The sequence below is a fragment of the Papaver somniferum genome, chromosome 11, assembly GCF_003573695.1.
Source record: "Papaver somniferum cultivar HN1 chromosome 11, ASM357369v1, whole genome shotgun sequence".
In the NCBI taxonomy this organism is placed as follows: Eukaryota; Viridiplantae; Streptophyta; class Magnoliopsida; order Ranunculales; family Papaveraceae; genus Papaver; species Papaver somniferum.
Window position 1 is genome coordinate 110,941,590 of NC_039368.1, and position 72,089 is coordinate 111,013,678.

Genomic DNA, 72,089 nt, shown 5'->3' on the forward strand with positions numbered 1-72,089 from the left:
AAAAACCAGTTTTGGTATCTTCGAAAGTCACCTTCATTGTTTTATTACTTTTATTTTTTATTTTAAAAAGAAAAACTAAAAATTCCCTTATTTTTTGACCTCCATTAATACCTCTATTTTTTCTTTACGATCATTCGTTTAACAACAAATCTCAAACAGATAAAATATGTGATGAAGATGAAAATCGTTAGCCATTTAATTGAAAAGAAAGAAAGGATTACAAAAATTCTCTACACTATGTCCAAAATAAGTCCAAACGAAAACCTAATTTCACTTTATAAGTTCTCTACATCATTTACAGAAACTTTTTATTTACAAATATACAGTTCTCAATTTTCTGCTTCTGAAAATTGAGCTTCCTGAGCATCATCAGTTCCAAAGTTTCTGTTAATCATCAACATTCACATTCGCAAAAAAAAAAGTTAAAAGTAAAATAACTTCAATATCATCATCAACTCATTCATTAAGAAAATATCTGAATATTTCATATCTCCCGTTGGTTCTAATCTCATAAGTTAGAATCATTTAATTACATGGTCAATTGCTAGAAATGTATTCACGAAGTGATCTCAGTAGAGAAATAAGGATTAGAAAAAGATTTATTAATATCATGGAGAAGATATGTTGATTTGATGTATCAACCTAAAAGATTAGGATTAAAGATTCGTACCAACTTTTCTTTTCTTTTCCTTTCCTGCAGCATTTCGTGAAATCTACAGTGTTTTTATCTCCGTTGTTGGGAAAAGATGAGAAAGAAAAATAAGGAAAGGCGTAAATGGAGTTTTAAAAATTAACATAAAAACTTTTAATTTCAAAATAAAAAAATTCATCAAAACCAGAAACCGCTTGCAGTAATTTGGGCGAATACTATGAGCCAGGATGTGCACCCCGATTTTAGGGGGTGCACAAAGTTGGACTCACTTAAGAGTGTGTCTAGAAAGTTGAACTACACAATTCTCCAAGTTAGGGCCTCATTCCAAGTGAGATAAATTAGGATAAAAGGTGGAAAAATATGAAGTATAGCAAGTATTCCAGAAATGCTTTAAAGGTTTACAACTTTAATGTTATAGTCAAATGGTGCACTAACAGTTAATCACGTGAGATATCATGCAAAATATAGTTTTCTCTTTAAAACTTATAATATTTGGTCATTTTTGCCAATACAAAATTACCTTTACCTCTTTTATAAATATTTTTGTATATGTATTCTTAGTAAAAAAAAGTTATGGTTTATTATGACTTTTAAATAGGGTTGTATAATGCAAATATTCATTTTGTTTTTAATAAGCAACAATGTTGTAGTCATTTAAACATGTGGGGTGTAAGAATAAACTATCAACTGTCCTTGAGATTTTAAAGGTACAATAGTTCTATTCAGTTTTTCTAGCCACACATTGGCAAAATGTGGTTGTCTGACACAATTTGATGTATTTTGGAGAAACTCCTGCTGCAAACTTCATTTCTTGGATCAATTGCCATACCTGCATTTCTATAAAAAATTGCAACACTATATCTCATTCGATAGTACCATATCCATGGGTTATACAAACAACATCCTGAACTAGTCATACAGTATACAGTAGGATAAAAACATAGATAATAAAACAACGTCAATTATTTGAGTAACTCAACATCAATTATGAAGCAACATATACATGTATTTTCCTACAAACTTCCTTGATTTTCTAAATCCACTACAAAAAAAGCACAATTCTTGCAGCGTATCCAATCTAGCTCCACTCCCATTCCGCTTCCAAATACGCCAACTCTAGATCATATCCCATTCCTTACCAAACTAGCTCGTGCTCCAATTCAACTCCTTACCATCGCATCTGTATATCCACTTATCATTACTCCAATTCCTTATCCGTACAATGAAGATGCAACTGCACAACAGTGATGAGTTGAGAAATGGTAAGATTATTGCCTCCAAGATCTATCGTTCATGTTTACTTCCTTATATGAGCTTAAAAGATGTGAAAATGTAAGCATACATTGATATTATATCGGATGTCTACGAAAGATAACAGTGTCATATGACAATGCAACAATCCTACTTGGTACTGATTGCAGTGAAATACCATAAATGGAATGAGAGCACACATGATTCTGCATTCACATACATATAAAAAAAAATGCTAGTCGAGCGTGGGATTATGTGGTGCTTTACCCACGTAAATTGCACGATCGTCCCTCTAGTATCGCACTTTATTTACGACTTTTACACATTAAGTAGAGTGGTGCACAAGTAATTAATTACGTGAAATATCGTGCAAATGACAATTTTCACTTTAAAAAGTACATTATTATTTAGTCCAATTTTCCCATACAAAATCATGTTGCATCTATTGTAGATATTTCTATATATCTATTCTTGATATATTTAGGGACTATGCAGAACAAACTGGGCATTTTCCTTTTATTTTACTCGCAAAGTGTACGTATATACATAACTTTAAATGTTAATGTTATCCTAAGCGTCTTTTTTAATTGTTTATTCTCCCGCTGTCTTATGCATTCTTAGACGGATCAACGACATAGTCTGATGTTACTCTTTTTTTTAAATGATATGAGATGGTAATTTTGAGAAACTAACTTACGAAATCAATGAATTGTTGCACGTATTGATATCATTTGACACCAATTTGAAGGCAATGAAACTGATGTTGAAGCGTAAAACACCAATGACATTGGATCACCTGAGTGTGAGGGGTAACAACATCCGTTATGACATCCTTTTTGACAACTTAAACCTTGAGACTCTACTGGTTGAGGAGACACCCAGGGTCAAACCCAGTGAGGCAACTGTAAAACAAGTTTACATTTGTGCAATTAAAGTAGTACAACTTTATGTTTTTAGATTTGTCCATTTCAAATAGACTCAATCTTTTATGAAAATTTTTTTGATTGAAATCTAGTGGTATATATAATCACTAAAATCAACTACAATGTAAAAATAAGCGATGAATATATGAAAATAACAAAGTTTAACTATTTTTTTCAGTATATATAGCATATGTGTCATAACACCCACATAAATTTCTGTTTGGCTTTGAGTCCGAGCTCATCCCGTTCGAGGGGGTGTTTAGATTTTTGTAGTATGCGCATGCAGTCCTAGTAGTGGGTGCGTATAACCGTGATGAATGCCCCTAAATTCAGAAGGGTGTTTTTAACTAAATAAATTATCCCATAATAATTTTGGTTGCATGTTTAGTAGAGCATTTTTATAGAAAAATAAGCATGGATCACACGTGTTTTATCAAAAAAAAAATCTTTAAAAACCCAAACTTAGTGCTTCTTCTTATTTTTCTCTTGTTTTTACTGTAATCACTTTATTTGAGATGCAAACTTAATTGGGATCAACCAATGAAAATAATTACATTTTCACTTTGAGATTTTTGTTGATCCATTTTGGGACCACCGGTTGCAAAGATTAAAAATGTTTTTCAGTCATACAACTCTCTTTGTCCAACTTAAATTTAGTCTTACATTGAATTTTTGAAATTGCTTATCACTTATTTGCAAGAACAATTTAGTGAGCTGCATTTTTTATTCAACTCCACCATTATCCAAATATTTAAAATTTTCTCATGGAGTATGTAATTCATTCTCCTCCACCCTGAAATTCATAAACTTCCACTCAAGTTTTTCTTTCTAAAAAAAATACCTATTTACGCAGCTTAAATTAGTAAATGGTAGTTTAATTTCTTTAAGTCTTAATGTGTACTTACCTGGATACGATGTTTGCATAACTTCTCGGCAATGAGGACCGACTTGTTTTAGTTGGATTTTCAAATTTGTGCAAATGCGAGGCTTTTCATCTTATGTCGGACTTGAAAGAATCTTCCTTTCTCATTGAAAATATGTTTGTTGACAATATTATTACTTTGTCATTAATAATTTCAATTCCATTTCCATGCTGTGTTCGTGTAATTTTTGGAAGGAGGAAAGTATTATGTTCTTTAAATTTTGCTTACAAAATTAACTTGTTAGAAATGTTGAAATTGTCGCTCATGGATTTGTGTTGTTAATTTGTTGATTTTAGAACTATCATTTAAACGTGATATGCGTATAGAAACTCTACTTTAGGAACGTCGGGCCTAATTGGCATCCCACCACCTCGATGGCTATACCCTGAAGATCGTTGCGGTAACGATGGTTGTTAATCAAAACTATCCTGACGGTTGCTTTGTCCATAAATAGTAGAGTAAATTTATTTACAACTATGAATCTTATTTAAACAATATTTACGTAAGTATTTCTTTCGCTACTTAATCATTGTTGCTTCTGCTAGCTTACATATTTATATTTCATGTACAATCTTGTTTAGTTTGATTTATATTTTGATTGCTTTACTATCCGCACATTATGTCGTAGCCCCTACTGGGCTGGCTCACCCAGTTGTTTTTTTTTTCTTTTTGTATTTCCCCCTAGAGCATGAAGCGAGGTTGAGGCCATAAGCTTGAGAAGAGCTTACGGTAAGAAATGTTTGCGCAAAAGTTGTAATGTTGCTTGTATGTATTGTATGTGTATCACAGGGATGGATATGGGGTAGTTTAATACTGGTATTCGGATTGTGTTTTATCGCATTTCTGTTGGGCATATGTATCTGCTATGGACTAGTTCAAGGTCTGATTTTGGTGTTTTATTAGTCTGCATACGAGACATCTTTACTGAAATTATGGTGTATTAACAAGTTTTGTTCTAAATATATATTTCACCATCTATTCGACATTATTTTCATATTTATCTCACCATCCGACTGTTTCAAGAGTTGAATGGACATTGAATTAAAATCTTAATAATTATGAGTGCACTGAGCCGTTATCGAACTGCATGTTTTCCTCTAAGATTTCAGTGTATGTTTCAAATTAGTTTTAACATACGTTTTTCTCCAACTCATCCATAGGATTTTTGTTTAATGAAAATATTATTTAATCCTTTCAATAGTTCAGTAATCTAGTATATGTGGGTGTTAATTCTTGTGTTGTGCTTTAACTGTATTTGATTTTCTACACATTCATGTTTCAAGTTTACTTTCCATGCCACTTGAGATTCAAGTTTGACAAGTCTTCTTTTATATTAAGCATTTATTTTAAGTTCACTATTGGACTAAATTAATTTGGATTAGAACTACTATATAAATTGTTGGTTAAGAAATGCAGTTGTTTTCTTAATGATCATATGCATGCGAGTGTTATTTCTTTGCTTCATTTCTTAATGTCCAGCATTCAAATATTATAAGAACTTTCTTTATTGTTATGTTTTTATTTAGATTTCGAGTGATGTATCAAAGGATTATGCGGTTCTTGATGGGTTGGAATCCAACTCGTTAGAAGTGAAATTTCACCGATCCGTTACATGTGTAACGAAACATTTCATTGTAACTATGTGCATTTTACACTGATCTTGTCACATGTTGTCAAAAAAACAACATGTGTTAATTACTCTACCAGATCTTTTCAGTACATCAAATATGTAATGTTGGATCATGCTGTAAAAATCAATTGCAATATTGAAATAAATGTTGAATCTAAACAATTTTATCACCCATCTATCGAGCTCTTTCCTCAAGACCATGGCTTGGAGTTTTTTGTGGAAAATCCGGTTATGGAATTTGTGGAAAATGTTGGTGTTGCAATACCAGAAAATGATAAAGAAGACGGGAAGATTGTTGGGTTAGGAATATACATGAGAGACAAAACTCTGGAAATGATTTTTACAATAAATGTGTGTTCGAGAGAGTTAAGTAATGATACAGTGGGGTGGGAATTTGAAGGAATTTTATCTCTGATGAGAAATGTTAAGTCTGCTGAACTAAGACAATTAACCGTTATCCGTGATTGTGCACTTGTTATTGATACACTCAATAAAAACGTCAAGTGTCAAAAACAAATACAGGATAGCATCTGAGAAGATTATTAAATTGGGTGCAGATGCATACTGGAAACAAGGTAAACCCTAGTTATTTAAACATGTGTTCAGAGAACGTAATTTTATTGCTGATCTAATAGTGAATATTTTTACTGAGAAAAAAAAATTATATTATGGAAATGTTAATGGGTGTATATGACAATGATCATGTGAAAATGTTCGGCACCAGAGAGAAAGAACAACAAAAACCTTATTCTATGATGCCAGATAAGAAAGGAAAAAATCGTATGTGTCTACATGTTCACAAATCTTGTCTATTACAAGTCCTATATACTTCCCACACTGTAACTCATTTGTATATAATTTTTAAGAATATAAATTATGGAGAAGAAAGATAAACCAAATATTAATCCTTCGTCTTTCTTATTAAAAATAAAATAGAAATAGAAAAGAAATTAAATAGGCATTGCAAATATAAATCTCCACAAACCCATCAACTTTAAACTCCTAGTTGGTAGCAACTAACTTAACTCAACTTGTTAAGTAAAATTCTAACACTCCCTAAATATTTGACCCACATTCTAAAACATGTTACTTATCCTACAAAGTAGGATTAATCCCGCGTCTTTGCTAAATAAAAAGTAGTTCGTAAATCTTGACAGTAAAACAATAACAATTAATTTAACATCTATTTTAAAATTAAACCGTTTTTGGACTACTAATTCCAACAACATGATCATAACTTTTAAAAGAACAGATGTGTACAATACAATAGACGAGCGGAAAGTGCGGTATCCCTGGCGTTGAGTGCACTTATACACGTCTAGTCAGACATAAGTGCTTGTATTGCAAAATTAATGGACACACGCACATATGCTTCCCTACGATGGAGAATGAGGTAAACTTTTATCCCCATGTTATGTTTTTTTTTTTAGAAATGAAACTAATAGCATGGAACATACAAGGTCTAGACTTCATGTTTTTTCCTCCCAAAGAGAACTATAAATGAACATAATAACATCTTTAGTAAGTTCTTATGGGCGGGCATAGAGCTGAAAATGATATTTAATATGCGATAACATCTTTTTTTCAGGATCCTGGAGTGCAAATGATGTTTGAAGCTCCACTTCTTGAATATTCTCCTTTGGCCATCGACACTTATGACCATGTATTTATTCCTTTGACATCGCTCACAGAGTTTGGTCACAATGAGGTACTCTTTTCCCCACTGATGCTTTTTTCCTATTAGGGAAATTTTAGAAACAAAAATATTATTCTGTTGATTTTACTATCTACCACTAAAATAAGCAGCAAAAACATTACTTGTACTTTTGCGGTACCAATCCAAAATAAGTCGTTAGGGTTGCCATCTGAAAAAGAAAGAATCATTGTTTAGTTTGCGAATTTTAATTCTTTTAGCGTTCACCATCTTAAATAATCTTTTAGTTTATACATGTACTAATTTATATGGTTTCCATTCAATTTCACTGAAACCATAACTCAAGATTACTTTGTTAGTATATCTATGATTCTTTGTGCAGGCTATTGAGACAGAAGCAGGATTGGCATCAGCCACATCCCATTTCCATGACTACTTGGCCTTTGGTGTTTTTGGCCATGTACTCTTCATTTGGCATGAGCAACAGATTTTCATCACCATGAGATACTCTTTTTCTCACAGATGCATTTTTCATAGGAATGGTTGGAATTGTTGAAAGAGATAATGTCGTTGGACAATCTCTGAAGTTTTGATTTATTAATCTTCTTCTCAGTTTCTTACAGATTCAGAAACAAATGCAGGTATTTAAACCTGACACAGACCGCCACACCAGAAGACCGTTTCAACCCGTTACCAACGTACACTCCAACTACCAGGTGTTGATTATCATACGCTTACATGACACATTCACTGACGCCTTCCCTTAATTCATTAGTATCGTCATTGTTCCATCGTCCTTCATCATCATTATCATCATCATAAATCAACATATTTGATTTCTTGTCGCCATCATTATCATCTTCATCATTAAATCATCGTCGTCATGATATTCATCATCATCATTGCTAGTTTATCAACATCCCGCATCATCTCAACTATTCTGACATATTATGCAAATCATATTTGCATCTTCATCGCAGTCATCATCATCGTTGTCAGCCGATCAGCAGTCGCATAATTTCAACTAACCTATAATTTTTTTGAACAAAATTTCAGAAGCCCTCTTTGAATGAAAAAAAATCTTTACCAAAAATACTTAATAACAATTTTCTCTTCTCAACAAAACTGCAATCAATATTCTTTGTCAAAAAATAATTTCTTTCTCAATTTTTTTTTCCGATGGAAACCCATGTTTTCTATAAACCTAATTCGTAGTTAGAAACCCTAGTTTCCCAACTTTTTCTTCATCGGAGGTGGAAACCCATGTTTTCTAACCTCAAAATCATTTTTTTTAAATGGAAACCCTTGTTTTCCAAATACACAATAATCATTTTTCGAAATTTTTTTTAAAAACTCTTATACCATTTTTCTAAACACAAATTTTCTCACCAAGTACGTCAAAACCTTTTTTTTAAATGGTTTCCAAAAATGATTTTTCTTGATTTCACAAAAATAAAAACAATTTTTTTTTCTTCGCCACTGCGCCGGAGGATCACCTGGCTCTTGATGCCAAATGTGGAATTTTTAAGAACATAAATTATGGAGAAGAAAAATAAACCAAAACTCTGATACACCTACATTTTTAAAACTCTCTGGTATTTTTTCATTTAATTAGAAAAGCTTGTAAGTAGGCATAACAAATATAAATCTCCACAAACCCATCAACTTTAAACTCCTAATTGGTACCAACTAATTTAACTCCACTTCTTAAGTAAAAGTCTAACACTCCCTAAATATTTGACCAACATTCTAAAACATGTTACATATACTACAAAGTAGGATTAATCCCACGTCTTTTCTAAAGACCAAGTAGTCCGTAAATCTTCACAGTACAACAATAACAATTAAGTTAACACCCATTCTAAAACTAAACCGTGTTTGGACTACTAATTCCAACAACATGATCATAACTTTGAAAAGAACATATGCGTACAATACAATAGACGAAGGAAAAGTGTATGCAGTGCTTGCGGTATCCATGGTGTTAAGTGTACTTATACACGTCTAGTCAGACATAAGTGCTTGTGTTGCAAAATTAATTACACGTGCACATATGCTTCCCTACAATAGAGAAGGAGGTAAACTTTTATCCCCATGTTATGGTTTTTTTTTAAATGAAACTAATAGCATGGAACATACAAGGTCTAGACTTCATATTTTGTCCTCCCAAAGAGAACTATAAATGAACACAATAACATCTTTAGTAAGTTCTTATGGGCAGACACAAAGCTGAAAATTATATTTAATATGCGGTAACATCTTTTGTTCAGGCTCATGGAGTTCAAATGATATTTGAAGCTTCATTTCTTGAATCTTTTCCTTTGGCCATCGGCACTTATGGCCATGTATCCATTCCTTTGACATTGCCCATAAAGTTTAGTCACCATGAGGTACTCTTTTCCCCACTGATGCATTTTTCCTATTAAGGAAATTTTAGAAACAAAAATATTATTTTGTTGAGTTTACTATCTGCCACTAAAATAAGTAGTAAAAACATTACTTATGCTTTTGCGGTACCAATCCAAAATAAGCCACTAGGATTGCCATCTGAAAAAGAAAAAATCATTGTTTAGTTTTCCAATTTGTAATTCTTTTAATGTTCATCATCTTAAACAATCTTTTAGTTAATACATGTAATAATTCATTTGGTTTCCATTCAATTTCACTGAAACCATAACTCAAGATTACTTTGTTAGTATATATATGATTCTTTGTGCAGGCTCTTGAGACGGAAGCAGGATTGGCATCAGCCACATACCAGTTCCATGACTACTTGGCCTTTGCCGGTTTTGATCATATAATTTTCCATTGGCATGAGCCACAGATTTTCGCCACCATGAGGTATTCTTTTTCTCACAGATGCATTTTTCCTAGGAATGCTTGGAATTGTTGAAAGAGATGATGTCATTGGACAATCTCTGAAGTTTTGATTTCATTAATCTTCTTCTCAGTTTCTTATAAAAATATAAACAAATGCAGGTATTTAAACCTGACACAGACCGCCACAACAGAAGACCGCTTCAACCCGTTACCGACGTACACTCCAACTACCAGGTATCGGTTATCATACTCTTACATGATACACTCACTGACGCACACACTCAAATGGCATAAGCACTTACATCACAGATGAGACACTGAGACAATATCAACTATAACATTTGATACACAGATAATTGTATCAAATACAATAGTTGACACTCAGAAAACTGAACATAATGTCATTCTCTAACACCCCCCACCCCTCGAAAGTGAAGGGTCTGTGGAGGTCCAGAGACACTGAGCTTAATGCGTAGATGATTAAACCTGTTAGTGGATAAACCCTTTGTGAGAATATCATCAACTGGTTCTTGAGTAGATAGAAACCAAGCATTTGGAAACAACCAACTCTCTGAAAAAGTGAAAAGTTATCTCAATGTGCTTCATCATGTTATGAAATATTGGATTTGCAGTGAAGTACGTTGCACCCATATTATCACACTATAAAATAGGAGTTCTATGAAATGGAAATTATAGCTCAGAAAGAAGTAAATGCAACCCACACTAATTCTGAGGTAGCATCTGCTAAAGCCCTATACTCTGTTTTTGTACTTGATCTGGAGATTGTCTTTTGCTTTCTAGAGCACCAGGAGATCAAATTTGGACCCATAAAGATAGTCATACTTTTAGAGCATTGCTCGGTCGAACTCACAAGTGTTTTATCTCAAGCTTGTTGTCAAATTAAGTTGATCAAAACAATATCTTGATTTATAATATACATTTAGTCAAGTCTCGGATTAGGATAGAAGTGTGCAGTTGAGAATCGGATATCACTGTGTTCTACCGTTTGAAGGTGAAGATTAACAGGAGCTTTTGAGAACTTCAACATCAAAAGGTAACTGAAGACTGAACCACATATTTCTCAAGTTTTCACCTTTCTATCTATGAGACATTATCGCATGACTAATTAGACAGTTTATGCATAACAAAAATTTCCAGTCAAGTTTATCTTGAACCGTAAAGATACTCAAAAATTATGGAATTGTCTTATGAAGACATATGACCATTTTAAGGCGGTCACCCTGCCCTAAATCCATAGTCCATGGTTTCATCTAAGATTTCAGGATTTGAATCCATAGCGGCTACATAATCTGAATTACACAAATTGGTTGATCAATTTGAGATGTGCGATCATCATAAGAATCTACGCAACATAAGACGCTATGTACTTTTCATTCTTCGCATATTGTAATGCAGCAAATTCCTTGTGAACATACACTTACACCCTTATCATAGATGAGTAGGTGGAAATCAGCCGCTCCTAAAATGATTCTTTGCAAATCCTATAGTGACCTTTGTTCCCAACTGTTGAAAAACAAGGTAAACTAAATAGACCTAAGGCGACTAAAGAGGATTACAGATCAAAAACTCACTGAGACTACATGTTGAAATACTTTCTATACAACCCAAATTACATAGTTGGTCTCCTGAACAGAGATTTACACGACAATAAACCCAAAACAAACTTGCAGAATAAACTCCTACACATTCTCATAATTATAAAGACTTACACTAAGAAACGTGGATTCTAGCTGACTTGTGGATACAAAACACATGGTTAAATATTTAGTTGTATGGGTTCCCTCGAGGACATAGTTGCTCTTGGAGGATTGAAAATGGCAGAAGAATACAAATTTGGGAAGACTTATGGATTCCAAATTCTACAGCTAGACTTCAAAAACTTCACCACTTCCCTCAATATATAGACAAGCTAGAATATTTGAATCTTCCAGATGGAAACTGGGATGAAATTCAAATCTCTAACATCTTTAGCATGGCAGAAGTTGCTGCTATTGTGTCTCTTCAAACACACCCAAATGATGAAGACAGAATAATTTGGAACTTCAATGACACATGAGCCTTCTCTTTCAAGGATCTTTACAAGGCCAAAATTGATTATATCTACAGAAATGATGTCCCAACTGGAAATTGGGAAGCCATTTGGAACATGGAAGTGGCACCAGTCATTAAAATCTTCATCTGGAAGTGGCACCAGTCATTCTTCCCACAAATGCAAAGACAGCTAGCATACTTCATTTCATCAATCCTATATGCATTGTCTGCAATAGTGGGGAAGAAGAAACCATGTCTCACATGTTTCTAAATTGCACTGCTGCTACATTAGTTTGGCAGGAAATTCTTGGCACCTCCCATGCTCTCTTTGATAACAATACAATCTTCATTGACTGGATGAACTCCTGGTTTCATCTAGGAAACTCCGATAGCAACATTTATGCAACCACTTGTTGGTACATTTGGAAAGCTAGATGTGATCTTATATTTAAAAAAATCCAACCTAATGTGGGAGTGATCACTCTCAGAATAAAGCAACACTTGTGTACCCATAATAGAATTTATGCAATGCCAAATCATATCATGAACAACTTCCCTTTGTTACCAGAGGAAGCTACCACTGATGTGCAACAAGCTAATGCTCATTATACTTGGAATACAGACACAAGATTTGGAAAACATATCAGTATCTGCACTATACAAGATTCCGAGGACTCTGTTTATCATACTTCTTTAACTATGACAGATTTTGCAGGAAACACCATTGGCTCTAGAAGACATCCAGGACACCATGGAGAAGGAGGACTCACAGGAGGCGCAGATCTAGCTTTCCAGTGGGCCAAAGAGATGCAGCACACAAACATTGCAATATCTGCTGAATCAATGGATATTCTAGTCCGATTCAAGTTCCTCTACAAAGAAGCTGCCCAAGGAAGATTTCATCTCAATTACTATGAAAGAAGGCATAGTCAAGAAGACACTAGTAGAAGTATGGTCATAAATCCCATATCTTTTGTTCTATTAAACCTAAGCATTGTTACCCGTAGTCAAAACATGGAAACTTTTGAATTAGCTCTACTTTGTAAGAACAATACTGGCAGGCTGTGTGATACATCCACAGTTGCTGCCTATCATCACATTTGTACTGTTTTTTAGTGCCTTTCTAGGCCTAAGATTTTCCTATAAAAAATGTAAGAGAGTCCACAAATCATAGTTTCGGAGGTATTCCGATATTGCAAGTGTTCGAGTGGTCCAATCTTGTAACGTTGTATCATTTAAGGGTATGTCTTGAGAACCCCGGTAAATAAAACACTTCACCTCCGAGTTAACGATCCCTAGCCTTGAGCCTCTCATCTCATGAATATTATCCACTGCCAACCCACTAACAAAACTTAGATAAGCACGTCCTAAACTTTAATTTGATTGAATAACGAACAGTCCATCCTGAATTCTGACGACCAACCAAACCAAACCAGGTATTAAGTAACTTTATATACGAAAATGATAGATACACAACGTTGTGTATCTATCGTGTGAGGGAGGGATGGGGTCCATTTCTGTCCACCCCTATCCCAATACAGAGAGGATGACCTTTCTGTCGCTAGATCCCCTCTCGATGTATACAACGTTATGCACCAAAGTTGCTTTATATACGGAGGGTCCTCCAAATATGCCTCACACTTCAACCAGTAACACTCCACGCTAGTGTTTCATTCAATAATTAATCCTCCATTTGTTAATAATTTTGGCCCCACACTGTTGGAAAAAACCAGGCCAAGTCTTTCGGAGATGTTATCCGCCCACTTAATATTCTTCAGTGTTACACAATCCCCAAATCTTAAATGACATCAAGAAAATCTAACACCGTTGGAGGACGCATAAGTGGGACCTAAATCTGTCGTACGAATGGGCAAAACCATTCATTCAATAGGATTACTTTAACTAAGAAACGACATTAAAAGGCATCCACGGTGGTTAGTTTTTGTGGAAGACACTATGTAAGTTATTACCGTTGCATTATTATTAGGATTCTGCTTCTGAAACTTGTGATGACTAGTTTGTTTGAGATCACTAATATCTTTTCTTTTCTTCTCCAATTATTCCTTGGATCTCGTTTATCAATCTTCTTCTTCTCAGGTAACATCTTTTACTTCTTTTCATAAATTCAATAGGAAAAATTAAGTTGCCATTTTAATATCCGTTTCTTGATTGAAAGTAAGTTGAACAAAAATTCAGTTTCGTGGGTTTGCTTTCATTTTTGGATTTTGTTGTTCAGATGGTTGTTTACTTGGATGTGGATTGTTTTTTGTTTCATTTTGTATCTGTTTTTGAGGTAAAAATATGAAGTTACTCTTCTAAATACAAGGATAAATGATTTCAATTTGATCAGATTTCTCTAATTTTTGTGCTCATCGATTTGTTATTTATCTGATTGGATTCAATTTTGGTTTGATTACTAATTTTATTTGAGAGATTTAGGAGATTAGGAAGTGGGACCAGTTTAGAGTTTCTTATGATTTCAGCTCAAAATTGGATTCTTATCGAGATTCCGCGTATGGCAGTATCGGTTTTCGTTTATTGATTCAACCGACGGATGATATGGGTTGACAGTCCACAGCTACTTATAAACTGCACTATGGAGTACCTTTTGTGACAATGATGTACTAGGAGGCCTTTTTTGGTAACCTGGGGGAAATGATCCTTCTTGGGAATTTCCTTTGCTTTATATAACATGATGTATTGTCCTTGTTTGTTTTCTTAACTACCCCTAGTATGCCATGGATAATGATGATATGCATTTGAAAAGTTTTATCTGGATTTCTATTTCTGCGCTTAAGGATAAAAACTAATGACATACAGCTACGGTTTTTTCGTGAAGGTGATTGGTGCAGAAGATTATAGCTTGCTGCACATGGACAGTGAAGATTCCTGGGAGTTTCGATTCTTGACGACATTTTGTATGTGATGAGTTTGTTTCTAGTGTTGTACTTCTTAAGTGCCCATAGACATGTGCATTTATTCATTTTTCTCCTTCTTATAATGTTTTCCATCTTGCAGCATCCTGGAGAGTTAGCTTCTTGGATTGATTTGGAAGACATTGTTCTCTTGTTTGGCTGATCACCAATGTCTTTTATGGAGGATCAGTTGGACCGTAGAAACTCCACCTATGCCCTTTCAAGTAGAGGAGGTTCGGGTAAGTTATATTTTCTCCATCACTTCATTTATTTGCAACAAGTACAGTATTTTGTTTGCAAACATCGCTTTAGGTAGTTCTCTTCATAGACAACAATTAGCAGGCCATTTGGTCGATTGTCCTCTCCTCACGAGTGGCACCAATATGGAGTTTTTGCTTATTCTGTCTCTTGATTCATGTAGAATTTGGAAGCCAGTATATGATGGAGTCAGGTTTCTATATCACATCTTTCGCTGCAACAGTTTTCATAGCATCAGCAATAACACTTGTGGTGCTCTTCATGACATTGCTGATCACATTGACCGTCATGCTCCAATCCTGTCAAAGCCAAAGTGGAGGAGTTGTTGAGCAACAGAAACCAATAACTGATACATATGCTTACTGTAGGCTCTTCCGTGAACACGCGGAGCTTAATGGATTGGGGCCTATTGAGTTTCCTAAGAGCTGTCATCCATATGCTACTCAGTACATCACTGAGGGTCAATATTTAGGGGATTTGAAGTTAACCATTTTGATGGCAAAGAGATACTTGAGTAGTCTGGCACTGAAAGATAACTTTGATATTGTGTTGATTGATTTAGATGACATCTTGCAGTCTAATAATCCTCGTAACACCAGCCAATTGCAGTTTCGGTAACGCTCCTTCATAACTTAATTGGATAGTATTTTCCCGCTTATCTTTTATTTTTGTGGCGAGCAGAAGATGTGGGATAGACAGCTTACATTACTGATCTCTCGTGACACAGATTTGATATGAATGATGTGATCGGTCCGAAACGGATTGAAGAGCTGAACTATTCAGTTAAAGCGATTTTGCTTGAATTTTACTCTGAGCTCCGAGATAGTGGTTGGGCAGTGATTTACATCACTAGGAATCCTGAGAAGCAGCGAAATGTCACAGAAGAGAATCTTCTTTCTGCAGGATATGGAGGCTGGACTTCTTTGATAATGAGGTAAGTTCGATCTCTCTCAACATTCCCTGAGCTAGTTTGGTAATATACACAATCCAGCATATTCAACTAGAAAATATGAAACAATTCTTGCATTGTCTTTTCACTCTTGCAGAACCGACGAAGAAATGAAAATGGAGACATGGGAATATTTGGCAAGGAGAAGGAAAGAGCTCAACAACCAAGGATTCCGTATCAGAAGTGTAATTAGCAGCAAAATGGAAGCCTTAGCTGGGCCGTGTTTAGGGACTCGCAATTTCAAGATTGTAGACCCTATCTACGGATTGAGAGTGCCTCGGATGAGCTTGGAATTTGGTACATAGGAAAGTGAAGCTTTACAAGCTCAGTCTCTTGTGGTACAGTTGTAGTTTGCAGTCTATAGTTGGCTCAGAGTACATAGTTTAGCAACTAGTACATATTGTATATTTGTGTTGAACAAATCATAATACCGAAATCTTAAAATCATTTGCAATGAAAGATATCTGACTATAGAACACTTGGTCCTTTGCAGTAGATTCTTCGACAACCATGATATCGATTACGAATGAATTTTATTTGAAGTATTAAACCAGCAGTTCCCAAAATACATATACTATGATGAAGACTTGGAAATACAGATTACACATGCATAAGAAAATTCAGCTAACAGACTTCCTTTTCTTCTTTGAGCCTTCTTCCTTGTCGTTTTAGATATCACTTCTATTCGGCTTGTGAGAGTCTGAACTTACCTGAAAATAGCAAAAAAAATAAATACAATCAGAAAACAGTGTCCTCGTAAACTTGAGAATGTATCAAAAACTCTGACCAATTATAAGTTGTTTACCATATCAGCGGCATTACTGGCAGGGATCCAATCATTTGTAGCAGGATTCCCTTTGGAAGAAGAATGGTGTTCAATGTTAGTATCTGGTGAGAGGTTAAAGCAATCCCCACTGTTATTCACCTTAATGAACCCTGTTCCAGTCTGCCACCAAAAAAACAGCAAAAAATCAGAAATTTCTTGAAACCGGTACATAACTGAATTTAAGAATTTGGGTTCGCAATATAATACCGTGTGATGTTGCTTGTCAATGCAGTTGAGATCTTTGTAATATTCTGTTTCAGTGTATTCTTCCTCGGCAACTCTTTCTTGTGGAGTAGTTTCATTGTAAACCAAATCCTTCCACACAATAAATAAAACCAGTAAATTTCACAAGCTGGTTACAAATAATTAGACAGTCAGAAATAAGAAGCTAACCTGAGGAACATGGTTTTCGAGTTCTTGGAACTTAGTTAATTCAGGTATGATGTTGTTACTGTTGTCGTCGTTGTAGTTGAGGTTGGATTGAGAAGAGTACTCACTACGTTGAGGTTTAGAGATTCGTTTAGGAGCAAGATCATCGAAATGTTTTCGAGTTTCATTCTCGATTTTTGTTTCTTCTTCTGCTGATAAATGAACATCACTCCTGTTTGGTCTCATTGGCAACTCCATTGATGAGAAACTATCTTTGTTTTCTCTGTGTTCTCAGTAAGTAAGTAAGAAGTCTGATATTCTTGGATCTTCTTTGCAATGATCTTATCTGTTGCTAAAAAAAATATCTAGCAATTCTGTTTGCGTTTGGGATCTGTCAATAAAGCAAAAGCAACCATATCCACAAAAGCCAGCCGTACGCAAATAGTTGAAAGTGACATTTGAGGAGGATTGGGTTGGCATCAGACTGCTCATTGTAGTACCCCCTGAATACCTGATGTTTCAGGTTCCGGTAAATATTTGGTTCGGGGGAGTTGACAGTAAAAGGAAAACCCAAAAATTTTGTTCTTCAGAAATTTACAGGCAAAAGCAACAATCAGAACCCATAAAACTGGTGACCAAAGCTCACTCGAAGGCCGGGCAAAGAACATCTCTAGAGGGTGTTGAGAGGAAGAGAAAACATTGTGTCACAAGCACAAGAGGTTCAACCGTCATTCAAGGAGGGTACATGTGTTTATCAAATAAAGGAATAAGGATCTTATGAATGACACTGAAACAAGATAAGAATGAAATATAAAAACTGGAAGAAAAAAATAAATTAAGTGAAGCTTGCAGGTATTTAGCATGTAGCTATTGCTTGGACCATTAGGGTATCACATACAAAGTAATATTCACCATTTGACAAAAAAATCTGAAAACCATATTTGAACTGGAATTTGAGCTGTCAGTTTGTCTAAATACAGACAACCAGGAGTAAATGTCACAAAGCTAATAATACAGTTGAGTAGATTTCAGAAACTTCAAATCAATTTTGGAATCATTATATGATGAACAACAAGAGAAAGTTAGAAGCTCATACTACTTATTTTATATATAAAAAAAAACACCATGAGGTCCATGAGTATGTTCTGTTAAGAAACCCCAGACAAACCACTCAAATCTAATAACAGTTATTATTAAAGTTTCTTCTTGTTAAGTTTCCTCAAACCATAAAATCTATACAGAGTTTTGCACGACTATCACAAGGAACTATTATAACATAGAATCTGGCAAAAATGGGACAAATGAACAAAATAACTTAAAGAGGAAACAACATAGAAAAAAAAAAGGAGGAGAGTCTTAGAATCTAGTAGAGCTAATCTGCCTACACTTATCTCGTGCTCCGAATAGACATGTGATGTCTTCGAATTCTACAATACAGAACCATAAGCTGCAGTGAACGGAGATGATGGAAGTGGTACCTGGCACCGTTCATAAGACTCTCGAGTAATGTGATTCAGTGAAGAGCAATTTCAGTCTCGAGTTTGTAACCATCTCTGTCAATAGAAAAGAAATGCATTGAGACTACAGTTACTGGAAACTTACAATAGAAGTTTCCAGTTAAAACATAAAGATTTGTAGGATTGATGCAACTCACATTAACTATAGATACGGCCAGCAGCGATTCCCACACCTGAATCACCATATCTCAAGTCTTCCTTCAAAATACTCTCATCAGATTCTCCAGAATCTTCCACAGCTTGTGCAATCTCCTCTTTCAGATTTGCATGTTTCTCGACCAACGATGAGGAAGCCAGGACCTCCGCAAGCTTCTGCTTGATTTGCTGCTTCAGAGCATCGATCTTATTTTTTGCCTCTGCATCAGGAGTTTTTCCTGCCTTCACCATCTCCAATTTCAGAAGCTCTATCTTATTCTTAAGATCTGTCGAGCTGATAGCTTCTTCTATTCCTTCATTAATGTCCTCGTTCAATTCATCAATTCTGTACTTTATGTCTGGAAGTGGGATTTGCTCATTCAAGGCTTTTGTTTTTGATTTTACAACATCAACATCCAATCGTAAAGACTTGAGAACATCGGCCAATTCAAATTCTACTTCCTTCTTCACCTTTACAATTTTCTCCTTCAATGCTTTAACCAACGTCTCATCCTTGGAACCCCGAGCACTTGCAATATCAGCCTCAAGTGCCTCAATCTTCTTCTTCACATCAGCACGGTTCATGACTTCTTTGAATCTCTTATTGAATTCCTGTTTAAGTGTCATTGCTTTTTCATTCTGCTCAGAAAGTTTCTTGGCTTTCGATATTTCCTTCAGCATGTCAAGTTTATACGTCAAACTTGCATAGTTTGGAGCCTCTGACAGACCCAGATTGAAGTCCGCTTTAAGTTTCTCAATCTTTTCCACCAAGCTAGGGTCCATTGCTTGCTCTGATGATTTCCTTGACTTTAGAAACTCATCGCGCAACTTGTTCAGGCTGTCGGTTAAACCCATTGCTTTAGCAGCTTCAGCGTATTCCTGATCAACCTCCCTTTTCAATTTCTCGATCATCTCATCCATACCCAGCTTAGGAAGCTCGGTAGATGATTCCCTGGCCTTCATAATTTGCTCTCTCAGCTTTTCTACCTCACCCTCTAATTCGATGTCTGAAGACTTGCTAATTTCTTCCCTTTGAACGATGGGCTCCTCTTTCTGCTTCATGTTGACTTTCTTTTCAGGTTCTACTGGTAACCCTTCTTGGAAACCACCCAAAGAACGGAACTTGAGCATCCGGTGGTTCAAAAGCTCTGGTACATCCATCTTCTTGAGCTCCTGCACAAGTAAAGGATGAGGAGATGAATTTACCAGAAAATGATTCTATGCATACAAACTGTAAGAATTAAAATGACTCGTTCTTACAGCCATTGCTTCAGTAACTGCAATTTTGATCTGCTGTGAAGTCCAAGCTGAATCAGCATGTGCTCCACCGAGAGGTTCCTGTTGGAACAGCAAACTCCTTAAGGATAAAGAATACGAGAGAGAAAAAAATTCTTAGCTAAAAAAAGCAAATCTAACAGAAGACATTTCTTTTGCTGAGTATTTCAGAATGAACCTAAGCTCCCAGCACACACCATGATGAGTAAGATGCTGAACAAAATACTTCGATACCATCTTAAATATATGTTGGGAATCCGTGTAGGATAAAAAAAATGGATTCGGAGTTCAGACAAGCCCAAAGTAGTATGAAGCAAAACCAAAAAAAGATTGATATGTTCACACAAGGAAGAGATGAATCTTACAGGAATAATGCCATCACAAATTCCCAGCTTACACAACTCCGGAGCAGTTATCTTCAACTTCTCAGCTGCCTGCAGAAACGAGGAACCCAAAATTCAATAACAACGAACCAACTTCAGATAAACAAGCCCCCGCAGGCTAATTAATAAATACCTTAGGCGAAGCTTTGGCACTCTTCCATAAAATTGCTGCACATGCTTCTGGGCTACAGGAAAAAAAGGAAAAAATAAACAGAGAAAGGATATGATCAAACATCAAGTTTATTGTATAATACAAATTTTGATCACCTACTGCTTTATTTCAAATCACCTGGCAACAAAGAAAACTGCATTTTCCATCATTAATAATTTGTTAGCACATCCAATGGCCAGAGCACCACCAGAGCCACCTTCTCCAATAACGATAGAAACAATTGGAACCTTAAGACCAAACATAGTCCTCAGATTGAAGGCGATGGCCTCACCCTGCGTGCAGATAAAGCAAATTAATTTTTTCACCCAGTTATAAATTTATAACACGTAACTGTTCGAAATTCAATACATACTTGGCCTAGTTCTTCGGATCTAAGATCTGCATAAGCGCCTGGTGTGTCAATGAAAGTGATAATGGGAAAGCCATGATGATCAGCATAATACATCATGCGAAGAGCCTTCCGGTAACTGTATGAACAGCAGATTTCCTTTTTAGGTTTTGAGTTTATCAAAAAAGAACACGGTACAAAGAGTTAATTTGGACCTTATCAAAAAGATTTTATTTGATTTAACTGTTCCCTGGATTATAAATCAAGTGTATTTGCTGATATTCAACTAAATGATGATTCACAACGATGAAAACATACCCATGAGGAGTAGGCATCCCAAAATTGCGTTGAATATTTTCCTTTGTGTTTCTACCTTTCTGTTGACCAATGAACATGTACCTTTGCCCATCTATGGTTCCAAGACCAGTAACAATAGCTGGATCGTCATACCCTGCTCGATCTCCATGAAGCTCTACCCACTGGACAAAGAGGAAAGATTTAGCAAAAGTTATGTTCCCCCAAACAACTAAATTTGAAACCAATTGAGCTGTAAGCTGTAGCCAAGTAAATATATGCTTAATTTTGATAGCCCAGTGAGAATTACCTTGTCAGTAATGTTTATAACATGATCAAGAAAAGTTGGCCTGTTAGGATGTCGGGCAATATTAACCCGCTGTATAGGAGTCAGATGTGTGTAGAGATCTCTTAGAGCCTGAAATCAACAACAGTCCAACAGCTGTAAGTTAGACATCGCATAAGGCTCCAAGTTTACAAAAGAAATTTGCAAAATATCAACAGAAGCAAGAGGCTTAACGTTTTCGCCTCATAAAAAGTTTAAGATGGACGGAACTCAAACTCAACTAACTTGATAAAACAACCATCCAATAATTTTTTTGGTTTAACTCCTTTCACCATTATACAATTTCACCATTATAAGCAGCAAGAAGATTTCATTTTGCTCCTTGCAAAATCAATTAGTATGCTAATAAATATGTAAAGCCTCAATGTATCAATGTTATATAAACATCGGCATTTACTAAACATTTAATTATAACAGGAACAATGAGAGCAATTATTTACAATCAACTATCTCCCAATATAATAACACTGATCTGATACATAAAATTTCATTTTTGGTTTCTTACAAATTTATTTAAGAATTCAGTACTCGTGAAACTATTCAATTCCATTACTGAATATATAACACCGGCAATTACTTGTCATTTCGATTATACCAAGAATCCAGTGTTAAGTTTGGCAATCAATTAATTATGAACATCAAATTTCCATATACAATAACATAACATAAAAGACATGCATTTTTTTCAAAAAAAAATCCATTACCTGCTCATACTTGGTCTGCAACATTATGATCTGATCACTAAAATCCAAACCAGTTTCCTGTGCCATTTTTCGCACCTGCAAGCCACAAATTCGTTCCTCGCTCAATTAAATCCCACAACCAACAAACAAAAGTGTAACGAATTGACAAATAAAAAAACTTTAAACTTACATCAATAATCTTCTTCTCCAGATCCATAAGTGGTCTCTCAAAATCCAAAGTAACCGGTTTAGGTTTAGTTTTCAAAGGCTTAAAATGTGAAAGATGGCTCAAAACACCACCTTTAACATTTGGATCCGCATCCTCTGGCCATGGATGTTCATCTTTTTTCTTCCCTTTCTTAATCAAAGCTGATACACTCAAATCCCTTCTTCTAATCAAAGAACTAGAACCTAATCTTGTAGTCTTTCCTAATGATTTCAACGGTACACCATTAACACCATTACTTGAACTTTGTAAAAGATCCGAAATCGATGATGTTCCAGAATACTTTAACAATGAATTAGGTATGGTTGTAGCCATATTCTCCTGAACCAACTACAATGTATAATAATAATACCTGGAAATGAAATCTGAATTAGGGAAGGAGAAATTTGATTGATTGTAAGATGGAGAAAATGTGAACCCTACAAAATGATGGAATATGTAGAGAGAGCAATGAACATCGGAATGATCGTCGCCCCTTTGAGATTTGTTTTGTTTTGGGTGGGTTTGGTATTTGTTGTGTGAAAAAAGAGTTTAGGTGAAGAAGAAGAGAGAAGAGAGTGAGTGAGGAAATTAAATTATTTTCATTTCGATGTTTCTTATGCTCCTCCTCCTCACTGTTTGATGAGCTGCTTCGTTACAATTTGAGTTTCTGTTTGGCCGTTGATGGTTAAATACAACTTTGGGCTTTCTCTCGCACGTGTATCTCTATGATAGGGCGTTCGGCTCGATACAAACAATGTCTTTTTTCTCTCTGATAGACTCTGTACTTTCTATGCATGTACTAACAACAGTTACATGCTTATAGCTTCCAAGTTAAAAGCCTAATTATGGGATTTGTATTTCTTTTTTTCCGTCGGCGAGTTATAACCCAAAGGTATCACCATCCATATACAAAAACTACAACAAAACAAATTGTTCATAAAAACTCCATTTAATATAAACCGTCTATATTATCTTTCTAGCTTAAATCACCCCAACAAAAACAAAAATCAACCCCACTTTAATTTTTATTATATTGTCACCCCCAACAAGCAACAAACAACCACCAACAAGCAACACCACCACCGCCAACGCCACCTTCCACCACCGCCACCACCGCCACCGCCGCCACCTCCGACCACCGCCACCGCCACCACCACCACCGACCACCGACGCCACCGTCGTCACCGGCCACCGCCACCACCTCCGACCACCATCGCCAACGCCACCTTCCACCACCGCCAACGCCACCACCGTCACCACCACCGATACTGCGCAATTGCACCACCACTGCCAGCCACCCTACCAGCCAGCACCACCACCGACCTAAACCAGCACCACAACCGCCTACCACCACCTTCCAAAAATTAGATGAAACCATAATTGGTTTCGTGAGAATTCAACTGCAAGAAAAATTATAAGAGGTATTATACATGTTTATTGATAGAAAGACTCGTTGAAATGTTAATATTGACATGGTTTTGAATCCTCAAGACCAGCAAAGAGATATCCTAAAGAACTCTGACCTCCTCTGTAACTGACTCCACGACCCATTTATCTGAAACACCAACAAAATTGGTTTCGTCCATATAAAATCTAGCAAAAAAATCACATATTATATAAAATAAGAATTTCATTCAAACCTCAGCAGCATCATTAGTTACAGCTAGAATTCAAACCACACAACTACATAAACGTTATCACAGGTAATTCAGTTTCATAACATTTTGTAAAGCACCCACCAACAACATTTTGTAACTCAATTTTTTTTTGTTTCAGACTTAACCTAAACACAAACACCATTTCTTTGATTTAAAGCACATAATCTCCATCACAGCTAGAATTGTAAACCCTAATCCACATATATCAAACACAACAACAATTCAAACTCATAAAAAAATTCAATTTAAGTAAGATTAAGATTAGATGGAACCAATTTTGGTTTCATCATAAATAAGATGAAACCATAATTGGTTTCGTCAGAATTCAACTGCAAGAAAAATTATAAACCATGATTCATTTTGGTTGACCACACCAATAGCAATAAATGATACACATGGTTTTCATTTAATCCGTATCTAACAAATCTACACCAATGTAGAGTATAATTAGTCAAACTGGATAGAGAAACTCGCATAGTCACATCAGTTATTTGAATCAACAGTACAGAACAACATTATAACAAATAATAAAATCTTTCTACACTAAGAATGCCGCAGTGAACTTAGTGAAACGCGATAAAAAAAAATCAACAATTCATTCGACATTTAGGTTATCATATTTTCTAATAGAATTCTAGCTTGGCCAGGACCATACCACATCTGAACATGCTACTGTTCTGTCTGACTTGAGCCTGGGTTTGTATATAACAACTATAATATATTAATGAAACATCATCAAACACAAAACACTAATGTACAACTCAACTAGGAAATGTAATTGGTACCCGTCAAAAGTTCATTTACTTTAATATCACACAAATATGCAGAATAACACAAAATTAAAGAAACTAATATGCATGTATCCGCGCAAACATACCAACTCTCTGGATGTATACATATGTTTCATTTAACCAGTGTCTACACAATGTATGAGTAAATTTAGTCAAAAGGAATAATGCAAACATACCAACTCTCTGGATGTATACATATGTTTCATTTAACCAATGTCTACAAAATGTATGAGTAAATTTAGTCAAAAGGAATATTGTAACTCGCAATACTAGTTCCACTCAAAACAATACACAACCACATCATACTCAAGCCATGTTTTTAAGTTCTCACTTTCCAGCAACATGAAAATTTATATCAACTACTAAGCATGATGTAATACAGTCTATCCAAACTAATGAAAGACTAAACTGAAAAACATGTCAACATCCAACAGTCATCTATCTACTTCAATTTCATATACCACCATTCACCCAAAACATGCACAGAGACACAAAACTTCATAAACTAATGTGTGTACATGTGCATGGTTACATGCAAATACCAACTCCCTCATACATATTAATTTATTGTTTAATCAGTTCTACCAAATGTGTACCAATGCAGAGAAAGTTTAGCTAACAGCCGTTGAATAACTCACAATAGCCCTTGCAATAAAGCTATAAACCACTACGCAACCACAGTACACTATAACCAGGCTCTTGAGTTCTCTCTTTCCAGCGCATTTCACAACGTATCATCACCCAGTGCAGTCTTTACAAACTAACCAATAAACTGAATAATGTCTTAAACAACCAAAAGACTCATCCTAGTTTTGTGAAATTAGCATTTCCATTTCAATTTCACATTTGGTTCCTTGATTATAATGTTATCTCCCATTTCAAATAAATGCTTCCACCTTAAAATTTTCCTTCTCCTCTGTTTCCACATATAATCCTTGGCTTAAATGTAACCAACCAAGTTTGGTTCAGAAAAATTTCAGTACAGATCCATGTACACATTCAATAATATACAAATCCTTGTCAAACTTCAAATGAAAAATTAGATCAAAAATCATAAAATCTTCGACCAAAAACAGATCATCAAATTAGATCCCTCACAGACTAATTCCACCAACAAATTTGACAAAAATTTAAGAAAAATTACAAGAAATTTGTGATTTCTTACCGCTATCGCTGATGAGACAAATTAGGTTATCAAATTTGACATTACCACTCCATCATCCCTTCCTTGAAAATCGATGTCAATCATCATTTCGTCACCAACCCATCTCTGTTCTTCTTGTTCTTCAATTGAAGTTACAATCGCAACCCTAATTTCAACAATTTCTCCATCTGATCTTACAGAAACATCACAACATCACCAGATCCACCTGTGTTTTCTTCTGAATTTGAAGATGAAACTATGGTTAGGGTTTTAATTAAGGTTGGGGGTGGTGGTGGTAATGGTGTTGGTGGTGAAGGAATTGAAGGAGGCGGAGGAGGGTGGTGGTAGTGGTGAGATACGAAGGTGCAGTAGTGTGGTCGGGGGAGCATAAAATTTCTGCTGGTGTTCATGGAGATCTGTTATTGCCGCTGGTGGTGGGGAGAAGGAGATGAAAGAAAGAAGAAAAAATAAATGAGAGAAGAAAAAAAAGAAAAGCTAAAAGGGTATGTTTGGGTTTTTTTAAAGTAAAAAAACTAAATTTGCTCATTATTATTTGACCTGAGGTTTTTGTGCTACTTTTTTATGAAATTATTTTAATTTATTAAAAATAATATGGCTGGATTTTTTGTACCACAAAGTTGGTCACCTAGGTGTTTTGTCACTAGTTTTGTTTTTTTTATTTCAAAGTTAGATTTCCTTTGGGTTTCACTTTCACCTTGGAAGGGGAATCATGGCACTAATTGCACCTTCCTCCCTGGTTTAGGATTTCTTGAAGAGAGTCCTAGTGTTGGAGCTCGGAAGTTGGTGATAGGTGGGTGATATGAGAGAAAATCTCACGTTGAACAAGGATAAGTCAAACTCAAGCCAAAAAAAACTTTATTTGGAAGTTAATTTTTCTTTTTCCTTTCTTCCTCGGAGGTCGGTTCCTATGATTACTAGTAAAAAAAAATGATTTATGTTAGGTCGCCTAACAAATTCGTTGTGATATTATTAAAGACTTTGTCGCCAACGGTAGCTCGATGAAGACTCTATCGCTACTATAGGTTCTTTACCACCCATGAGTATGCACAGATTCATCATATTTTCTGACACATTCTCTGTATTTCTTCTCCAAAATTCTTGTTCTACTAAAAAAGTTCGAGCTGAATAATCAAGAGAAAAAAGAAACGGAAAAAATAAAACTATCAAGCAACACCTTAATGAGTGAAGTACTTCCTAATGTACTTCATGTTCATATATTTAGCCATCAAGAGCGAGTTAATATTTCTAACCATTAAGCAACATTCCAACAGACTAGTCCTGGTGTACTGCTTGTTCGAATATTTAATAGGTGGGTGGTGAAGGAATTGAAGGAGGCGGAGGAGGGTGGATAAACACTAAAGATGAGATCTTTTCATGAACACTAATGGTATAGATCTCCAACAATTTACTGCTGATTTGTAATTAACGTTACCCTTGTGGGAGTGGCAGAGCTAAAATTTGGATTCATGGGTTAAGAACTTTCTTTTTACTTAAATTATTGGACTCATGAGTTAGTCTCGGCAGTTTATAAGTGCTTATTTACATGTTTGGAGTGTCATATCCATATTTCGTTTTATCTATAATCTTTGCATATTACTTGTTATTATGATTATTTTATAGTTTATCAGTCATATTGGTGAATAATCCAAAGTGGTTAAATGAGCAAGGAACTGAAGTCTATTGATGAAGGAGGACCAAGTACCAAATTCAACTGATTAAAATCCAATATTTCTTAACACCGTCTTGAGGATAACAAAAATACGAAGTGAGTGCAAAAAGAATGAGGTCATTCCGAGTTTGGACGAAAAAGTTACGGGTAAAACAGTCGAGACGAAAAAATAACGCTCTACAACACCACACTGTTTCGGGCAGAAAAAGTGTATTTTTGACCCCTGCAGTCGGCATTTCTCATAGGAATTCGACAATTCCGAAAGAAGTAAGTTTAGGAGCAGATATTAGGAGTTATTTTGACCGCTAAAGTCGGCACGGCTAATTGAGAATCACTTATGCGGACTGTGGCTAACCCGAGGGACATGTTTTGACGTATTTTGACTTCTAACAAGGAAATAAGGTTATATAGAGAATTTAAACCCCCAAAAGGAAAGAATATTTGAAGGCCAAGCATCGAGAGATATGGAAGAATAAATTCTTTCACTATATACAATTTCTACTTCTAATATCATAACTTATATATCTAAACCTAAGGTTTACCCCTTTAGGGGGAAACCGTTCGATCTTTTCCATCTTCTTCTTGTTTGTAAAATCAGTGGCTAAACATTTGTTGATTAAGCATGGATGCAATGTTTTAGGCATGAATCTTTATCAGTAATACAGTATAACTTCTATAAAATAATACACTTGGGACCAATGAAAAATAATGTTGCACCTTTAACCCCTTAAACTTTACATGAGCTACAACTTAAAAACACATATGCCAGACCGCCGTTGATTCCAATAGATAATATCTCAGCTACTGCACTGTCTGTTGATGCAGCATCAGTCTTGTCCGCCATTAAAAGCTTCCCTAAGGGAACCTCATGTGGGAGGGACGTCCTTCGAGCGCAACACTTGTTTGATGTTATGAGCGGCCTTGTTGCTGCCATTGCAACTGATATACTACAATCTATCGCTAGTGTTGTCAACTTATGGTTGGATGGAAAGTGACCTGTTGTGCTTTGAGAATATGTTGCGAGCGCGCCGTTAACGCCACTGCTTAAACCTGGAGAAGGCTTACAACCTATTGATGTAGGAACCATCTGGTGTAGGTTGTGCTCTAAACTTGCAGCCTCTTCAGTGTGCAAAGATATGACAATCTATTTGGGAATTTTTCAGTTTGGTGTCGGCATCCCTAGTGGGGGTGAAGGGATTATGCACGCGGCTAATAGGATGTTAGCGCTGAAAGGTAATGATTATAGTATGACCATGTTATTGATCGAGTTCTCCAATGCTTTTAACATGGTCGACAAATCAACGTTGATTGAAGAAGTAAGAGCACACTGCCCAAGCATATCGAAATGGGTTGAATTTTTCTATTCATCTCTTGCGAAGCTTTACTATAATGACTCAGCGCTCTCTTTAGCACAAGGTGTCCGACAGAGTGACCCTCTCGGCCCTCTCTTGTTCTCCTTAGCTCTACAGCCCATCGCAAAACTGATTTCTTCCTAATGTTCTCTCGCCTTTCACGACGATGTAACCATAGTAGGAGACACCTTGGAAGTTGTTAAAGCTTTGAGGATTCTACAAGCCGAAGGACCATATAGAGGCATGCACCTCAACTTATCCAAAACTTAGATATTCTAGCTAACATATGACCTTCAAAGAGATTCAGATGATGTCTTCCCGTCATATATCAGTAAGCAGTCTTTGGGGGTGAAGTTATTAGGAGGGACGGTAAGCCTTGACATGCAGTTTTGTCGAGATATGGTCCAATGTAGGGTTGATAAAGTTGTACAGTTGATGTCTAAAATCCCAAAACTACAAGACCCACAAGATGATTTGATGTTGCTTCGTAACTGCGGTGAAGTTTCGAAGTTATATTTTACGTTGCGCACCACATGTTCACGAGCCTTACACCCTGCAACTCCAAACTTTGACATGCACCTCATGCAGTATCTATGTAAGATAGTTGTTGGTGACGGGTCTGGATTTGGGCTCACACAACAACGTATTGAAACTCTGCCAATAAATCTTGGCGGTCTTGGAGTTCTCACGATGGATGATGCTGGATCTTATTGTTACCTCTCGTCATGTTATCAAGCCCGGCGTCTACAAAACACAATCTTATCAATACCAGATACTTTGGAATCTTATCCCAACTACCAGGTCGCTCTGCTGAACTACACACAGGCTTTTGGCATCTCTTCTTCCGAGTTCGATATCAACAACGCTGCCCCACAGTTTCATGCACAAACTGGTAGCAAAATACTTTGGTGTTATCACATAAAACTTACTCACAAGCCACTCTCTATCGGAGCAAGACTCATTCTTATGGCACAACAACAGGCATCCCCGTGCCATGGATTTCCTCAAGGCTATTCCAATTATTGGTCTTAGTCAATCTGTCGGGCCCATGCAATGTCGTGCAGTGCTCAAATACCGTCTTGGCATACCCTTTTCCTACGGACAACATATGCTCAAGTTGCGATAAGCCAACGGACACCTTTGGAGACCATGCTTTACGTTGTGCCAAAGATATAGGGCCTAAGCACCAGCATGATCTTGTGAGAGATGTATTTTCGGACATATGTTATAAATCCGGTGTACCAGCCATAAAAGAAGCCCCTTTAGGGATCATATCTAACTTATGAAACGATCTAAAGCCTGCGGACATTCTTGTACATAATTGGGAAGGTGGGAAAGATGTTTGCTTTGATGTTACGTGCGTCTCCCCATTTACAACTGCTTGCACTCGTAGCTTCATTCTTGGACACGCAATCTCCATGGCGATCACACGCAAACGTAGCAAATATCTTGAAAAGTGCTCCACTCATGGATATGGCTTTGGCGTGCTTGCTTTTTCTACTCTAGGGGAATCAGGCGATGACACTATTGCTTTTCTGAATAGATTACGGAACTGCCTTATAAGCTATAATGCAAACCATAAGATGGGCGGTGCCCTTTTTCACAGGATAGGTATCACTATCCAAAAAGGTGTTGGTGCCCAGCTTGTCGCTAGGCTTCCTACTACCGACTTGTAAAACATCTTTTTTTTTTCAATAAAATGCCTCTCTCGGCGATAAATTTACTTTATAATTAAATGATAAATATTATTTTAAGAAAATAATTTATATATATAATGCATTCACAAACCTTAAACTGAAAAGTATGTAACATACATACAGGTCACGTACATCATTCTAAATCACCAAGATGTATTCTCATCTCAAAGGTAATAATGCAATACAGAAAGAGCTATGTGAATATAAAAAGGATAATCCTTCTTGCAAGCATCAATCACACTACAACACTTCTCATTGCAATACAACAATGCGACTCTAAGCCTTTTGAGTGCACTATACACTGTTATGGATTAAATACAACTTGATTTGAAATTCTAAGAAAAACAAACCAATATCCAACCATATTTTAAGAAAATTTGATATGTATGATTTTTTTTAATTTTTTTAATTGTATTATTATTTTATATCTTATTTGGAACCTGTTAATCCTTAAGGGGAATTTTTAAAATGTAGTATTACTTTATGATTTTATCGAATTTATTATTTTACCACTAAGAACCCAAGTCGGGACCGGTAAATTTTATTATTTTAACGAGAATACTATATTATCGGGTATTAAATTATAGAAGTTATAATGTACAATTTGTTTGAAGTTTTAATCACCATCGTTTGTTTTCACTATATCTAAGGTTTATGATTGATTCTTAGATTGATTTTGATGCGCAACTAGATAAGTCTATTGACCATTCTATCGCGTAAAGAGATGTGAGATACGTGTAATATTCGATCATCTCCTACACAAGTAGAAAATGAGAGACCTTTCAGAGGGATTATGTAGAGAAATCGTGTGTGAAGACAGCACTAGTAAGCAGATCAAGCTTATGTATTTGATGATAGGATCAACCTAAATTCACAAACCTTAATGCATTTGACTGGGTTACACCTTGTGAGCTTATTCATGGTGGCTCAGATGAATAAAATCTGGTAGTTGAGCGCTCTCGTATCCAGTTACACAGGGAGTTTTGGGGATAGCAGAGCTTGTTGCTATTATATTGTTGTTAATGAATGATTAAGACGAAAGATGGATAAATATATTAAATCCGTTAATGCTTGGTAACGGCGAAGGATTCCTTGATCATCGGATTATTTTCTTATTAGTTTTTAGTTTTCTTACAACCAACCCCTTTTATCCTTTACTTTATCCTAGCTTTGGTATGTAGGAAGATTATTAAACATCATACATGAAACCAAAACTAATCATATACAATAAGAATCTTGCCAAAGATTAAGATCATGATTTAATAAACTTAAGGCTGTTGTTATATACCTGATAATAAGCACCTATAGAAATACCAAAACAACAACGAAGATCAGCAATAGAAGTTGAGGATGAAGTCTTCTCTTCTCTTTTGAATGGCAAGGCACAATGAGAATAGGGACTCCCCTCCTTTATAGAGTTATCTGATCCTTACTCATTACGAGAATCTAGATATTTAGAGGTACACCACTAATCAGATACTGCTAACACATTAGACAGTTAAAGAGAAGTAATTCAATAGAATTGGTTTCCTTATCTCAATCAAATAAGTACGCTAATGTGACTTTAGATACCTAGGTTTTACAAATACTTATGTTTAGGATTGACCATAATATATGTGATATCATACATTCTTACATGCTAATCCAAATAATATGTTAATTACATAGCTCTATGTGGGAACGATCCTTACTACCGCTATATTACTAGTTAATTAGTGGGAAATATATCTAGTAATTTGTTTCACTAGTGACATGCATTAAATTTTGGTGTCGCTGCCAGGGAGAAGTTGTTATTTGATTTTTTATTTGCTTAGATTGTTTTTGTTTTTAGTTATCTTGTGAGTTGTCATGTTTCTCTATGGAAATAACATGTACGGTGCATAAGATACCAATATGGTTTTAGTTATTTTGTTTTGGTGATCAATATGGTTTTCAATCTCATTCTTATGACAACCACCCACCATACCAAGGGTATAATCAAAACCAATCTTTTGATATGATCAATATTTTACAGAACCTTTTGGGTATTGTCATACATATCAGCAACCTTATGACGGGTATGTGGGTGAACAACCACAAGGATTGGATGATAGTTATGTTATTTATCATGTTTCCTCTAGTATAACATATTTAACGCAATTATACATATATAACATATTACAAAGCTCGGATAATATATCATCAACCGTATCGTGTTATAATTAATATGATTGACCCAGTTCCTGATCGTATTCATGATCATTCACCCATTCAAAGGGATGATATCAGGGTTAGCGATATTATAGTCAGTGGGGGGTAACACATCCTAGCTTAGAAGAAACTATAAGGAATCTTATTAAACAACATGAACAACACTATAATTGGGAATAATCACACCAATAAGTTCAAAGGAATACAAAGAAATTAAAAATACAAATTGGTCAACTTGGTAGGAATAAGTATGAGGAAGAAGTTTGGCTTCAAAACCGAAATAATTTTGAAATTCCAAAGGACGGTAATGAATATTTTGAAGATGGGCGACCTTTCGAAATCCCTTACAGCAGTGATGAAGTTATCCTAGCTGCGGATTATAATAAAGATCATTCGCATATTCAAAAGGAGGAGTCTACCAAACCATTGTTTTAAATGGGTGTAACATACTCACACACGTATCAAAGTTACGAAAAATATCCATATTACAACGTTTTTAGGGCAGTTGATTTGCAAGCAATAAACCGCCAACTATTTCTTCGTCACAGACTCATACTGAATACCCAAGGATTTGCACCAATGATCTAGAATTTTTGCTATGACGAGGTTTTTGAAGATATGATAATTGAGAATTAAACCAAATTGATCGATTTAGTGGAAGACCCAATTGAGTTTTCCAATGATTATAATGATGTTGCGACTTTGATTGAAGCAAAAAGTAAGAGTTTGATAGAAGGCCGCGATATACATAAGGTAAAAAATTCAATGAAGTTAATTAAGAATGATGAGGATCTCGTACAAGGTTTATTTAATCCTTTAGATAATTTTATATCTATTGGTCATTTTTCTATAATCGGGATGGCTTCTCAAAGAGTTGTTAGCCCATCTTTAAGGAAAATACCTCACTTAGGATTGGAGTTGTTAACCCAGCTTTTAGGAAAATTCCCCCCACCATAAGGAGTCTTGTCACAATAAAAAATCATCTGAAGAAGAAACCCAGGACGCCCCACGACAACCACAAGATGGCAAGAATTCCACTACTGATGCTCTTGAGACAATTAACATTAGAACAAAAGAAGACCCAATGCCAATCTTAATTAGTTCCACCCTATCATCGGAAGAACGAGCATAAGTTTACTAAAGGAGCATCAAGATATCTTTTCTTGGATATGAGGAAATGCCCGAGCTAGATGACAAACTAGGCATTCATCATCTGCATAATGTGATTATAGAAGTGGTAAAAAAAGTACCATTCACTCAAACTTGTGTAGATTCGATTTTAGACCTAAATTTTAATTCATCTAGCAAATAAAGAAAATATAATAACAAAGTTGAGAGAACTAGGACTTAGGATTCCATCATTATTCATATGGGATATTTAACTGTTGGTACCCGATAAATGATGAAAACTTTTGTTTTGGTACCTAACATTTTAAATATTAAGAGATGGTACCTAGACTAACGGTTGATTGTTAATGTCTTGGTTTGGCCAACCAATTTTTTTGTGTAAGTATAAATATTACATGAAAATTAAAATATTATATTAATCTTAACATTAATTACACACTTATCATTTTTTAGTCCAAATGTCGTTGGTATTGGATTCATGTGACGAGGTTCAACTGATAATAGATGGTCGTTTAGAGCGTCCACAGTGGGAGAGTAAACCCAAATATTTGGTCTTTTGAACAGACGTAGTGGAACGTACTATCGATCAAATTTTGATCAACGACTAAAATCCAGAGTATATTTGGTCTGGGACCAAGACTAAACCCAAATATAGTCGAGCGTTGGTATACTTCACGCCCCACCACCAGGCGGACATATAGTGTACGTCCCACATCAGGCGGACGTATATTCCACGCCCCACATCAGGCGTTGGTATAGTCTACGCTCCACATGGGGCGTACGTAAAGTCTACGCCCATTTTTTTTTTTAATTTTTGTATGGGGCGGGCATTATACCCCCGCCCCATTCTTTGTTTTCAAAACCATTTTAGTGGGGCGGGCTTTATACCTCCGCCCCACTTCTTTCATTTTTTTTTTTTTTTTAGAATCTACCCAGTCAGGCTTTGGTATAGTCTACGCCCCATACCAGGCGAACGTATAATGTACGTCTGACCAAATTTAGTCTTTCCACCGTAGCGTCACACACCATACTAAACCCAAAATTTGATCTTTTTTTCGCTCTTTGGTCTTTGGTTATACTCGCACCACTGCAGTTGCTCTTAGTCTTTTTCTCAGACAAGTGTTTCTCGTGAACTTGTAGTAAAAATATATTAATTATGGTTCCACCCATACTTTTCCTATTTACCACCCACTATAAAATTTCTAACAATTTAATTTTTTTCAATTCAATTTTTCCTGATTACCACATATACAAAGTCAAATATAATTTGACTGTAACTTTAACCGTTCTTATTTATTTTCTAATAAACTATTGAACCCTAGATTTAAGAACCCTAGATTAGAATTTTGCTTAACCATTAATGTTCACCAAAAACTTATGATTCGCTTATTAGCAGTTCCCTACTCGCTCACGCTAATCACATCCAAATGATACTAGGAAGGATTGTTGTGTGAGCAAAAAAGTAAAAGTGATGAACAGAAGCCCACTCCCAGTATTTCATTAATGAATCATTACCTTTTAAAATAAAAACACAAATTAACGAATCATCTCCACTACAAGTCCTCCATTAATTAATCAAATAGACTAAGCGAATTTTTCCATCAGTGAATCATCTCCACTATAAATCTTCAATTAATGAATCAAATTGGCAAAGCAATTCCTTTTTAAAAAAATGGTGGAGGATCAATCGTTGGAGATGGTGGCGGGAGGGAGAGATGGGGGAGAAAGTGGCGTGGGAGGAAGAAGAATCCCGAAGTTTCTTATTATTTTTTTCTTCTTGGTGTTAGTTTTTAAGATTAAGTATTCGGGTGGTTTTAGTTGTGGGAGTGAATAAAAATTCAAGTAATGGTATTTAGGATATATTCTAAAATATATGAGCGGTAAATAGGATAAATGGGTGTGGTAATTAAGGTGGGTGGAAGATATGAATAGTGTGGATGGTAAATAGGTGAAACCTTAACTATTGGTACTTTTTACCTTTTTCCACACCGATTCTTCCCATCTTATTCGAATGGGATAAATATGTAAAAATTCTATCATTGCTAGACACTATAACCTTCCATTGAAGGACCTATGAGAGGTATAACCCAGGCTTTAGCCCGGGTATCCCTCTAATCCATCAGTGAAGATAATAATAATTTAGCTCTTTATTTTTGGGTGGCATTAATACAACCCTGGTTAAAATGATATAAATTCCAGTCTTGGGTCCGTCCTTGTAACCTCCATTAACCAACCACCAATTGCCAATAAAAGCAACGACAACTTCACCTTATCTTGTCTGTTTTAATGCTCCATCATGTTTCAACAATTATTTCTCCTTCCTTTTTATATTCTCAATGTCACATTGAGAGCTCCCGTCACTTTAGAATTGTTATGAGCGGGAAAACACATATCTCTATCTTGCAATCATACATGTTCTTATCAATGCAAGTTTTTATCGGTAAGCATTTACAAGGAACGCCTTAAGTACAATATCATGGTGAGATTGAGGAGCATCAAAACTAAAATTAAGGATTTGGGGTTTACCTCTTCACAGTTGGTTTTAACGCAGATCATAATGAGATTATGCGCATGAGATAAAATCCCAAAACCTTTTAGATTATCACTCAGAAAATCCCAATCTAATCGATCATATGCTTTCCTCATGTCAAGTTTGAGTGCAAAAGAGACAATAATGGAAGAGGAGTGATTCATGGAATAGACAAGTTCTTTTGCTGCAACGATGTTATCAACTATTTGTCTCCCAAGAATAAATGTTGATTGGTTTTTACTAATGAGTCTATCGAGTATTGGCCTCAATCTAGCTGTTAGGAGTTTAGTAACCACTTTATAAAGCACATTGCAGGTAATGGGTCTGAACTCAGAGGGAGATTCAGGATTTTTCACCTTAGGTATGAGAGACAAGTATGTATGATTAAGGCCAGGTGGTAGTGAAGAATACCTGAAGTATTCTTAAATACACTTTGTGACATCAGGACCAACAACTTGCCAATTTTTTTTGTAGAATACAACTGAATACCCATTAGGTCCTGGAACACTTAGCGAAGCCATTGATTTGATGGTCGCAAAAACATCCTCGGAATTAGGGATTGCTACAAGATTTATGCACTCAGCTGAAGAAATTTTGTTAAAGTTATCTAAGGAGAATTGGTGAGAATAAATACTGTTGTCCTTGGTGAAGAAATTACCAAAGTGTGTAACGAGGGTTTCTTTTATTTCCTCATAACTGGACGTCCAAATACCATCATTATTTTTTAGGGCAATAATGTTATTTTTGCTCCTCCTGTGGATAAATTCCAGATGAAAAGGTTTGGAGTTCGGTCACAATTTGGAACTGTAGATGGGGCAAAACGAGTTGCTGGTTTTACGGAATTGAGGATACGACCGTACGGAGGAAACTCCTTGAACCGAGTGAACTGTCAAACCTCACACAGATGCACTGCAAGAAGGGAATGTTTTGAATTTGAGATATCAATCCGTAGTACTCCGGCCTAAACCAAGACAATGGTCGTTCCAGAGTAAATTCGGTCACAAGAGATAATGGGTCGATCTGCAGGAGGAAAGCTGAGAAATGTGTGAGATCAATGGTGATCGAAGATTGTAGGTGTGTTGTGTATTCTGAAAATAAGATAAGTTCTGAATGATTAAATTTGCTCAGACGTTGAGTTGTTAATCTCGTGTCGTCTGTTTTACGTAAGATTGTCATGTCCTTCAATCATGATTTAGAGACTTACTTATATTGCTAGAATTGTAAACACCATGATCCCATGAAGTGTGACAGTTGATGGAATCAAAAAGTGGAGAAATGGAAATTGTGCGTTAAAACCAGTTGGTCAACGTGCAGAGACTTGGTCGATTTTCTATCCACTACTTTGTTAACTCCTTCAACTGATTGCATGACTTGCTCACATTCTCATCGTGTGTATGAACACACGTGTCGTAGATCGCCGGACCAAAACCCTAGTTAATATATCCCAATGTGACACGATTGATGTCTCGTGATTGTAGAGTCTGCAAGGCAGACGTGTATTTAGTTAGTCAGTTGCTGACTTCATGACTTCATGGGACGATGAGTCCATGTATTTCTGAGTTGAACATGATTTGAAAATGTTCTGAATCTCATGAATTAAACATATCTGTTGAGATAGAGGTATAATTCTCAAGTAAACGCCGATAGTTAAGGTGAGCAAATATTGCTCATTCGATGAATTGTTGAATATTGAGAGTTGAACCACTATTCCTTGGTTTGAGCAAATGTTGCTCGTTTGATGAATAATTGGTAGCGTGACCAGATAAAATATTAAATTAAGATACATGCGACTAGACCAAGTATAATTAATAAAATGTTGATCATGAGATCAACGTAAAATTATTAGCGTTTGAATCTGAGATTATGAACTTTGGACTCAAAACCCTAATTCGATCAATTGATGGTTTATTGAAAATTAACCATGGAATGAAGGAGAGACCGGCTACATGGGATGATGAATCAACCATGTAGCGCTCAGATGCTCCAGTGAGCAAATTATCAAAGTCCCTTGAATACATTGAAGAAATGATGATTAAATGTCGGTTTAATCATTTATTAAAATAATTCTCGTCTGAGCCTTAGGTGATAAAACCTAATTAATTATGACGGGATGAGGGACCGACCAAGAGGTCATGAAACCGTCCCTGGGTGGTCAGGGATCGAATGATATCAAATGATGAAAATACGTGGGACCGGCCTCTTGCAAGCCAAGGAGCCAATCTTGATCGGCCAAGGTAATATCCTCGCGTTACTATCGTGTTCGTGTCTCAATCCTGAGAATTTTGATATTTTTTGATGTCCGTTTGAGCAATCATTTTGGAAAATATGAAGAAGTCATGATTTTTGCTGAAACTGAGAAAAACTTCATGAGATGAAGGAAAATAATAATAAAATGAGGGAATCATGAAGTGTGGGACCGGCTATGGCCAAAGCATCGCCGGCCGGCCAATAAGCTCGGTCCCGCAGCATTTTTCCTAATTTTATTATATTTTTCATGATTTTATGATAATATCATGAAACCAAAGAGTTTGCTGAAATAAAGGAATTTTCCTTGAAGTGAAAGAGTTTCCATGAGATGAAGGAAACAAACAATATAATAATAATAAAATAAGGGCGTGTGGGACCGACTTGGGCATGGTCGGACGACTAGGGCCCGGTCCCGTGAGTTTTTCCTAATTTTATGTATTATTTCCATGATTTGAAAGAATTTTCATAATTTGAAGGAAATACCATGAAATCAAGGAATTTCATGGGATCAAGGAAACATAAAAATAATAATAACAAAATAAAGGATGTGTGAGACCGGCTATGGCATGACCGGCCGGATAGGACCCGGTCCCACGAGTTTCCCTAATTTTATCTTATTTTTTCATGGTTTGAAGAAAATACCATGAGATTAAAAAAGTTTTCATGAGATTAGGGAAATAATAATAAAATAATGAGGAATCATGAGGTGTTGGACCGGCCGTGACTAGGGCATAGCCGGCCGGCTAGTAGACACAGTCCCACGACACCTTTCCTAATTTTATATTATTTCTTTGATGCGAAGGAAACACCATGGAACTGGGGAGTTTCCTTAAAACGATGGATATTTGTTCAAATGAAGGGATTTTCATGAGATCAAGGAAAATAGTAAAAAAATATGATAAATTATACAATTAGGCGTGGGATTGGCCACGGCACGACCGGCCGGCCGGTGGGCCCAATCCCCCAGAGCCTTGATTTATATTTTATTATTTATTATTTTCTTTCCTATTTTTGCATAGGTTCATCGTCCTGTCGTATTTTGAAATGCTCGTTCGTGCGTTCATGTGCTCTTCAGTTCATTATTGTTAAGTACACTTGCATCATTTTGGTTGGGGCTTACTCGAAGATAGCTCAGATGCCCGTACGTTGAATATTTATTACTAACCCATGGAATTCTGCTGGGAAAACCATGAATTGAAGTAACGAAATATTATGAATAACGTAGAATATGTTTCAAGGATTCAGTGAATGAATCTAATGATTTAGGAATAATTAATTTATGGATTTATACTAGTAAGATCGTCTAGGAGCATTAATTATTCAAGAGGTTGAGTGATATGATCTTGTTGAAGCGTCATATTTCTTCTATATAGTCAGGGAAAACATTGTTACATCATGAAGACGTTATTGCTCTATACTAGCAGGCAAGCTGTCTAGGAGCCGTCTAATCTTGCGATCAATATGAAAGTAATTACTGAAATTGCTCAATATTCATGAGATATGCCGTTGCCTCAGCTGAGAGACTACATATCTGCATATACTATGAGAGACAGTATTTTCGGTCAGAGATTCTTGTGGCATGAGCTTTCATGCTTTGATGAGAGACATGAGCCTCAATACTCATTTGATTGCTGGATCAGAAGAACGTATAATTATGGGTTTACGATTTTAGCCTTTGTCGAAAATCCACCATCTACATCAAGTCCCCTTCTTAGTGAGGGACAGTCATGTTCCTCAGTCAGCATTAAATGGTGATTTTCCGGTTACAAACAATATAAGCAATTGAACTTAGTCGTAAGATAAGACGTTACCGGATTTTCGATAGTACGAGCAAACCACAACTTGAATGAAGATCCTAGTGGCATGATAGATCATCGTCTAATGAGCATAAATTGGTATTAAACCGCTGATTTTGATGACGGGACCTTGGTCATTTTAGGATTCACGGGCCGGGCCCAATAAGGAAATCCATGTGGAATTAGGCTTTGGAAATAAAATTTGATATAAAAGGAATTAATCTTTTTTTTTTATTTCACCTACAACAACCGTCCACCACGTTCATCACCTCTTCACCTCCCTCACATCAACAACAGGAGGAAAAAAAAATTCCACCGGAGCTTGCCACCGACCGCCGCCGTTGATCGTCGTCGTCCGACCATCGACCAGGTAAGTATTTTCTTTTTGCTGAGTTCATGAATTGTTCATGCTTTGATCATGTTGAGATAATATACATGTGTATATATGAGTGTGAGTTTTGTAGAAAACGCTTATTTTTTGAAAACGTATATTCGTTTGATCGTTAGTTTAAGAAACTAGTAATAATCTCTGACTTAAGAGAGACTTTTTTTATATATAGACCTATGTCCAGTGATAAAACTTTGTTTATGAGCTTTCGTGAAGACCAAAACTTTATCATAAGAATATATGAACGTTACATAAAACCGAAATAAACCCTCGTTTCAAAGAAAACGATCATACGAAGGAAAAAGTTTTTATTTTTTATAAAACCATGGCCTGTTCATGGATATTTTTTTTTTGACGAGACCGTGGAATATCCACAAAGTAATTTTTTTTTAATTTACATGAGTAAATCGCGTTTTGTTTATATATATGAATATATGTATTTGTGCTATCCTTAGAAGTAAACAATTATTTATGATGAAATAATGTTTTAGTTTTCATAATTTCATGGTGAGTGTTCACACAGTAGAAATATTCATGATTTTATGAAAATATGAGTTTTTTGCTCATCTTTTGTAGGTTCGAAGAAACGAGCAAGTTTTGAAGTGTTAACTCTTGCATTACATCACTATTGTTAGTGGAATTGTAAAAAGGTAAGAATTGAGAATTACCATTTTGTAGATGCTTGCAGGAGCATTTTTTCCAATTACTTCCATTGATGTTTGCATCTTGTATGAATGATATACTGAAACGGAGCATTATGTGCATGTTACAGCTACTTTGCAAGGATGTCTGATTCCCAAGCCAATGATGCCCCCAAAGATAATACATGTGTGGATAATGATGCCTCCAGGGGAGATTCATACATAGGTAATGATACCTCTAAGGATGATTCATGCATTTATGAAACTTTCATTGGCGAAGATGAAACACCTGGAATTAAGAGCGTTCCAAACATAGAGGATGCATTCTTTATGGATCAAGGGCCTGAAAAGCGTCTCAAAACTCCAGCATTTCGTCTTCTCATAAATCGTAGAGAGGTTACTCAGAAAAAATTGGTGACTCCTCAGGCAACTATTCGGTTCTGTCTTGAACGAGGATATTTTTCTGCATCAATCATTGAATTCAAGCTTTCTCGATGGCCCTTAGAAAAGTTTTCTGGATGGGAGAGGTACATGCTAGGCTTTCCTCGTGTTCGAGCCAAGTTGCATGACGCACAAGTAATACGGGCTATTCAAGCTTCTGGAGATTTGTTCATTTTTCATGATGCGCGAGGTATGGTAGCTCTTCTTGCTCGCTGGTGTATTCCAACTCACTCTTTCAGATGCACATGGGGAGAGTTTACCATTACTTTAGAGGACGTAGTTGCTTTGCTGCATCTTCCCATCACGGGTAATCTTCCTGAAGGTCTTTCTTCGTCAGAGGAAATTGCAATCTCTAACATCTTGACAGCCGCAATGGAGGAAATTAATAAGACATCCGGCAATAAAGTTTCTATGCTCATTGGTTAATACACTGGTGGCCAAGAGATACTTCTCTCGACTGGCATGTCGACGATACGTTATCCATTGTTGCTTTCTTGTGTTTATGGACGTCCAGAGATGTATTTGAAGATGCTGTAAATTTGTTGAAGCCGTTCGTGATTCCCTTTGCAGTTAAGATGGCTCAGGGTGAGCATCTCCCAATAGGTAGTTTGTTCTTGGGTTATTTGTACTCTAACTTGGACTCCTTGGTTATAGACTCCAGTATCTCGAATGGTTTTATGAAGATTGAATGCTATGCCAACACAATGTTTCTTCAAGCTTTGATGTGGGAGCGTTTCAAGAATTATGCACCCACTCCACGTACTATCTTGCAAGGATTGAATGTTGATGCTCGCCATGTTTTCTCTTAAAAAGCCAATGCTAGGATTATGCGCTGGTCCACGAAGCAACCTCGACTCAAAACCCGCTTCGTTGACGTTTTAGACCATGAATCTAAATTCAATTTCCGCCCATGGGTGTCAGTTCCACCTTATATTTCTCAGTTGACAACTTTTAATACTGAAAAGAGCATGACTTTGAAGTCTGGTGTTGGTTTGGACGATGGAGAGAGGTCTTTTATGTTGAGTTGTACCCCTGGTCATCTGATATCGATAATACATGGCGACTTCTTAGTGGAAGAATATAATATTGATAGGGCGGATCGGAAAATGGGTATGGATCAGTGTGTCCCGAATTTTCGAAGAAGGAAACCCTCAGTTGAACAACTGATGAGTGCTAAAAAGTGCATATTTCTATATATTTTTCTTGGCATTTAACTCATCTTTTGTGCATTAATTCTACATTTTATCCCATATTCTGTATTTTCTTTGTTTTCAAGAATAAATATTTTTATTAATTAATTTTGCATTTTAAGGTACTAAATAAAGTTTGGATGGAATCACGGAGCGAAAAGAGCAGAAAAGTGGTGGGAGCCGAGAAGAATTACGCAAGGAAGCTGTGAAGAATGTTGTGCGCAAGACCAAAAGGCTAGAAATGGGCTCAACAAGGAGGAAATTGATCTTAAAGAAGAAATGGGCTCGGAATTACCCCAAGCCTAAGTTATCTCCCACACCAAAGCCCAAATTCACAACCACTTCTCCTGTAGCCGTCAGATTGGATCCTCATCTGAATCCAACGGTCGCTTCATCGCCAGTACATCAAATTTGCTACAACTTCTTCACACAACAGCACCTTACTCGATCTTGAGCCGTCAGTTTCGTTGTATTTTTGCATCCAACGGTCACTCATGATCTGTCTCCATATCGCCGTTAGATCCGTTCCAGAAGGTGTTATCCCACGGCTCAGCTTTGCAAGACATCAAATCTTGATGTTCCCGATACACACCTTAGAACCCTAACATATTTTCCCAGAACAAACAACACCTAATTCATTCTATCGGGTTTTCTTCGTCTCCTCCTTCTTCTTCTTCACAGCGCCTCCACCAACTCCACTGCACTGTCGCCATCACTACCACTTGCTCCGCCACCAACTCCACCTCAATCACCACCATACCCACCACGTATAACAACCAAACCCATCACTCTACCTACCTATTACATCAACCTCTCGATCTTTCTTTCTCTCTGAAACCCTAGTTTTAGGGGTTGATGATATAGGTTAGTTAGAGAGGAAATCAAAGGTATGGGGAGATAGAGAAGAAGATATGGAAGCATGGGTTGACGAAATAGAAGAAGAAATCAGAGAGTTAGGTGAGTGAATTTCGTATTTGGTGAAACCCTAGTTTCACTGATTTGGGGGTTTTTGATTTTTTGAGCTTGCATGTATAAATTGAATGCTTGGGTGACGAATTGAGGCATGCCTGGACTAGCCAGTGCACCACCAAGAGGACTGGACTAGCCAGTTCCTCAATTGTTCATGTTCTGTTTTTAGTTCACTTTCAAATTCAGTTTTATTTTCACATATTCATCATGTTTTAATTTATCACTTGCTAAGGTTGAGATGAAGCTTCCATGCTAATGCTAGTTGGTTAATGTGTAGACAATGTTCTTGTGTTCTGAAACTGTGTAGGACAGTTATAATTTAAGCATTTCATCACATTGTATGTCAAGCATACATTGTAGTTAGGATAACCCTGTGATTGATGGTGCTGCAGCTCATGATTAATGTTTATTGTTCAAACCTTAGACTAGTTGTGCTCTAATCAGACAGTTAGTGCTATGGAAGAACATTTTAGCTGTAATTAGATTATCCTTTAGGAAGGTTTAATCATCTAAGTGACTTATCTGCGGGCAGTTGCAGTGTGAGAGCCCCAATTACTACAAGGACTAGACTTAACTTAGTGACCCTAAATCCTTCTCTTAAAACCACCTCTTTGATAAGCAGCAGGCTCGAACCTCCACTGCTATCTGGATAGTTAGATGAGGCTAGAATCTCACTAATATCTAAACAAGGGGAAAGAACATGAGTTAGCATTGAAAATTGACTTAGCATAGGTTAGAGGTGGAATCAAAAGCCTTAGTGATTAAGCCTAAAGTCACTGTTTCTTTTATTCAATCCATTTTCCATCACTGCAACTGTTTTGCTTTGTTTCTTTGGCTCTTTACTTCACTGCCTTAGGCTCATTGCCTTTGTCCCTTTGCTTCACTGTCACTATCTCAGAACTATCTAGGAAACTTCAACTCACACACACTTTGTCTCTTTGGATTGACTCGCACTTGCACATTAGCTACATCGACGCCGTGCACTTGCGGTTATAATTTCTGTGACTCTTTTAGAGAGCCACCAAGTTTTTGGCGCCGCTGTCGGGGATTTGGCATTGTGTGGTTGCTGTTTTTCCTTGCTTTCTTTTGCTTCTATTCACTTGCATATCTTGCATTTAGTATAATCATTTAGTGTAAGCATTTAGTGCATCATAACTTGCATTTTCATCTTTGCATAATTTTTCATCTTTGCATCATTTTCCCTTGCTGTTCTTGTTGTTCTTGACAGCATCTGTTGAGCTGCAGGTACAACTGAAGTCCTGCTATGTGCCTTGTGGTGCCTCTGAACTTGTGGTGCTGCTGCTGTGGAGCTGGTGCTGCACTATTGTTGCTAGAACTTGTGCTGCTGTGGTGCTCCTGCTGGTGCCAGGCCAAGTCTGCTGCAACCCCTGCTGCCTGGTGCTAAACTGAGCCATCAAAGCCCAACTGGGCTGATTCCAAGCAGATGAAAAAGAACAAAGCCCAACTGGGCTTTGCAACTGAAATACCCAACTGGGTTTTCCTTTGAAGTGTAAGCCTAAACCCAAAACTTTCCGTGGGCTTGTAATAATTTCTGATTCTCGGCTTTTCCCAAAACCAAAGTTTTAAAACCAAACTGATAATGAACCTGTGAGCCTGTCCAGAACTGTGGGCTTGACCAACACTAAAATTTGAAAAACATTTCCAAGCCCAAGTGGGCCTCAACTTTTGGCTAAAACTGTAAGCCCACAACCTAGTTAACCACAACAGATGGGCCTGGTTCACTGAACTCCTCTATTCAGTGGGCCAGAAACTTCAAACTGGGTTCTTAACCCAAACAAATTTGAAATTCTGAACTTTGGGCTTAGCCCAAATCAAAGTTTGAAAAACATTTTCAAGCCCATCTGGGCCTCACATCTTAGCTATTCTGTTAGCCCAAAAACCCAATTCAAACAGAATTTGGGCTTCTTACTGAACTTTGGGCCTAACCCAAATTTGAAAATTTGAAAAACAGTTCCAAAACCCAACAACAAAAACAACCCAACTGGTTTCAGATAAAGTTTTACCCCAAACAGTTGGGCCTCTTCTTTCAAAACCATTCCCCCACCAATGTGGGCTTGCTCCCAATTTTCAAAAACCAAAATTCTTCTTTTTCCCTAAAAAACCAAATGTCTCCCGACAAAACCAAAAGTTTTTGTATATAATCCAGTCAAATTTAAAATTCTAAAAAAAAAAAAAAAAAAAAATCCCTGAAGTTTCTTTTGTACATATTTTGCTAATCCAATATGATCTCGGCTGACATATGTTGGATTCCTGCCTTGAATAACGGAGTTCTAATCTTGCTTTCGCCGAAATCGGGTATTCTCTTTCCTTTTTCTCTACTCAACATGATCCTCTTCATATGTTGTATTATAATTTTGTTCATATTTTGAAACATTGAGGACAATGTTTAGTTTAGGTTTGGGGGTGAAAAGTAGATACTTTGATAATATGCCATAATTGAAAACAAGAACTCCTTCTTTTTGAAAAAAAAAAAATTTAAAAATTCCAAAAAAAATAAAAAAAATAAAAAAATGATAAAAAAACATAAAAATGGAGCTCATTTACCTTGAAATGTTGACTCTTGTGCAAATATGTAATTTTTAGGAGTCTTAGTCTAGATATTTAGGCACCCTGATTCTAGCACAATTCACATAGTGATAAGAAATTTGCACGCGCACGATCTACCAATACATGTATAGCCTCGATCTTCAAGGTGTTTGATATGAAGTTAGATTGCCAATCACTTTAGAATACTGAATGAGACTTGACTAGCTTTTTCTTTGGTTGGCTGGGATAGAAGTTGGAGGATACGTTAAGAAAAGCAACCATAGAATTTGACAGGATGCATTCGATAAGGGCCACCTCTTGCTAAGAGTCATGTAATTATGTTTTTATTTTTGTTCATGTATCAAAAGTGTCACTATGTTGTAAAGATTAAAGTTATTTCTCAAAAAAAAAAAAAAAATCAAAATCAAAAAAAAAAAAAAAAAAAAAAAAATCAAGTATTTATTTATTCCATTTTTGTCATGTTAAAGACAATAGTTCTCTCTTGTTCCAAAAATAAAAGAGAGTAATCAATGTAAATAAGAGTCATTTAAAGAGTCATCTTTTTGTTGTAAATAATCTTGTAATAAGCAAGGAGGGTGCAGCCATCGATGTATAACACGGGTAAACTGAAATATCACCAACTCATTGGATGAACATTCACAATTCTCGTAAAGCCGGACAGCTAGCTTGGCTTAGAATTCGGTTCTTAGCCTAAAAACTATCTCTTGGTGATTAGTAGTCATAACTTCAGGTCATTCTAGAAACATGTGTAGATACACTTTACACTCTTATCACATGTCTTTATTTGTTATCAGTGCTAGGATTGTGCCTTTGATAGCTAGATTGACATCTCCATTTTGCTGTGAGCTTAAACTGTCTTGCACATGTCACATTTGATGGAATCTGAGCTTATATTTTGACCTAGAACTTTGTAGGTACGTTCTAAGCAAACCTTCACGAGACTTCACTCGTCCACTAGGGACACTTAGTGGTTTAAAAGGCTTAGTGCATATGCTAAATGCATTCGAGAAACCAGCGACAGTGGTATAAGTAGGATTTCCTTAGTTTTGTTTTACTTGAGGACAAGTAAAATTCAGGTTTGGGGGTATTTGATGAGTGCTAAAAAGTGCATATTTCTATATATTTTTCTTGGCATTTAACTCATCTTTTGTGCATTAATTCTACATTTTATCCCATATTCTGTATTTTCTTTGTTTTCAAGAATAAATATTTTTATTAATTAATTTTGCATTTTAAGGTACTAAATAAAGTTTGGATGGAATTACGGAGCGAAAAGAGCAGAAAAGTGGTGGAAGCCGAGAAGAATTACGCAAGGAAGCTGTGAAGAATGTTGTGTGCAAGACCAAAAGGCTAGAAATGGGCTCAACAAGGAGGAAATTGATCTTAAAGAAGAAATGGGCTCGGAATTACCCCAAGCCTAAGTTATCTCCCACACCAAAACCCAAATTCACAACCACTTCTCCTGTAGCCGTCAGATTGGATCCTCATCTGAATCCAACGGTCGCTTCATCGCCAGTACATCAAATTTGCTACAACTTCTTCACACAACAACACCTTACTCGATCTTGAGCCGTCAGTTTCGTTGTATTTTTGCATCCAACGGTCGCTCATGATCTGTCTCCATATCGCCGTTAGATCCGTTCCAGAAGATGTTATCCCACGGCTCAGCTTTGCAAGACATCAAATCTTGATGTTCCCGATACACACCTTAGAACCCTAACATATTTTCCCAAAACAAACAACACCTAATTCATTCTATCGGGTTTTCTTCGTCTCCTCCTTCTTCTTCTTCACAGCGCCTCCACCAACTCCACTGCACTGTCGCCATCACTACCACTTGCTCCGCCACCAACTCCACCTCAATCACCACCATACCCACCACGTATAACAACCAAACCCATCACTCTACCTACCTATTACATCAACCTCTCGATCTTTCTTTCTCTCTGAAACCCTAGTTATAGGGGTTGATGATATAGGTTAGTTGGAGAGGAAATCAAAGGTATGGGAAGATAGAGAAGAAGATATGGAAGCATGGGTCGATGAAATAGAAGAATAAATCAGAGAGTTAGGTGAGTGAATTTCGTATTTGGTGAAACCCTAGTTTCACTGATTTGGGGGTTTTTGATTTTTTGAGCTTGCATGTATAAATTGAATGCTTGGGTGACGAATTGAGGCATGCCTGGACTAGCCAGTGCACCACCAAGAGGACTGGACTAGCCAGTTCCTCAATTGTTCATGTTCTGTTTTTAGTTCACTTTCAAATTCAGTTTTATTTTCACATATTCATCATGTTTTAATTTATCACTTGCTAAGGTTGAGATGAAGCTTCCATGCTAATGCTAGTTGGTTAATGTGTAGACAATGTTCTTGTGTTCTGAAACTGTGTAGGACAGTTATAATTTAAGCATTTCATCACATTGCTCTCACATTGTATGTCAAGCATACATTGTAGTTAGGATAAACCTGTGATTGACGGTGCTGCAGCTCATGATTAATGTTTATTGTTCAAACCTTAGACTAGTTGTGCTCTAATCAGACAGTTAGTGCTATGGAAGAACATTTTAGCTGTAATTAGATTATCCTTTAGGAAGGTTTAATCATCTAAGTGACTTATCTGCGGGTAGTTGCAGTGTGATAGCCCCAATTACTACAAGGACTAGACTTAACTTAGTGACCCTAAATCCTTCTCTTAAAACCACCTCTTTGATAAGCAGCAGGCTCGAACCTCCACTGCTATCTGGATAGTTAGCTGAGGCTAGAATCTCACTAATATCTAAACAAGGGGCAAGAACATGAGTTAGCATTGAAAATTGACTTAGCATAAGTTAGAGGTGGAATCAAAAGCCTTAGTGATTAAGCCTAAAGTCATTGTTTCTTTTATTCAATCCATTTTCCATCACTGCAACTGTTTTGCTTTGTTTCTTTGGCTCTTTACTTCACTGCCTTAGGCTCATTGCCTTTGTCCCTTTGCTTCACTGTCACTAGCTCAGAACTATCTAGGAAACTTCAACTAACACACACCTTGTCTCTGTGGATCGACTCGCACTTGCACATTAGCTACATCGACGCCGTGCACTTGCGGTTATAATTTCTGTGACTATTTTAGAGAGCCACCAACAGCTCATGACCCGTCTGGACCGCACACATGTGGAAGGAAGTGAATTCTGGTTCCCCAGCTGTGAGAGAATCACGTGTGTAACTTCAGGTTACATAGACTTTTGGGATCAACAACTCAGGCGTTTACTTGATTTCGTGGGAGTTGATCAACCTTTAGTGAAGGAGCCTCCTTCTGTTGAGATGATTGCTACTCGACCAAGATTGAAGTATTTCCCTGGTGGTGATAAGCGGAAAACATCTCCAGGATGTTCACAAGTAAGTATTCTTTACGAAGTCTTCATAAAATTATGATAATTACATTTTGATTATTGCATCAAAATTTTCTGCAGGACGGTCGTAATGTAAGACCTCGAATCGATGTAGACCTCTCAGAAACTGAAGCAACTATTCATGGTGGAGAAGGCAAGAATAAGAATTATAAGATGTTACCTAATACCATAAAGTCCCCAGTGATTTCTTTGGTGAGTTATCGACACATTCTTTGCTATGACTTCTTCCTATCCGCGTAATTAGGATCGTAAAACCAATGTTTGCTATTCCGTTGCAAAATTTTACTCCATCGAGTATTGACGGTCTTCAGTTCTCTGCTGGGCAGACGGTTTCTGACTTGATTGATGAAGAAGAGGCCGTCAGTATTTCTTCGTATATTCAATCATGATGCTTTGTAGAAAAAATGATAATTATTTAAGAATATATCCAGGAGGATGTCTCCATGGAGGTGGAGAACACTAATGATGTTCGTTCGGGGAATGGCGATAAAGGAAACTCCCAAAGCTCAAAACCGAATGAAAATAATGGTGTTGTTGATGCTGATACGAGCAATTTGATTCTTTGAATGCTTCAGAGGTCACTCAAGTAAGTATTTCCCTTGTATTTTACCCATAGAAGCATAAACTTGTTAATTTATGAGTGAATGAATGAGAACGCATGTGAATATATGAAAAACTTTGCCGAAAATACGTCACCGGAAAATTCAGAACTCAGCCTTTTAGCAAAAACGCCATAAAATCTTCGTATGGTGTCATATTATCACTATCCACATATGTATCCTTATGCTCAGGAAATTTCCAAGGTTTTCAAAGAAGCTTTTTAAGTTTTGAGCATGTTTAGGGGTCGAAATCGACGAAACAGTAAACATCCAGGAGACTTTCAGGAAAATTTCAGCTGTCATGTAGTCTCATGTTTCAACCACATCTTTTTGCTCGTTCGTCCGATTGCTATGAAATTTTGATATGTTGTATATAAAATTCATACGAAGAGAGTGATATATAACTAAACCCTTGATTATTTACAATTTCTCCAAGTTCGCCGTTTTGTATAGGGAAGTGTAAAATCAACTCAGGCGAGCTTGTCATAAAACGTGTTTTAATGATTTCCACGTTATTTGCCGATGTATAGCATGTAAAATTAATACACTTGATGATGTTATACCATTTGTATGTTGGAGTTAACGATTTCCTTTGGTTTCATATTTGGATGACTCTAATCTCATGTAATCTTCGTATTAGGTACAAAATACTGAAGTTGAGAATGAAGGAGCCAATAATGATGAAACGAAGAAAAACCTGGGGTTATTGATAAAGAAGTAACCATCTATGCATTTCAAGGCCATGAGCGTGTTATTGTCGACGAGATCGAGACTTCAATTGTTGTTGCTTCAGTGGCGAAATAAGCTGAACCACGCATAGAAGAAACTGAAGAAATTGTTGCCATGACTGTAGAAGTTGCTCCAGTGATCGAGAATCGTATAGTGGTGCATGAATACCCGAGTGCAGGGATTGCTTTTGATCCTCCATTTGATGCAGCACTCCCATATCACGAACTAGTTGGTGCATTTAGTTTTCCCATTGGGAATGCCGACTTGTACGAGAAAATATGGAAGAAATTTGGTCACATCCTCGTTGCTAGAGACCCAAAGCGTGCTTATTATTTAACAATGCAAGTAAGAGTTATCTTGCGTGTTGTAAGTGATATATGCGCTAGGGACATAAATACCGTGACTCCAGATGTACTCTTTGATTGGGAGTTCAACTTGGAGAATTCTGAGAGACTTGGCTTCAACGTGAAGTGGCTTCGTAAGAAGATAAATGCTATTAAGGACTCGTGTGAGAATAACATACCCTTTCCCAATGACGCTGTGATGGAGAAGGAAGACAAGATTTCCAGGCTGACTGAAGAGCTGAACATGGAGAAGGTATCTTTACAAGTATTGAAGGATGCAGAGGAGCAAAAGTCTTTCTTTGCTGATTTTCTTTGATTTTTCTTTTCATAATCTATTGAACTTCTGAACTTCTGAGAGATGTGAGGTTTTATTTTTGGTTTTGATTGGTTTTGGGTAAATAGATGATTGAGGGTTTTTCTTTGGGTTTGATAGAGATTTTCTTTAAATAAACTGAATTTTGATAAATTGCTGAATTTAAATTACTGAATGCAAATATTGCAGACATTTTGGAGGAATTGAAATACAATGAAACGAAACTCTAAATGCAAAATATTTTGGACGTTCGTGCCTTGAAAATCCAATACCTCGAATATCCAAAACCTTAGACATCAAAGGCCTTGAGCCAATTCTCGTGTATCACGGTCACACTTTCCTTGCTGTCCATATTGATCAATCTGTAGTATCCACCATCAATAGACTTAGAGATCATGAAGGGTCCTTCCCAGTTGGAATTCTTTGCGGAATGGGAATTACGCTTAGCTGCCTTGAGAACTAAATCTCCTTCCTGGAATTTGTTAGGCTTGAACCTCCGTGCTCTGAATATCTTCTGCTGATTCGGAATTCCTCGTGTAGTGGAGTTCCATGGATGTGGTATGTATGGACACTCATGCAGAGGAGAGTATTTGAGATACTGTTTGTCATGCTTGGCCACGTCTTCAGCAATAAACTTTTTGATGGTATGCTCAATTTGAAGAAGCTTTGAATTTAACCATTTGGTGAAATATTACTGAGGCGAGGTTATCCACTCATAGCATTTCGCAATGGCTAAGTTATTGGTGGAGTAAAGCCCTCGGACCAAATAAGCATATTTGAAAACTGATGACATCGACACATGAGGAAGAATAAGACTTGCCTGAGTACGGAATATTTTGATGAAAGCATTTGGATTTTCCTCCGGCTTTTGTTTTAGCTCTATCACGGCTTTGACCTCTTTCAGATATTTGAATCGTGAAATATCTTCTTTTTCTTCTTCCGAATCAGAGGTTTCTTCAACAGAGAAATGTGCAATTGAAGGTGTTGGGCTTACCTTTCCAGCATGAATCCATGTCGAAGAATCATATCATATCCTGGATCCTCTCGGATTATGTAAAATTTCGTTTCTGTCCAGGTTGAGTTAATGTTCACCTTGAGAGTAATGTGGCCATAAGTATCTATGGGTGTTCCTTCATGATCTATGATTGTCACTGGAGCATGAATGGCTTCTTGTCGTGTGATACCAGAATCTCTGAGAGTTTTTAGAGGGATAACATTAATAGCAGTGCCAACATCATTCAATGCTCGTTTGAACTCGTTTCCCTTGAGATGGATTGTGGTGAGAAGTCCCCAGTCGTACATTTCTTTGTCTGTTGTTGTTGAAGGCGGTTCAGGAAATGTCTCTTGAATCAACAAACGTTTCCCTGATACGATGTAATTCAGTGCAGCAAACACGTCTCCCCTTTGAGCCTTTGATAGGTATAGAAATTCGCAGACATGCTCGTTTAAGGACTGAACTGCTTCCTCGACAGGAGGTTCAGACAAGGTGAAGGTTCTGACTGGGAGAGGATCTCTGTGTACTCCTTCAGTCCCTATGTTGAGTTCTCCTGATTCGATCTTTTCCTTAAATATGCGCTTCAAAGATCTGCAATCACTTGTGGGATGGTTCACGAACCTATGAAAGCGACGGTAACGAGGATTTTCCATGGCTTCTTCAGTTGGTTCTTTCTTGACATATGGCAGTTTGATTGCGCTGTCTTGAACCCAGGCATCTAGAAGTTCAATAAACTCTTCAATGGAGCAGGGAAAATCGGGTGCCTCTGGATCAACTTCTGTATGTTGAGCAGGAACTTGCGTATTACCCTTATTCTGCGCCTTCGAAGGAGTTGAGGAAGTATGTTTGCGCTGCGGCTCAGCCTTTCGTTTGCTCCCTTCCATAACAACATTTGTGGAAGGTTGGAGGTTGTATTGTTTGTTGATTAAACGTCTGGTACCTCGAGTCTCTCGTGGCTCTTCAGCTTTGGTAGTCTTGGATCTCTCCAATAAAGCGGGTGCAGTAGTTGCTGATCTCTTGGCCGCTTCATGAAGTTCTGAGAAAGTATGGAACCTGAGTTTTCCAATAAAGCTCTGTAGACTGGAATCATTCCGTTGATGCACAGGTCCACGAGTTGCTACTCTGTGACGTTTGGATCATGGCAATCCAAGGCTTGAACTCTGAACCTTTTCACGTAATCGTTAGGATGTTCGTTACTCCTTTGAAATATCCTTCTGAGATCAGAGAGGGTAATTTGTTATGAGACGAAGAAATACTTTCTGTAGAAAGCATTAACCATTTCTCCCCAATTTTTGATACTTCCTGGTGCGATGTTGTTGTACCAGGTGTTTGCCCTGCCTTTCAGAGACTTTGAAAATTCCTTCAGACGGACATTATGATTATGCTCATGTTCTCCCAATGCCTCTAGAAATCGAGAAACATGTTCTAGAGCATTTCCTGTTCCATCATAAAGTGTGAAGTTTGGAGAGGTGTAACCCTTTGGCAGAGGAATCCTTTGTGTAGCAGCAGGATATGGAGGTTGGTGACGGTGGACAGAAGGCGTTTTTTCTTTTTCATGATCCTCCAAAAGGCGTTCCAGGTCTTCACGAGTGATGAAGCTGGATGGCTCTTTCGCTGGTGGATTGTCTGTAGCATTGGGAACTTCCTCATCGTCCACTACATGAATCGGAGTGACCTTAGGATCAGCGTCTGAAGACGTTTCTTTAGCTTTTCTTTCTCCCGAGTTTTCTCTGACATCTTGTCTGGAAGAGTCTTGAGATACTTGAATAGTTCCTTCTGAGTAGCATTCATGTCAGTCTGATTTTTGGCAAGAGTTTCTTGCACCTTAATGAGATCACCTACGGTAGGTGGGTTTTCCCTGATTTCTTCAGGAGACCGGCCGAATAGTGGATTGTTGATGGCTCTGGTGCCGTCACTTGCAGGGGTGATCACTGGAGCACCACTGCTCGGAGTGGCGGAACTGGCAGGTTGCACTGGAGGAGTGGTGGTAGCAGGTTGCGCCGGAGGATTGGTGGTAGAAGGTTGCACCGGGGGAGTGGTGTTGGCAGTACCACTAGAGCTTGCAATATTAGAGCCGGGTGTTGAATCCGGGTTGGTAACTGAACCAGACCTAAGACCGACCATCTTTGCGAGAAGTGAGATTGCAACCGAGAGAATGATCTCCCACTGTGGTCGCCAATCTGTAGATGGGGCAAAAAGAGTTGCTGGTTTTTACGGAATTGAGGAGACGACCGTACGGAGGAACACCTTGAACCGAGCGAACTGTCAAACCTCACATAGATGCACTGCAAGAAGGGAGTGCTTTGAATTCGAGAGATCAATCTGTAGTACTCCGTCCTAAACCAAGACAATGGCCGTTCCAGAGTAAATTCGGTCACAGGAGAGGATGGGTCGATCTACAGGAGGGAAGCTGAGAAATGTGTGAGATCAATGGTGATCGAAGATTGTAGGTGTGTTGTGTATTCTAAAAATAAGATAAGTTCTGAATGATTAAATTTGCTCAGACGTTGAGTTGTTAATCTCGTGTCGTCTGTTTTACGTAAGATTGTCCTGTCCTTCAATCATGATTTAGAGACTTATTTATATTGCGAGAATTGTAAACACCATGATCCCATGAAATGTGACAGTTGATGGAATCAAAAAGTGGAGAAATGGAAATTGTGCGTTAAAACCAGTTGCTCAACGTGCGGACACTTGGTCGATTTTCTATCCACTACTTTGTTAACTCCTTCAACTGATTGCACGACTTGCTCACATTCTCATCGTGTGTATGAAGACACATGCCGTAGACCGCCAGACCAAAACCCTAGTTAATATACCCCAATGTGACACGATTGATGTCTCGTGATTGTAGAGTCTGCAAGGCAGACGTGTATTTAATTAGTCAGTTGCTGACTTCATGACTTCATGGGACGATGAGTCCATGTATTGCTAAGTTGAACATGATTTGAAAATGTTCTGAATCTCATGAATTGAACATGTATGTTGAGACAGAGGTATAATTTTCAAGTAAACGCCGATAGTTAAGGTGAGAAAATATTGCGCATTCGATGAATTGTTGAATATTGAGAGTTGAACCAATATTCTTTGGTTTGAGGAAATATTGTTCATCTGAGCAAATGTTGCTCGTTTGATGAATAATTGTAGGCGTGAACAAATAAAATATTAAATTAAGATACTGGAGACTGGACCGAGTATAATTAATAAAATGTTGATCATGAGATCAACGTAAAATTATTAGCGTTTGGATCTGGGATTATGAACCTTGGACTCAAAACCCTAATTCGATCAATTTATGGTTTATTGAAAATTAACCATGGAATGAAGGAGGGACCGGCTACATGGGATGATGAATCAACCATGTAGCGCTCAGATGCTCCAGTGAGCAAAATATCAAAGTCCCTTGAAGACATTGAAGAAAGGATGATTAAATGTCGGTTTAATCATTTATTAAAATAATAATCGTCTGAGCCTTAAGTGATAAAACCTAATTAATTATGATGGGATGAGGGACCAACCAAGAGGTCATGAAACCTGCCCCGGGTGGTCATGGACTCACGGGATCGAATGTCGATCATTTTATGAAGTTCCAAAATTATTTGGAAGAGTTTGAACCTAATATGAACAAATTAGGTCAAATGATGAAAATATGTGGGACCGGACTCTTGCAAGCAAAGGAGCCAATCCAAGGTAATATGCTCGCATCACCAAAGTGTTCATGTCTCAGTCCTGAGAATTTTGATATTTTATGATGTGCGTTTGAGCAATCATTTTGGAAAATATGAAGAAGTCAGGGATTTTTGTTGAAACTGATAAAAACTTCATGAGATGAAGGAAAATAATAATAAAATGAAGGAATCATGAAGTGTGGGACCGGCTATGGCCAAGGCATGGCCGGTCGGCCAATAAGCTCGGTCCCGCAACATTTTTCCTAATTTTATTATATTTTCATGATTTTATGAAAATATCATTAAACTAAAGAGTTTGCTGAAATAAAGGAATTTTCCTTGAAGTGAAAGAGTTTCCATGAGATGAAGGAAACAAACAATATAATAATAATAAAATAAGGGCGTGTAGGACCGGCTTGGGCATGGTCGGCCGGTTAGGGACCGGTCCCGTGAGTTTTCCCTAATTTTATGTATTATTTCCATGATTTGAAAGAATTTTCATAATTTGAAGGAAATACCATGAAATCAAGGAATTTCATGGGATCAAGGAAACATAAAAATAATAATAATAAAATAAAGGGTGTGTGAGACCGGCTAGGGCATGACCGGTCGGATAGGGCCCGGTCCCACGAGTTTCCCTAATTTTATCTTATTTTTTCATGGTTTGAAGAAAATACCATGAGATTAAAAAAGTTTTCCTGAGATTAGGGAAATAATAATAAAATAAAGAGGAATCATGAGGTGTGGGACCGGCGGTGACTAGGGTATCGCCGGTCGGCTAGTAGACACGGTCCCACGACACCTTTCCTAATTTTATATTATTTCTTTGATGCGAACGAAACACCATGGAACTGAGGAATTTCCTTAAAACGAAGGATATTTGTTCAAATGAAGGAATTTTCATGAGATCAAGGAAAAAAGTAAAAAAATATGATAAAATATACAATTAGGCGTGGGATTGTCCACGGCACGACCGGCCGGCCGGTGGGCCCAATTCCCCAGCGCCTTGATTTATATTTTATTATTTATTATTTTCTTTCCTATTTTTGCATAGGTTCATCGTACCGTCGTATTTTGAAATGTTTGTTCGTGCGTTCATGTGCTCGTCAGTGCATTATTGTTAAGTACACTTGCATCATTTTGGTCGGGGCTTACTCGAAGATAGCTCAGATGCCCGTACGTTGATATTCATTACTAACCCATGGAGTTCTGCTGGGAAAACCATGAATTGAAGTAACGAAATATTATGAATAACGTAGAATATGTTTCAAGGATTCAGTGAATGAATCTAATGATTTAGGAATAATTAATTGATGGCTCTATACTAGTACGATCGTCTATGAGCATTAATTATTCAGGAGGAATTGAGTGATATGAGCTTGTTGAAGCGTCATATTTCTTCTATATAGTCAGGGAAAACATTGTTACATCATGAAGACGTTATTGCTCTATACAAGCAAGCAAGCTGTCTAGGAGCCGTCTAATCTTGCGATTCTATATGAAAGTAATTACTGAAATTGCTCAGTATTCATGAGATATGTCGTTGCCTCAGCTGAGAGACTACATATCTGCATATACTCCGAGAGACAGTATTCTCGGTCAGAGATTCTTGTGGCATGAGCTTTCATGCTTTGATGAGAGACATGAGCCTCAATACTCATCTGATTGCTGGATCAGAAGACGTATAATTATGTGTTTACGATTTTAGCGCTTGTCGAAGATCCACCATCTATAGGAACCCATTTAGAATGGTTTCTTTGTTCCCCAAAAATATTTTATCTTCTTATAAGTTCTTCCACTTTTCCGCGCAGAATTTTCTCTTCTTCTTTGATATCTCTAAGGTGCATACTAGCTTGAAGTTTGGCGAGCTTTTGTTTAGCTTCTTCTAGTTCTCCTGTGAAGTGCCCGAAATTCTTCTTGCTCCATTTAGGGAGAAAATCCTATGGAATGAACAAACCCATAGTTTTTTCATTTTGCTCCCATTATGGAATGAACAAACATGGAAAATGGATGTTCAAACCATCGGATTTGTTAGTTTGAATATCGAGTCGGTAGAACCAGCGCGCGTCTGTGGTAAAGACGAGCGTCATGTCTAGCAACGCTGGCGTCATATGGAAAAACGCCAGCGTTCATATAACCAACGCGCGTCATCAATGAGGATGCCAACGCCAACGTTTGTAGTAAAAGCGATGTGTTCTTTGTATGAGCGCCAACTGCTACTCCCATCCCAGCACCACTTTTCCTTTCCTTTCCCTATAAATTCATTTCTTCTACATACTTAGACTCACACCTTCCTAAACATTACACAATTTTCATAACGTCTCTAAATTTTTCTTTTTAAACAAAACTATTCATATTAATTCAATTTTTCAGAAAAATTCTCAAATATGGCATCCTCACAATCACAACAACAAACACAAACACCACAAGAAACACAACAAAGGAACACAAGAATTCGTGGTCCCAAGTATACGATGGATGAAGACGAGTCACTTTGCAAAAATTATGTATTATATACATTAGATGAAATCAATGGTATTTATCAAGAAAAAAAAACTTTTTATGGTAATATTTTACAAAAATTTTGTGAAGAAACCGGTAACATTCATAGTCGTGATGCCGATGGGTTGTCTCATCGTTTTTGCACAATTTCATCATCCGTTACCAAATATGCATATTCGATCACTCAAATATGGAACAACAGAAAAAGTGATGAGATGTGGAACGAAGATGTCGGTAAGAGTGGCAAAGATCCCACAAAGGTTCAAGCTTCCAATATGAAACTTGTTTCACCATTTTGAGGGTGCTTAACAAGTTTGATCCATACTTGCTGGAAGGTCATCAAGTGCCTGGAAGATCACCACACGGTCCAATCTCGCAGGATTTTCAGAATGAAGGGCCTGCTTCCTCACCTGATGGAACTCCAGGTAGTCAGGAACAACACAAAACTAATCTAGACGTTAACACCAACTTGAAGAGAAGAAGAGGAGGTTGTCAGAAAGCTGCAAAAGCAGCGAGAGACGCGGCCCAACGAGCAACATAAGGAGGTTCAAGCGAGTTCAACTATGCTGATCACAAGGCAATATTGATGCAAATGGAGGCAGATAGAGTCAGGGACCGTGACATTTCTTTAAATAATCAACAGAAAAGTCATCTTGCGTGAGAACAACACTACATGGATTGTAAGTTAAGCAATTTACTCTCCTTGGACACCGGAAAAACGAATGAACGACAATATGCTATATGGACTAAGCAAATGGATGAGACCGAACAACAACAAGTCCAGGCCCAACAAGTCCCCCACCAACAAACTGAAGTCACCCCTCAACAAACTAGCCAATGTGTGAATTTGGAAGAAGACGAAGATGATGCCTCGGAAGAAAACGAAGAGGAATTCAGTCTTGCTAATGAATGAACACGTTTATTTCAATTAAGTGTAGTCGTTTTAATTTAATTTAGTTTAGTATAATTGCCTCAATTTTGACAAACAATTTTAAATTAAAAAATATATTAATTGAACAACAACTTTTAAATATAATTGTCTCAATTGTACATGTTTATATCCCTCTTCCTCTCCCTCTACCTCGCCCCCCGCACCGTCTGCTGCTCCTTTTAAAGCCCAAAGGTGCTTTGTTAAATCTTGTCTTAGTTGTGCATAGATTCCCCGATTTTGGAGTCTGTCAGTGGCAAGTATATATTCTCTTGCCGGACGCCCATGCTCCACCACAAGATTCGGCGTCAAATCTTCATCTGGAAAGCTAGTCCAGGTTGGGTCACGCCTGGTTTCTTCAATGACCATGTTATGCAGAATGATACAAGTTAGCATAATTTTGTTCATTTCTTGAATATCAAAAAAGCGCGTCGGGCCAGCTATGATAGCAAACTTCCTTTTCAATATGCCAAAAGGGCGTTCAACATCTTTTCTGCATGCCATTTGTTGTGTGTTAAAGTACTGCATATCCTTCGAAGTCGTCGGACCAAAGCCTAACTGTTTATAAGCTTGAACCGTAGTTAACCATTCTGGATAGATTTCGTCTGCTAGATAATAACCCTGAGTACAGTGATGATCGTTGATGGTGAAATTACAGTGCGGCGCGACCCCATTCTTAAGATCTTCAAACAATGGTGACTTATATAAAACGTTGAGATCGTTATTTGAACCAGGGAGTCCAAAAAAGGCATGCCAAAACCAACAATCATAAGTAGCTGAAGCTTCCAAAATTACAGTTGGTTTTGGATAATGACCCTTATATTGGCCTGCCCACAAGACTACCTAGCATTCCTGGAAAACCCCTCTCGGCGTTTTCTGCAGTTATTCTTTGAACATCTTCCTAAGTAGGCTTTCTTAAAAAGGTTGGACCAAAATGCTCAACTATTATTTCACAAAACAATTTGAGATACCTAAAGGCGGTTGTTTTCCCAATACGGATGTAATCATCCGTGGAATCCGCTGGTACCCCGTAACAAAGTATACGGAGGGTCGTGGTGACCTTTTGTTCGGGACTAAAGCCTCGTATATGTCGTGCATCATATTGATAATTAAATAAAGGTTGTACCTGACAAAGGTCGGAAATATTCCTTTGTGTCAAGTTGCGTCCCATCGTCCCTGAAAATTCTCATCAGAATACACACAGTCATGATTAAAATAATCATGCATCATCTTTTCGTAGTAACAATGTCGATTCCGCCACGTCCATCTTCTAGTGGCAACTTCATATGGCTCTAAAGGGTTTGGTATGATCCCGGTTTGTAATTGCAACATAAAATTTCGTCTTCTTCTATCTTGATCTGCATCTTCATCCATTTGATGCAAAAACTCCATACACATTTCTCCATCTTCTTCGTACAACATGTCATCCATCTCCATATCCTCCTCAGAAGAATCAAAATCAGAATTCATGGTTGAAAATTGAAAGCAATTGAAAAAAAGATTGATCGGATGAAATATTGTTGTGAATTTGTAAGATCAAACTCGAGCCATATTTATGGAGGAAAAAACTAGCCGACAGAAACTAGTTGTTCCGGTGGATGTTGAAAAGTAGTAATTGGCGACCTTGGTTCAAACACCAGCGTTCGTGCCACAAGCACCGGCGGTTTAACTACGATCGCTAGCATTTATATTACAGTCGCGCGCTTATTTGTCTAACGCCCGGTCCTTTACCATAGTGGAAAACACAGTTTGTTCATCCACGTGGCTGAACAAAAAAAATGTATTTGTTGATTGCCATAGGAATTGCCCTAATCCATCAGTGAAGATAATAATAATTTAGCTCTTCATTTTTGGGTGGCATTAATACAACCCTGGTTAAAATGATATAAACTCCAGTCTTGGGTCCGTCCTTGTAACCTTCATTAACCAACCACCAATTACCAATAAAAGCAACGACAATTACACCTTATCTTGTTTGTTTTAATGCTTCATCATGTTTCAACAATTATTTATCTTTCCTTTTTATATTCTCAATGTCACATTGAGAGCTCCCGTCATTTTAAAATTGTTATGAGCGGGAAAACACAAATCTCTATCTTGCAATTATACATGTTCTTATCAATGCAAGTTTTTATCGGTAAGCATTTACAAGGAACGCCTTAAGTACAATATCATGGTGAGATTTAGGAGTATCAAAGCTTAAATTAAAGATTTGGGGTTTACCTCTTCACAGTTGGTTTTAACGCAGATCATAATGAGATTATGCGCATGAGATAAAATCCCAAAACCTTTTAGAATATCACTCAGAAAATCCCAATCTAATCGATCATATGCTTTACTCATGTCAAGTTTGAGCACAAAAGAGACAATAATGGAAGAGGAGTGATTCATGGTGTAGACAAGTTCTTTTGCTGCAACGATGTTATCAACTATTTGCCTCCCAAGAATAAATGTTGATTGGTTTTTACTAATGAGCATATCAAGTATTGGCCTCAATCTAGCTGTTAGGAGTTTAGTAACCACTTTATAAAGCACATTGCATAAGGAAATGGGTCTGAACTCAGAGGGAGATTCAGGATTTTCCACTTTAGGTATGAGAGACAAGTATGTATGATTAAGGTCAGGTAGTAATGAAGAATACCCGAAGCAGTCTTGAATACACTTTGTGACATCAGGACCAACAACTTGCCATTTTTTTTTGTAGAATACAACTGAATACCCGTTAGGTCCTGGAGCACTTAGCAGAGCCATTGATTTGATGGTCGCAAAAACATCCTCGGAATTAGGGATTGCTGCAAGATTTATGCAATCAGCTGAAGAAATTTTGTTAGAGTTATCTAAGGAGAATTGGTGAGAATAAATACTATTGTCCTTGGTGAAGAAATTACGAAAGTGTGTAACAAGGGTTTCTTTTATTTCCTCATAACTGGACGTCCAAATACCATCATTCTTTTTTAGGGCAATAATGTTATTTTTGCTCCTCCTGTGAATAAATGCCAGATGAAAAGGTTTGGAATTCAGTCACAATTTGGAAACCATTTAAAATGGTTTCTTTGTTCCCCCAAAATATTTTATCTTCTTATAAGTTCTTCCACTTTTCTGCGTTCAATTTTCTCTTATTCTCTGATATTTCTAAGGTGCAGATTAGCTTGAAGTTCGGCGAGCTTCTGTTTAGCTTCTTTTAGTTCTCTTGTGATATGCCCGAAATTCTTCTTGCTCCATTTAGTGAGGTCTTTACCCAATTTTGAGAGTTTATTAGTTATATGATCAGTGTTGTTATTCCAACTTTATTTGATCTCCTCAAGTAGTTGCGGATATTCCGTCCAGTACAATTCAAACTTATACTGCCTTTTCTTCTTGTTGATTCTTCTACGAGTGTTGAGAACTATCTGGGCATGATCACTATATATTCTTGGAAGATGCAGAACTGATGCCTCATGAAAAATAGATCTCGAATCAGAGTTGCAAAATGACCTATCTAGTCTTTCGAAAATAGGCTCATTGTGTATAGCATTATTAGACCATGTAAATGCTGGTTCCGCATATCCGAGGTCCATAATGTCTCTACTTTGCATCATATTCTTATATTCTCTGCAAGTGACATTGGTATCATAAGACCCACCTTATTTTTCCTTTGAAGTAAGCAAAGCATTTAAGTCGCCAATAATGCAGATAGGAGATTGAATGCCAACCAAGTTGGAGATGTTCAAACAAAACTGATTTCTGTTGTGTTAAGCTGGAGGTCCATAAATGTATAGTAATTTCCATTTTGGAAGACTAATTTTTCTCCAATACAACAATGAATCAGATTTTTATTTAAGGAAAATATTGTGACGCATGTGTCATCTTTCCACAGGAAAAATAGTCCACCACTAAAACTAACAGCAAGAACATAATGAGAACACCTGAAATTGAGAGAGTTGCAAATACAGACACTATTTCTATCATCTAGTCTAGTTTTTGACAGAAAAAAAATTTCAGGTTGCAAGAGCGTGGGAATGAAGTAAGAGTCTGAACTGTCGTGCCATTCCCAAGAGAGGACTAACATTATCCTTGTAGCTGATTTGGGTCAGCTGCCATAGCCCTTTCATAATATCAAGAAAATGTTTTTGTAATTGCCTTGTTTTGCAATTTGAGAGGTGAGTCACATTCCATAGGGGTAGGACATGTTTTAATACTAGGGTGTTGAAGAACAATGTCATTGTAGGAGGCCATGGTTGATCTAGCTGATCTTTTCCAGCACTTTCTACTCTTGAGTTCGGTATCAACGGAAGGGTGGGAAGGTGGTAATGCAGATTAGAGCTTTCGATAATGATTTTGTGGTGGGTTGAATTAATGACACTGCTGGTATGTAATGGCCCTTCAGTGGTTGATGTATTTATGAGATTTTAAGGAGATATTCTAGACTGATCAGAATTAGGCACATTTAGGTTTTGGAGATTGGATATAGCTGATGAAACGATAGGTGTGTGATTAACGGGTGTGGGTGTAGCGGAAATAATAATGGATGTGGATTGGCTTTTTTGGTGGATGCTTGTTTTGGGCCTGATTCAGATGAGGGTTTTTAGTAAGGGGATTATCGGGACCCTTATCCATATAGTTAATGGAATTAGGTTTAATGACACTGGTTGTAACCGAAATGGAAGTTGAATTAGTATTAGGTGAGATGGTGGGAGTGAATGGTGGAGGGATGATTGATGTGGAGTAACTGACACTCTCATCAAAATTGATTGTGATTGGTGGTGGGATATTATGAGAAGGTAAATTAATTATTCTACCCTTTCTCTTGGGTGGGTGTGTTGTTCACAATCATGATCTTTTAGAAGTTTCATCGACAATGAAGGATTGTTGGCAGTATCTTCTTGGTGATGATCATGAACATGGCTGAGGTCTTGGTGGAATTCCTTGTCAGAAAAATCATCAAAGGACTCGACTATTCTTGGTTTGTAATTGGATCGAATATCATCACTAAGCCTAGCTAGGCTAGAATCCTGCATTTGTTGGTTAAAATTAGAGGAATATGTACCATTTATGTTCTCCCAAGCCTTAGAAAAAATCGTACATTTTTTCATAAGATGGCCAAGATGACAGCAAAAACAACATATCCTCGGTAATTTTTCATACTCTAGTTGAGCCATGAATTCCTTTTTTGAGGGTAGAGTTACCTTGATTTCCTTGCATATAACCTTTTTGACATCAAACTTGACTCGTACCCGAGCATATTTACCCATTTCACAACATCTTCTTTGGAAATTAGATATGGTGTACCAATTTTCGCAGTAACGAGAGAAGTGGTTTTCACATTCAGAGCTCCAACAGGTAAACTGTTAGAGCACTTCTCGGTCGAGCTCGCATGCGTTGCTATCTCAAGCATGTTCGTTAATGTTAGTGATCAAAACTATAACTCTTGATTTCTAGCCTATTTATAGATGTCTCAGACTAGGACATAGATTGTGTAGTTGAGCCTTAGACTTCACGGCGTTCATCATTTTAAGATGAAGAACTGCTAAGGAGAGCTTGTGGAACTTCATCAACAAAAGGTATCTGGAGACTGAAACTCATCTATCACTTGAAAAATCTATTTCTACACTATATCCTATATTGAGACATAAGTATGTGGAAAAAATCTCCTCCTTTGTCAATTTTAGTGACAGACTATCAATACACATGGATTACAAAATAAATAAAAAAATTGTAGCTTCTCATCCAAATGCTTGATCTCCTTGGCATCTTCAACACGACTCGAAAACTTCGTCACTTCCAAGTACTGCATGATTCTAAACGTGTTCAACTCAGCATCATAGTTGTTGAAGATCCATGCAACAACAATGAGAAAACAAATGCTCTCGATCATTGTTATACAGTGGCATAGTATTATTACACAGCATCAAAGTTCAATTCTATCACAAATTTGGCAACAATACTAAGGTGATATGTATCATCCCCCCCCCCCTAGTCAATACTTCAGCACAACATGAAAACCAGTCCCCCTTACATAATGATTCGTAAACCATATGTATTTGTAGTATGAAACTACACATTACTTATCCCCCTTTTTGTCAATATAAATTGGCAAAGGTACGAAAATTAGTGGAATCTTCATGAAATTTTTATAGAGATACTTCATGACCAAAAGAGAATACCATACGAACTTATTTAGATGCCATCACAAAGCCGAAGCTAAATGCATTCATCAAGGAGTTTATAAACATACAAGATAACCCCTATAATGTTCCACAGCTTTACTCACCACATAGATTTGGCAATTAAGCACAAGTTCAAATAAGAACTCTCCCCCATAAAATTTCATTCCCGAAAGAACAACAAAGGCGACCTTACTTTTACAAGAAAAGAAGAATTTCTTTGGACATAACCAAATCACATGAAAACATGAATTTGTATCCAAAAATCTCAATTGAATCAACCACAAAATGATCAACTCAATCGGTCATGCTCGACATAAGAGAAGTTACGGAGCACACAAAAATTGTGGATCGGAGATCGACCAATACCGCGGAATACACAAGGATTCATTCTATTTTCCATCACTATTTGGACATTGACATATAATAGACTTAATCCTTGTAAACAAAAGTTTTATCCTTTCTTCCATCAAATAATGACATAAAAGGCTTTAACTTTTGTAATGTCAAAAGTTCATTCTATCTTTTATCAATACTTTCATATCGACATAATAGAGATAACTTTTGAACAAGTACGGGATAGTTATGGGTTCACGGACGTAAACTACATATCCCATAACAATTTGTAATATATAAAATCATAAAGACTAAAATTGCAAAAATCATCTTCCAAAAAACTTAGAATTTAAATCAATAAATCTAAAGACATGAAGATGAAACGTTGGATATATCTATGTGTACTCACAATAATGGCTATTCCAAACCCTAGTTATTCTTCTAAACACAAGAAATAAATTCTCATAAGAATATTTACTAGAAATTGAGACCTCTGAACAATTCTTTATCGTCCTCGAACACCTTGTCGTCAACAGCCATAGGTACATAAGGTTCATGGAGAAATGAGTCAATTCCAACAAACCTTTTAGGTTGATGATGTCGAACAAAGGCCTTCTGAATTTCGAGAGTTCTCATAACAACAAAATTTATTTGCTATATCTCCTTCCTTGTTTCCTTCAACTCTTTAGGAAACACCATAAAATTTATGAGAATTTGAAGGAACAACTTTTGGCTTATTCACATTCCTTTTTTTCTTTTCAAAGTTGGAGGTCGGAGATTTCTCTATTTTCCTTCATGATTGATGGATTAACAATCATATTAACATCTTTTCCATCAGAACACGTGATGCTTGGAGTATCCACACGTGTATGGGTTTGTGAGAGGAAATCACAATTTAAACTCAATAAGCAGTCTTAAGATGATAAGAGTTTCAGAAAAGGAAAAGGAGTGTAGGATTACGGAACCTTTTGGATGTATGCTCATGATCAAAGATCTTTAGCTTTCCAACCAGTGTATTTCTGCAGAGAGCATCAAGGTTATTTCCTTCAACGAAGACATGCTTCTTAGAATCGTATCTAGATGGCAGCGATATGAGAATCTTCATAACAATATCCTTTTCAGCAAAAGTCTTACCTAATGCAAAATATGCATTTACAATTCCAAACACTTTGTGATTAAACTCAACAAATGAATCTTCATCCGCCATAAGAAGGTTTTCCCAATCGGAATTTAGGTTTTGAAGCCTATCTTCCTTTTCACTGATATTCCCTTCAAATACGGTTTAGAAGATATCCCAAGCATCTTTAGACCGAGTGAACGTAGTCACATGGTGCTGAAGATCTAGGGTAATGGCACGTATGATGGCATTCAAACCGTCGGAGTTTTGCTTTGCAGCAAGTATCTCTGCAGCATCATATGCACCAATATCCTTTGGAACAGTCGCATTTCCTATTGCCACAACGGGAGCATCATAGCCATTAACTACATAATCCCATGATTGAAATCCCGCGCTTGAAGAAAGGCACGCATAATAATTTTCCACCACAAGTAATTTGAGCCATCGAAGACTGGTGGTACGTTTGTAGAGATAACACTTCTGTCCATATCAGATCGCTACAAACACAGACTTATAAGGTCTTTAATGTGTTTGCCTGCTCTGATACCAATTGAAAAATATGGGGGTCTAACAACCACACCTAACAATTATTTTGGCAATATGAGAGGACTTACTCCAATACACTTTCTAGATAATCAACTAGACAGTCGGAATCAATCTAGAATAAAGTATATCAAATATTTTAATATCTCTAACTCTTAATTAAATCCGCAATCAGCAGATAGAAATCTGCGAGCCTGATTGAATATAAGAGGAGTTACTTGAACAGTACCAAAGACCAATGTTCAAGTGTCAATCAATGTAAATCAACAACCAAAGGTTGGATATTCTAATTGATTGATCTTAACGCACAACCTATGATATTTCAATTATATAACAAAATATAATACGGAAAAGAAATAACACAGACATCAGAATTTTGTTAACGAGGACACGACAAATGCAGAAAAACCCCGGGACCCAGTTCAGATTGTACACCACATTGTATTAAGCCGCTACAGACTCTAGCCTACTACCACTTAACTTCGGACTGGACTGTAGTTGAACCCTAATCAATCTCACACTGGTACAAGGTACAGTTGCCTTCCTTACGTCTCTGATCCCAGCAGGATACTACGCACTTGATTCCGTTAGTTGATCTCACACACAACCAAGAGTTGCTACGACCCAAAGTCGAAGACTTTATAAAAAAATCTGTCCCACACAGAAAAGTCTATTAATTGAATAAATCTGTCTCCCACATAAATACCCAAGAGTTTTTGTTCCGTCTTTCGATAAATCAAGGTGAACAGGAACCAATTGATAAACCGGACTTATATTCCAGAAGAACAACCTAGTATTATCAATCACCTCACAATAATCTTAATCGACTAGCGAAACAAGATATTGTGGAATCACAAACAATGAGACGAAGATGTTTGTGATTACTTTTATCTTGCCAATTGAAGAAATGAATCTCGAGTCAATTATTTCAATTGTACTCAATACGATAGAATCGGGCAAGATCAGAACACGCAACTACAAAGAAAATAGTTGGGTCTGGCTTCACAATCCCGATGAAGTCTTTCAAGTCGTTAACCTACAGGGTCTCGAAGAAACCTAAGGTTAAAGGAGAATCGACTCTAGTTGTGCAACTAGTAACACACAGGAGGTGTGGGGATTAGTTTTCCCAGTTGCTATAGTTCTCCTTTATATAGTTTTAAAATCAAGGTTTGCAATCCAAGTTACCTTGGTAATAAAGCATTCAATATTCACTGTTAGATGAAAAACCTGATTCAACCAAGCTAATATCTTTCTACTGTTAGATCGAACTTAGCTTGTTACACACAAATGAAATGTACCCTCATTTAGGTTTATATAACCGTACCTAAACATGTACACCATGTTGGTTCACAAATAGTTAACCGAGGTTAGCCATATGATTACTCTCATATCAATCTTATTCATCTTAACCATAACTAGTTCAAATGACTCAAATGAAACTATTTAAAGAGTCATTCAATTGCTATATTCTCATAGAATTATACAAGAACACGATTGAAGCAAAATCGGGTTGATTCACTCGAATCAGTACATGAACATTATAGCCACGGTTTGCAAAGATTGTATTCCTTATTTTATAAATGTTTAGGTTCATGTACACAACCGATTTTGGAAAAATACAACTTAAGTATGCGTACTTAAGTAACCAGATTTGAGTTTATTTTGGTTTTCAAACTCAGCAGAAATTCACGGACGTGAACTTTCCGCTAGTATGCGTACTGATAAGTGCAAATTTCACATATATTTGGTGTCAATTCCATGCTAGTAATTTCTCGTATTCTTGCAAATTATAGTATATTACACTTGTTTTCTTGTATTTGTCTTTCAGTAGGTGAATCATCCAAAAAGAAGTGAATTTGCACTTAATTGTTCAATAAAAGAAGCTAGATACAAGTGGAGAATGGGCCAAAGGCCAAGAGAAACTCGTTCAAACCTAGGAGTTCTTGTCATCATCTTAGAGAGGACAAAATACGAAATCAACAACGAAAGAACGGAGTCATTCTGAGTTCGTAGGGAGAAGTTATTAGCAAAACAAAAGTTTGGAAGGCTATAAGGACAAAATGGTCATTTTATGGTCGGATGCTATTGGCACCGTTGCATTCGTTAAGGGGAGACCATTCTTCATCATCCTTAAAACAGAAACACAACATTAATTAATGGGCAATTGCTGGATAGGCTGCATGTGAATCCACTATCTCTTCATGTACGTGAGTATAGGAAGGAGGAGAATTTCATCTCAATAATTGTTAAAAGAAAGGTTAATAAGGACCCACCTTTTGGTGATAAATAAATCAGAAGAATAAATGTTTTAGGTGGGATCCATGGAGTAACTTTCATGCAAAAACAACAAGAAAAGGGATATTTTCTCATGCGATACACTTATTCTCTCATGCAGAAACGTTCTGAATTTGGTAGACAATCGGATAAATAAGAGACAACGTGGCATTTTTTTATTGGACAATAAGGTAAATGGAGATGGTTCTGGATGCTACAAGTAGCAAAGAAAACTTCATTCTTCGACACACATTCTTTTACCATTCAGTTTTTTGGAAGAGAAAAATAGAGAGAAAGAGAGAATAGGAGACGGTTTAGAGAGGAGTTTGCGACTTTCATTTGGTTTGCAAATTTTACTCTAAATGTTTCTCTTTTATTTAATTATTGAAAACTCCATGGTTATGTCTAGCTGAACTTTTAATTGGTAAGTTCTGAAAATTGAAGCAATATTTTCTTTAACCAGGTTTATTCCAAGTTTTATTTTATTGTTGATTATCTTTATTATTTTTATTGTCTAAAAATATTGAAGGGTTATTTAAAATGATCAATTAAATTAACCAATCAATATTTCTTCTACTAGTTTAGGGTCGTGTGATATATGTAATTGTCACATTAACTCTATTTACAAATAGTAAATCGCAAGAGCTGACAGAGGGATTTTTTTAAGCAATTGTGTGTAAGGATAACACTAGTAAGCAGGCCGAGCCTATGCGTCTGATGCTGGGATCAACCTGATTCACAGAATGTAAAGCACTCGACTAACTTACACCTTGAGAGCTTATTCTTGGTGGGTTGGTTGGATAGAAGCTAGTAGTCGAGCGCTTCCGTATCCAGTTACAGTAGGAATCTGGGGGATAATAGAGCTTATTGCTATACTACGGTTGGTAACAATATAAATCTAATAAGAGATAAGCTTGTATTTAGAATGATTCCCTAGTCACCTTTCTCATTATTGTTTTAAACCAATATTTATTTGAAAAAGCGAGGGTCTAACAACACCACTCAATATTTCGCTCAACAATCTGTATGGACTAACTCCGATTTACTTTCTAGAGAATCAACTAGACAGTTAGACTCAATCTAGATAAAAGTATTATCAAGGAGTTAATATCTCTCTTGATTTGATTTACTCAAGCTAATAGAAATCATCGAGTCTTTATCAAATATAAGGAATAACTTGGATGGTACCAAAGACCAATATCCAAGGATCAATCAATTTAAATCAAC

General features: G+C 36.9%; 3 protein-coding genes across 5 annotated transcripts; 1 reads left to right on the top strand and 2 right to left on the bottom strand.

Moving 5' to 3' along the window:
• The first annotated feature begins 13,844 nt into the window (after nt 1-13,844).
• On the top strand, nt 13,845-16,505 carry LOC113322417 (uncharacterized protein At2g39920-like). Of its 3 annotated transcripts, none has more exons than XM_026570498.1 (6): nt 13,845-13,863; nt 14,745-14,823; nt 14,924-15,059; nt 15,242-15,692; nt 15,806-16,012; nt 16,125-16,505. In XM_026570498.1, exons 3-6 carry the CDS (start codon nt 14,990-14,992, stop codon nt 16,330-16,332), a joined length of 936 nt encoding a protein of 311 aa, XP_026426283.1. In that variant the 5' UTR covers nt 13,845-13,863; nt 14,745-14,823; nt 14,924-14,989; the 3' UTR covers nt 16,333-16,505. The 3 variants fall into 3 exon arrangements, with proteins under 3 accessions (XP_026426283.1, XP_026426281.1, XP_026426282.1); XM_026570496.1 differs by lacking the exon at nt 13,845-13,863 and adding an exon at nt 13,870-14,002; XM_026570497.1 differs by lacking the exon at nt 13,845-13,863 and adding an exon at nt 14,062-14,080.
• A 22-nt stretch (nt 16,506-16,527) lies between these two features.
• Nucleotides 16,528-17,588, bottom strand: LOC113322418. The gene is made up of 4 exons (XM_026570499.1): nt 17,247-17,588; nt 17,061-17,168; nt 16,833-16,973; nt 16,528-16,737 (listed from the first exon to the last, which is right to left on the bottom strand). Exons 1-4 carry the CDS (start codon nt 17,478-17,480, stop codon nt 16,696-16,698), a joined length of 525 nt encoding a protein of 174 aa, XP_026426284.1. The 5' UTR covers nt 17,481-17,588; the 3' UTR covers nt 16,528-16,695.
• Nucleotides 17,589-18,387: 799 nt separating this feature from the next.
• LOC113321007 (acetyl-coenzyme A carboxylase carboxyl transferase subunit alpha, chloroplastic-like) lies at nt 18,388-23,209 on the bottom strand. Its single transcript, XM_026568885.1, has 11 exons — nt 22,546-23,209; nt 22,377-22,451; nt 21,637-21,744; nt 21,351-21,511; nt 21,057-21,171; nt 20,822-20,976; nt 20,666-20,717; nt 20,515-20,583; nt 20,135-20,212; nt 18,877-20,047; nt 18,388-18,775 (listed from the first exon to the last, which is right to left on the bottom strand). Exons 1-10 carry the CDS (start codon nt 22,894-22,896, stop codon nt 18,878-18,880), a joined length of 2,334 nt encoding a protein of 777 aa, XP_026424670.1. The 5' UTR covers nt 22,897-23,209; the 3' UTR covers nt 18,388-18,775; nt 18,877.
• Between the last annotated feature and the right edge of the window lie 48,880 nt (nt 23,210-72,089).

Bases quoted from the DNA above. Each gene is read 5' to 3' on its own strand.
- LOC113322417 (XM_026570498.1), top strand. From the start codon at position 14,990: ATGTCTTTTATGGAGGATCAGTTGGACCGTAGAAACTCCACCTATGCC. The intron at 15,060-15,241 runs GTAAGTTATATT...TGATTCATGTAG, and splicing joins TTCAAGTAGAGGAGGTTCGG to AATTTGGAAGCCAGTATATG. The intron at 15,693-15,805 runs GTAACGCTCCTT...CTCGTGACACAG, and splicing joins ACCAGCCAATTGCAGTTTCG to ATTTGATATGAATGATGTGA.
- LOC113322418 (XM_026570499.1), bottom strand. From the start codon at position 17,480: ATGGAGTTGCCAATGAGACCAAACAGGAGTGATGTTCATTTATCAGCA. The intron at 16,974-17,060 runs GTATTATATTGC...TTTTGGTGGCAG, and splicing joins TTGACAAGCAACATCACACG to ACTGGAACAGGGTTCATTAA. The intron at 16,738-16,832 runs GTAAACAACTTA...TGCTATTTTCAG, and splicing joins CCAGTAATGCCGCTGATATG to GTAAGTTCAGACTCTCACAA.
- LOC113321007 (XM_026568885.1), bottom strand. From the start codon at position 22,896: ATGGCTACAACCATACCTAATTCATTGTTAAAGTATTCTGGAACATCA. The intron at 20,977-21,056 runs GTATGTATTGAA...ATCTGCACGCAG, and splicing joins GATCCGAAGAACTAGGCCAA to GGTGAGGCCATCGCCTTCAA. The intron at 20,048-20,134 runs GTAAGAACGAGT...TTACTTGTGCAG, and splicing joins CAGTTACTGAAGCAATGGCT to GAGCTCAAGAAGATGGATGT.